General features: G+C 34.6%; 6 protein-coding genes across 7 annotated transcripts; 2 read left to right on the forward strand and 4 right to left on the reverse strand.

Moving 5' to 3' along the window:
- Positions 1 to 3,383: 3,383 nt before the first annotated feature.
- LOC116144742 (E3 ubiquitin-protein ligase RING1-like) lies at positions 3,384 to 4,431 on the reverse strand (the record flags this gene model as incomplete). The annotated part of the gene is made up of 1 exon (XM_031430176.1): positions 3,384 to 4,431. A coding segment is annotated over exon 1 (1,008 nt), but the record flags the coding sequence as incomplete, so codon positions are not given.
- Positions 4,432 to 5,458: 1,027 nt separating this feature from the next.
- Positions 5,459 to 10,147, reverse strand: LOC116144732 (zinc finger BED domain-containing protein DAYSLEEPER-like). 2 transcript variants are annotated; one of them, XM_031430170.1, is made up of 3 exons: positions 9,917 to 10,147; positions 8,871 to 9,005; positions 5,459 to 8,101 (listed from the first exon to the last, which is right to left on the reverse strand). In XM_031430170.1, exon 3 carries the CDS (start codon positions 8,069 to 8,071, stop codon positions 5,738 to 5,740), a length of 2,334 nt encoding a protein of 777 aa, XP_031286030.1. In that variant the 5' UTR covers positions 8,072 to 8,101; positions 8,871 to 9,005; positions 9,917 to 10,147; the 3' UTR covers positions 5,459 to 5,737. The 2 variants fall into 2 exon arrangements, with proteins under 2 accessions (XP_031286030.1, XP_031286028.1); XM_031430168.1 differs by lacking the exon at positions 8,871 to 9,005.
- Positions 10,148 to 15,811: 5,664 nt separating this feature from the next.
- Positions 15,812 to 16,847, reverse strand: LOC116144723 (DNA-directed RNA polymerase subunit 10-like protein). Its single transcript, XM_031430162.1, has 4 exons — positions 16,791 to 16,847; positions 16,661 to 16,719; positions 15,979 to 16,073; positions 15,812 to 15,852 (listed from the first exon to the last, which is right to left on the reverse strand). The coding sequence occupies exons 1-4, from the start codon at positions 16,824 to 16,826 to the stop codon at positions 15,827 to 15,829; spliced, it is 216 nt and encodes a 71-aa protein (XP_031286022.1). The 5' UTR covers positions 16,827 to 16,847; the 3' UTR covers positions 15,812 to 15,826.
- Positions 16,848 to 26,121: 9,274 nt separating this feature from the next.
- LOC116144738 (PX domain-containing protein EREX) lies at positions 26,122 to 33,515 on the forward strand. Its single transcript, XM_031430173.1, has 10 exons — positions 26,122 to 26,409; positions 27,809 to 27,919; positions 28,009 to 28,107; positions 28,271 to 28,357; positions 29,010 to 29,118; positions 29,267 to 30,048; positions 30,709 to 30,873; positions 30,959 to 31,201; positions 32,347 to 32,565; positions 33,073 to 33,515. The coding sequence occupies exons 1-10, from the start codon at positions 26,146 to 26,148 to the stop codon at positions 33,331 to 33,333; spliced, it is 2,340 nt and encodes a 779-aa protein (XP_031286033.1). The 5' UTR covers positions 26,122 to 26,145; the 3' UTR covers positions 33,334 to 33,515.
- A 1,324-nt stretch (positions 33,516 to 34,839) lies between these two features.
- LOC116144739 (signal recognition particle 54 kDa protein 2) lies at positions 34,840 to 39,919 on the reverse strand. The gene is made up of 9 exons (XM_031430174.1): positions 39,567 to 39,919; positions 38,825 to 38,924; positions 38,476 to 38,629; positions 37,888 to 38,038; positions 37,641 to 37,789; positions 36,397 to 36,497; positions 36,116 to 36,273; positions 35,570 to 35,684; positions 34,840 to 35,482 (listed from the first exon to the last, which is right to left on the reverse strand). The coding sequence occupies exons 1-9, from the start codon at positions 39,795 to 39,797 to the stop codon at positions 35,154 to 35,156; spliced, it is 1,488 nt and encodes a 495-aa protein (XP_031286034.1). The 5' UTR covers positions 39,798 to 39,919; the 3' UTR covers positions 34,840 to 35,153.
- A 10,019-nt stretch (positions 39,920 to 49,938) lies between these two features.
- Positions 49,939 to 55,841, forward strand: LOC116144733 (zinc finger protein zpr1-like). The gene is made up of 16 exons (XM_031430171.1): positions 49,939 to 50,126; positions 50,220 to 50,264; positions 50,361 to 50,401; positions 50,893 to 50,974; positions 51,605 to 51,649; positions 51,915 to 51,971; positions 52,472 to 52,531; positions 52,618 to 52,745; positions 53,102 to 53,366; positions 53,459 to 53,525; positions 53,644 to 53,714; positions 53,793 to 53,882; positions 54,431 to 54,539; positions 54,624 to 54,715; positions 55,259 to 55,364; positions 55,719 to 55,841. Exons 1-16 carry the CDS (start codon positions 50,010 to 50,012, stop codon positions 55,820 to 55,822), a joined length of 1,479 nt encoding a protein of 492 aa, XP_031286031.1. The 5' UTR covers positions 49,939 to 50,009; the 3' UTR covers positions 55,823 to 55,841.
- The last annotated feature ends 15,819 nt before the right edge of the window (positions 55,842 to 71,660 follow it).

Here is a 71,660-nt window from a genome sequence, read left to right on the forward strand (position 1 = left end):
TAGTATTAAACTATACCAATTGGTGCACAAGGCGCTCCGGTGATCTCAAGTCTAAGGATCACATGCACCACCATTCATTAAAGGATTTGTTCCATAGACACTAGGGTTACCATCTATATGGAATCCTCTGGTCAATTAGTCTAGTGAACTTGCCTACTGCAAGCACCCATGTGTTGCATCAGGTTATCGGTGAACAACTTTGACAAGTGAGATCAGTCACTGCCTTTCAACATGGTTGTTCAACACTATGATAGTCTTATTGTATTATCTGTGTCCTTGGTCAGAATAATACTGGGACTATGGACATTTCTACAATAATTGATTGGCTCTAGGGCACCTACTCCAACACCTTGCGTAGTTCCTCACTGGACTAGTGGGATGCTCATCCTTGCGCATGCGTGGATCAAGGGTGTCCTCGATTAAGGTGGATTGTTGTGTAGAGTTGGTAGTCATCGCGATATCGAGTTGATCGTCGCCGTTGGGGGACAAGACGTCGATAGTGGCACCAAACATTTCTTCTTCTCAAGCTTTATGCTCACTCTGCGCTAGGATGAGCCCCAGTTTCTCTACTTAGTTTGGGCTTTTTTGGTTGGTCTATTTTGGGGATTTTTATCGCACAACAAATATAAAGACATTAGCATTTTTTTTTCAAATAAAATAAATCACTTCAATTTGAGTAAGAAAAAATAAAAAGGCTTCCTTCCATTGTTGAATTTGGAAACTGCATGAATCATTAAAAAAAAAAAGATTGTTATCATCTAAGAACCAACCAAAATTATAAAAAACTAAGCATGTAGAAAGATTAACAGCCAGTAGGTAGTGTAAGTGTTTAGTGTTAGGATAATCATATTCATACATGGCTAAGAAGCAATTTTTCAACAACATAAACACAAACATAATTAAATACATACATTATATTTTCATCATTGTTGTTGTTATGGCTTTGATAAATTGCTACAGAATCAGCCAAGAGCACTACCATGTGTTACTTATTTATTTCAAAGGGGGCATTTGGATCCTATAATGTTTTATTATAGGGGGATATTATATTAACGGAAAGAAAGAACACCTTGAAAATTATTGGGAATGTTTAGAAAAAGTGTTTGGTTGGTTTGAATAAATTGTGAATAATATGTTTGGTTGGGAGGATAAATGGGTGTGTATTTTATACAGATTACTAAACTGCCCTCCTTTTTAACTATTAATATAATAGTATTTTTTATTATTATTTTTTGAATCATTTCTTTTTAACCTCCTACATTTGAAATTTTGCTAAAACACCCCAGCCATATAAAACTTTAATTCATAGCAAAATCACTCCCACCCACCCCAAGCCATTGTCGGCAGCCAACCACCATTGTCGGCTGCCACTAGTAATTGGCAGAATGGCACACGACTGGTCATATATGGCCAATCATGCACCGGCAAAGCCATTTCCGGTGCCAAAAAAGGCCAGATCTATGGCCATTTCACGGCCATGAAAATACTAGATCTGGTCATTTGCGGCCATGGATAAAAGGCCTTACTGGCACATGACCGACCAAATCCCACCGGTTGTGCACTATTACGGTGACTGACGCTAATGACCAACGGTGGTAAGTCACTACCAGCGGTGGTCTTGGGTGGCTTGGGGTATTTTGTTAACTTTTAAACTTTTTGGTGGCTGGGGTGTTTTAGCTAATTTCTCAAATATAAGGGGCTAGGTAATTATTATTTGGTAGACATTCGAGGCCAATTGTGTCTGAAATGGTTTTTAATTAAGGGCAAAATGGGTAGAAAAATCATATTACCCTGGTAATGTTTTAATCCCAATGGTGGGGGAGGGTATTGAATTACCCCCTACATTACCAACAGTAAACAATATTTACAATAAAAGATTCCAGTAATATTTTATTACTTGCAAACCAAACACTGGAATCTTGCAATAAATGAAGATTACCCCCCTTATCTTGTAGACCCCCGATCCAAATGCCCCCAAAGAGTAAACGACTTTTTCCCACCCAAGGTTTGCCTTAATGACATTTCCCAACCAAAAAGTTTCAAAATTCCATTTTCCCACCCATAGGCTAGACTCGTTAGTAAATTTCATTCTAAAGAAGGGTGTGAGGGTCAAAACTTACTTCTAAAGAAGGGCAGAATAATCAATTTACATGAAACCAAAAAATCAAAATTTAAAATTCGAAATCTTGTTTGAATGGTTGCAGCCTATCTTTGACTTAGGGTCTGCTTGGGAGTTTCATGGTAGCGGTTTTGAGGGTAAACAACTGTAGCGATTTTGAGGGGTTTTTAGTAGCGTAAACGATAAAATTTACAACTGAAGGTAGAATCTTGTGAAGAGAGCCACTAACAACCTTGATGGACTTGTGGAGTGTCTTCTTGCGTATCAATTGGAACTTTAGCGAAGCGAGAGGAGGCTTGAAGGTACGTAGTCCATAGCTTCAGGGTGGTCCTATTGACCTCAGTTTATATGGTGAACCTCAAGGGCTTGAATCCTAGTAGGACTCGGAGTCCTACTTGGTAGGAGAACTCTCTTTTCAGGAAGAGATTGGTATTTTTACCTTTATCTCTTAAGGCTTCCCTCTTTGGGTGAGATACGGCATCTTGTCAAAAGAGGAATTTGGTTAGGATTCTAATCCTTGTCATGAACTGTTGTGAGAGAATGGGTCAGACCCAGTTTAGCTTAACTCGGGAGATGGCCCAACTCATAAAGCAGACAGTTCCCAAGGTATTCTAAGCATGGATCCAATTAGGATTGGGCCAAGACTCTGGGCCGTCATATATCATTGTTGCGATTGGACCTCGTCAGGATTTTTGGCCTATATAGTTTGTCCCCTACTCTCTTAAGTTAAAAAGTTCTTAGCTTAAGAAAGTAGAATCAGTTACCTACGTTTGGGGCAGATAGGCCATGCTTCCTGGGTGGATAGTTAGGTCATCAAAGGAGTCAAGGGGACGCACAAAAGTTGGCTCGATTCAAATTGTCTAGCCAAACAAAGAGAAAGACATAAAGATTTTGTGGTTGTAAAGCTTGTGCCTGCCCGGCTCGGCACGCTTCAGCTCGAGAAATGATATCCAAACGGGGCAAGGTATTCGTCGTGGGGTCACTTCCACATGTTTATCCGACACTAACTTGGCTCACAACATTTTGGGCTTTATTTGGCCAGCTGGGTGTGTGTTGACGACCTTGATGGGGCTAACTGAGATAATTGTCAATCTTTCAAAGGGGTATAGCCATGATGATATGGATCCTTGACATGAAATTGAGGCATTTTGCTGAGATCGTCTGAGCCATCTCCAGGTTAGTGCAGTTAGGGAGCTCGTGCTTCTCACCTCGTGCGAGTCACTGTAACAACTACTGTAAACTAGTACAATGCATGCATAATAACAATAGAAAATAAGAGCATAAGAAAATAGAGAGCAAGAAGATTGAAGAGCTGACCTCCACCAGACGCTGTCGCTCTGCTCTCCGTAAAATCAAAGTATCGTCGACTCCATTCCGATAACGCACGAACTGGTCTCAAACACGTTAGCTGACTCCATAGCCAATCTATATTATTAGCTAGCTCTTCTTCGAACCTGTACCCATTATTCTCATTCCGATTGTCATTCTCTTCATCTTGATCTTCATCTCGATCTTTCACCTCGTAGCGACACACAGGACACGTATTGTGAAGCCTCAGCCACGGGATTATGCACTCAGAATGATATAAATGCTTGCATGGCAGCTCTCTAACCTCCCCTTCAACCTCGAACTCTTCTTTGCAAACTGGACAAGATTGCATCAAATGATACTCCGAGATTCTCACTCTCGGCAGCGCGTCGATCACTGCACGTGCTGCCGGAGGCGGCCCTGGTCGATCGTTTTGAGTCATTTCTTCAATGATCTGATGCATTGAGTCCATCTCAACGTCGGCATAATTGATATTATCATTATTATTATTATTATTATTATCTCGAGGCTCGAGTTCCGGCATTGTAACAGGTCTCGGCGGGCGAGTTGGGTTGTCGAAATGGAGAGATATCCACGACTGGAGGTTGTCTTCGGTGCTGTTGTTTCGGTGATCGGATTCGAGTACCCATCTCGTTCTTCTTTCAATGTTTCTGTTTCGTTCCTGTCGTGTTGACGGGTCGAGGGTGAGAGCCAAAGAGTCTAGTAAGCGCGACGGGGGCGCGGGCGCGACATGGCTGGGAAAATTAGGAGAGAAGAAGCGCGGCCTGGAAAGGTCGAGCTCGTGAAGAAGCTCATGAGAGCAATGTGGGCAAAAGAGGTCAAAGGGGTTTATAGTTGAGGAGAGACGAGTGACTCGTCGGCAATTTTGGCACCTGAAGTAATGGAAAGTTCTCATTCTTTGGACGCCATTAACAATAACACGAGGTCGATGAGCTAGAGACATGTATGATAATATTGGGATATTTTTTTTTTTTTTTTTTTTCTCCGTGTGATTGTGAATTGAAGAAGAAGGAGAATTGGGAGGTGTTTATATAAGGAAGTATTGTGAAGAGAGAGAAAAGGATAGCTTTAAGAGCTACAGGAAGTGATTCTTTCTTTCTTTCTTTGGAAGTGTTTTTTTGTGTTTTTGTTTTGAAGTTTTGCTTTTATGTTTATATTTTAGTTTCTTGAAGAAGCAAAGTAAAGGATGATTGAGAAATGTTGCGAGTTTGGATTTTGTTTTGGTTCCTTTAGTTATAAACTTAACTTTTGCAAGGAAGTTGGGTCAAGTCCGATTTTGTTAGGTTTTGAGTTGGGTTGCCTCATATTTGGGCCACTTTAAATTCCCTGGTACGAGCCCAACAATAATTTTCAAAATGGTGGTTCTATTTGTCCCATTATTTTTTAAACTGCCTTAATTAGAAGTTTTAAAATATATATATATATATATGCTGATATGATCGGACAATGATGCAGTCGTCAAACTGCCAAAATCTGGTAGTTAACGACGTCCAAGATATGATCATCATAGATCTAATAATTTCTAACTAAATATATGATAGATCAAGCCAAAAAACAGCCATCGTTCTGACATTGGTGCCAATGATGGTTTCTCGAGGCTCGCAGTGGCTTAGGTGGATAAGAACATTTTTGTTAATTTATAAATTTTTATTGTAAAAGGTAATTATATATTTTGAATTAAATAGAATAAGATTTGATTTTGAATTTGACGATGTAAATATTAAAAAAACAAGTGTTTTTACTGTTCACATTAAATAAGATAGTTAAATAGTGTTTTAAAAATTATACGTTAACAATTGAGAAAGAAAGAGGATTCAAACTCAACACCATTTGAATATCCACGTCAGAGATTTTTCGAACCACTCCCTTTGAGTAATCACATCAAAGTCACTATTTTATTTACTCTTTCAATAATTTATTCATATATAGAATCCATATGTATAGCATTATTTTATGCTTGAATATTCCAAGTTTATACCTGCCAATCTTTCTATAAGAGATAAAAGAACGTAATAATAGCCGAAAACTAAATTCAGGGCCAAGGATAGCTGAAGTTAGCAAGATATGACATTAACTTGAACTTTAATTCACTGCATTCATGAACACTAGCAAATCAGCAATTCCTAAAGCAGCATAATTGTATCCTACACTAAAAATATTTCATAATAACAAAGATCACAGTAGGAAAAAAGGAAAACAAAAACTAAATGACAACTGCTATCAACCAACACCTAAAAACCTTGGGAGCAAAACCATCTATCCTGTAAGAGGAAAACAAAACCTAAACCCCTAAAATTCCATTTTCACAATTGAATTAGTGAAATCAGATGATAATGATGCATACTGGAACCAATCCTTGGCACAAATCAGAGCCTCCAATGTCACTGGACGCAGTGAAGTCCGGTAGGCATCCATCTTCTTGCTAGTAGTGTCGAACACAGAATCAGGAGCAACTGTAGACAATGGTATTGACAAAATATCAGAAGCCATCTTGGAAAGAGTTGGATACTTCAGTTGGTTTAGTTTCCACCAATCCAAAATATCAAACTCTTGTGCACGAGGCAACAGTGATTCTTCAAGATACTGATCTAATTCTGATTTCGATGGCTGAGTACTTGCAAGCTCACAGATGTAGACTTCAAAATCTGAGAGCCCATCTCCAATAGTAATAAGAGGCATTTCTTGAGAGCTATGCGGTAATTCTTCAGAAAGTCCTTGATGGGTCCCTTCTTGATAGGTCCCTTCTTGAGTATTTCCTTCTTGATAGATCACTTCTTGGGTATTTCCTTCTTGATAGATCACTTCTTGAGTATTTCCTTCTTGATAGGTCCCTTCTTGAGGATTTCCTTCTTGATAGTGTGCTTCTTGAGGATTTCCTTCTTGATAGTGTCCTTGATAGTTCCCTTCTTGAGGATGTCCTTCCTGATAGGTTCCTTCTTCAGGGATATCTTCTAGTTGAGCGTCTTCTTGGGGGATTTGTTCTTGAATAGTTTCAGTTTTTGGGAGGACCTCATTTGTTTCTTCCATAAAAGCATCTGGAGGAGGAAGTGCATGCACAAGATATTCATCAAAGAGTTCATGAATGCCATCATCAACAACCTTGATCCACGTCTCAGCATCCTCACCATATATCCTAGAGAAACTGAACTCAATGAGCTTCATTTTGAACCTTGGATCGATAACAACAGCAATCGCCAAAACAAGAAAGCATTCTCTCCAATATTCATTGAACTTTTCTTTCAAAGGTCTGGTCAGATAGCTGACAAAGGGATCTTCACTCATGGCTGCTTGTGTCAACTCTAATTGAATTTTTGACACTTCATGGTAGAAGGCACTGGCAGTTGGGTATATCGGAGAAGTTACTATGTTGGCTGCATCAAAGAAAGACCTCAAGTATATGCAGAGAATTTCTACCTGCTTCCACTCATCCATCGATGGGGGGACTATGTGGTAATCGGGATCATAGGTTTCTAAACAAGAAAATACTTGCTTTAGCTCATTAGCAGCCACCAGCATATGGAAAGTTGTGTTCCATTTAGTTTGGTCGTCAATGAAGAGTTCTTTTGTGCTGGGCACTCGAAGTTGTTCCTTCAGCTCAAGAAACTTCTCTTCATGAGCATCTGAAGTTTTGACATACTTTACACTATCACGGATTTTCTTGACAGCTGCCCCGGTTGCTCCTATTGCAGCCTGTGCCAAACGACTTATAACGCGAGCATAGCAATTCCCTATTAACAACTGACCATTCAACATAAGTGGATTCTTGACAGGAAGGCAGCCTCTGAGATGTTGATTTATGGTTTCATTTGAAAAGGAGCGATCAAGTGTGAGGGTCAGCAACTTGCTCTCCAGATGCCAGTCAGATAGGCAAGTCACAAGAGCTTGATTAAAGGCAACATCTGAATCTGGTGAAGGAACCATAACAACATTAAGAATCCGACGATGCAAATTCCAATCACCATCAATGAAGTACCCTGTTAGGACTGCATAGCCAACAGTTTGATTTGAAGTCCACAAATCCAATGTAAGGTTCACACGTCCAGGAATTTCACTGATAAAATTCAAAAGGCTTTGCTTCTCTCTCAGGTACATTGCCACACAATCCCCTTGGATGGTGTTGAAGCTGACCACATTAAACTGGGGTTGAAGAGTATGAACGAAATCAACAAAACCAGAATGTTCAACAATGTGCGGGGGATAATCATGCATTATGATCATCTTAGCTATTTCATGGCTGCAGCGATCCTGATTGAAAGGGATGCTAGCAATTCCAGCAGGTGATCTGTAGCGTCTTTTGGGAGGATCAGTGGCATTCCCTGTTTTGGAATTTGGAGTATATGGAGATTGTTGATTTTTCTGGCGGCTTACTGGGCATATTCCCATGGTAATATGTCGTTTGAGGTGGCTGGTTCCAGCTAGCTTTGAACCGGTAATGTAAGCAAATGATTTCTTGCATTGCTTGCAGCAGGCCCTAGTACATCCAGCTCCAACAGTTTCTACAGTGAAGTATTCCCACACAATAGACTTCTTTCTCCTACGCTTATTAGGCTGAGTTTCTGAACCAGGTGGTTCATTGTTATCAATAGGTGTAGTAGGCATCACAGCTGCAATAGGGGAATCCATCTCAATAGGAGACTCCAGCAAAGAAGAAGACTGCAGCATTAAAAGCTTCAATTATTACAAATAACAACTGAAGTAGACTATTGAAAACTTCTTGTAGACAAAGTAATAGAAACATAACAAAGCAATACAGTATCAAACAAATTTCACAGATACAAATGAAAGACAGATATTATAAATTTTCAAGCAATAAGCAGCCAAGCTGGTTCAAAGTTCACCAACATCCTTGGCTATTCATATACAAGGTAGACTTTCTAAATGTTCGAAGAGGAAGGCTGTACTTCCTATTAGACAATTGTCTCATATCTAGAAGATAGTCATAATCTTTATCACTGTAATTCATATCCCAAAGTAAAACATAGAAACCTCCCAATTGAAATTGTATTCCATATGCTTAAATGCACAATAACAGTTCAGTAGTTGTTTTGGAATGAAAAAAAAAAGGCTATGCAACATGTTACAACTACTATTTTAATTTCATACGTTAGATCTACTCAATTTTTTTTTTTTTTTTTTTTTTTTTTAATAGGAAATGTAGAAATGTATGTTAATGACAAAAAACTTAGAAAGTTGATCAGAAATCCACTCCTACATTACACCCACTCAATTACAAATCCCATGACAAAATTCACAATAAGTGTCATCCAAACAACTTTAAGAAGAGATATAATTTAAAGGGATATTACTCTAGAGAATAAGTTATGCCTTTTTAAATTACATATTCTTTTTACAATGATAATCACCCCTTAAAAGACAGCAGAGAAAATTCATCACAAGAATTGAATCACAGGATTAAGTGCACCTTGCAACAGTTCCATCAGCGCTAGAAAACAACTAAACTGAATGCTTGCCCAAAACCTGGAAACTTTAAAAGGGATGATAATAGAAGCAAAATCTACATAAATTGGCAGTTAGATCCACTAGGAAGACACGGACCCTGTATCACACATAATGAACTAATAATTTGTATAGCTAAAAAATACTTCCTGCATATTATAAACTCCTTCAACCATAAACTAAGCACGGTAATAATTAGAAAATAGAAAAAACCACTACAAGAATGGATTCAATTTACACAGCACAATTTGCAAAAAGCAATCTAAGTTCTTTCCAGATGAAGTTGGGTGCTAATTGCCCTACACTAGACAACACTCTCAAGCTACAAAGGATAAAATTCACCTACTTGGTGAACTTAACAAGCCACCAGGAAAACCTGGGCCATTAAGGACAGAAAGACGCCCATCATATATTCAGTCTACTACTTGTGAAACATAACTAATAAACAATCATCTACAAAAAGGGCAACAGAGCTCCTCTAAACACACACCTCAGGCCTGCTTCACACTACTTGTACCCTGTGCTTTAAGAACGAGAATCATAGCTGAAAACAGTTGTACCTCGGCTATTGATAATAAATTTAGATTTTACACAAAATTAGTCAAGTATTACACCGAGCTAACCTTCCAACAGGACAGCTCACGATTATAAAACACTAGAAAACATGGACCTAGTATAACTACACAAAATTATCATAAATTAGCATAAAGTGAAGAACTCTATAACAAAAAATTCAAACAAGAAGGAGTATGAACCAAACCAAGAAACAAAACGCCGAAAACAAAACCCCAAACACAACAACTAACAACGAAGGATACATAATTAAGCTAAAAAGCTCAAAATTAATCCAAAAATAGAATATTTCGAACCAAACCCAGAAGTATTAAGATCAAACGAGAAAAAAATCAAAACCAGATCTAAAAAAAAAAATCCCAAAGAGCACGAAAATAGCAATAAAAAACAAGAAAACTACTAAAAATCGAATACACATACAGAGACAGAGAAGCTCACCTTTACTGACGGATCTAAAGAAGTAAAGGGCGAGAGAAAGGCCGAGAAACGCTAAGAAAACTCGAATCTAGGGTTTCCGAATTGAAAATTTCTGGGGAATTTGGAAGAAAAATCAAAAATAAAAATAAAAATTTGAATTTTGGTTACAGGGGAAAATTGGAGGTAGAAGAAGGAGTTAATGGGCTTGAGCTTGAAGGTTTAGAGCTCTGGGAAAACAAAAACAAAAAAAAAAAAACCCTAATGGACCAGACCAGAATTGACCGAGGGCTAGGGCTACCACTTTATAAGCTTCCTTTTGTTTCAGGCCTTTTATTGGAGATAAATCTGACTCTATTTATATTGAATGAGGATAGGAGCGTAAATTCACTGCTAGTTGGACATGAACTTTGGGTCCATTCCCTGTATTTATTTTATTTATAAATTTATTTTATTTTCTTTTTCTGTTTAGAGACATGAGTTTTCCTAGTTGATTTTGATGAGTGGTTGTGAGTGGAGCCACCTGTAATTATTGAATCTGGACCTTCCATTTTTTATTTAAGTTAATAGAATAATAGGGTGAACTTCGTTGACATTGTCACATTTTATGTGAAATTACATATTTAACCCTAATTGATGATCTCACCATCTAACCACACCAAACCCTCACAAATTTATTGGACGAAATTGTCCCCATATTTAAAAACCCAATCTCCATTCTCTTCACAATTGATAGCCCAAGAAAACCAATTCCCTCCTCTAAAATCATTCAAAATTGAAACCCTAAACCCATGGCATTGTGCGATTTGTATGTAAGTTTTTTTTGATAATTTTTTGAACTATGTTGATTGGGCTGATGTTATTGTGATAATTTGAAGTTATTTTGATGTTTGTTAATTGGGGAATTGATTTTATTGCTTGTTGATTGTTGTGACTAGGACATGTGTAAATGAATTTGGTTTGGTTAGGGTTTATACGTTGTGTTTTTGGTTGGGTTTAGGGATTTTATTGATTTAAAATTGTTGAGGGGTTGATTTTTATGTGAAATGTGTTGTTGTTAATTGCGTTTTCTAGTGAAATAAGGCAAAGGGGATAGTTAAAAATCGACTAAAATGCCGTTTTGGGTGATATTAGACTATTGGTCGGTTTTTCAGAAAAATCAAGAAATTTTCGATACCTATAAATAGGATGAGTATTGGACATTAAGCATTTTGTCCAATTGTTTGATACTTTCTATTGGGCTCATATTGGTCACTGTAATGTTCAATACTTGTTGATAAAGGGTATAAGATAGATGTCGTCTTCAACCTCTTGATTGTTTTTTGATCGATAAGTCCAATACAGCCTATCAATTCACCTCCACAAATGCCTATAACCTTCCATTTTCATCATGCCCGGAGAAATATAAATTCAATTAACAGATCAAAACAACTATCTAACAAAAAAATACTTTAAATTTACATGTTTCCTAAACATACGTTTGACAAGTTACAAAAAAAATTAAATGTTTACAAGTTTCTAGCAACATATTGTACATTTTCTCTCTTTGTGGAGCTTTCAAAATGTGAACAAAATCATTCAATAACACCTCCTTCAATTGGGAAAACGAAGATTTGGTATAGTTTAAAGATTTAGATAGTGAGTTTTGATTTAAGGTTTATGAAATTGTTACTGGGGGCAATTTCGAACTTTAACAAATTAGAAAATTGAGTTTGGCTACATTGTAAGATACTTTAGGGTAGCGTTTGGCTNTACGTTGTGTTTTTGGTTGGGTTTAGGGATTTTATTGATTTAAAATTGTTGAGGGGTTGATTTTTATGTGAAATGTGTTGTTGTTAATTGCGTTTTCTAGTGAAATAAGGCAAAGGGGATAGTTAAAAATCGACTAAAATGCCGTTTTGGGTGATATTAGACTATTGGTTGGTTTTTCAGAAAAATCAAGAAATTTTCGATACCTATAAATAGGATGAGTATTGGACATTAAGCATTTTGTCCAATTGTTTGATACTTTCTATTGGGCTCATATTGGTCACTGTAATGTTCAATACTTGTTGATAAAGGGTATAAGATAGATGTCGTCTTCAACCTCTTGATTGTTTTTTGATCGATAAGTCCAATACAGCCTATCAATTCACCTCCACAAATGCCTATAACCTTCCATTTTCATCATGCCCGGAGAAATATAAATTCAATTAACAGATCAAAACAACTATCTAACAAAAAAATACTTTAAATTTACATGTTTCCTAAACATACGTTTGACAAGTTACAAAAAAAATTAAATGTTTACAAGTTTCTAGCAACATATTGTACATTTTCTCTCTTTGTGGAGCTTTCAAAATGTGAACAAAATCATTCAATAACACCTCCTTCAATTGGGAAAACGAAGATTTGGTATAGTTTAAAGATTTAGATAGTGAGTTTTGATTTAAGGTTTATGAAATTGTTACTGGGGGCAATTTCGAACTTTAACAAATTAGAAAATTGAGTTTGGCTACATTGTAAGATACTTTAGGGTAGCGTTTGACTTACTATTTATGATACTATTTGGGCTCCAATTTTCTGAATGTGTATTTGTTTTAAGAAAAATGTTATCCTTATAAAGACTCATACAAAGAGAGTTACAAAGTGACATCATCCGAAAGAAAAAAAATAAAGAAAAAACAGAAAAAGAGAAATCATGAAAATCAAAAGTAGAGATTATTTTTATATACCCCCTTTGTATGTGTGTCTTTGTAAAACTAGTATTGCTCTTTGTTTTATTAATCAGGGAAATGTATCCCAAAAATTGGATTCCTGACATTTTTGACCATTCTGTTTGTGGGGCTTGCCATCTGCAGTTTTTTTTTATCTTTTCCTTCATTCTTTTTTATTTCTTTCTTCTTGTTCTTCTTTATTTTTTCGGCCCTTCTTCTTCCAACCACCGCAACAACTCTCTCTTCCACCTGCCATCCGCAAGTTTTTTCCTCTTTTCCTTCTTTCTTTTTTATTTATTTCTTCTTCTTCTTCTTTATTTCTTCAGTTCCAACCACCACTGCAACTCTCTCTTCCACCTGCCATCTACAAGTGCTTTTCTCTTTTCCTTCTTTCTCCTTCTTTTTTCACCAGTTCGTCTTCTTCCTACCACTACTACAACTGTCTCTTCCACCTACATTCAAACACATAAACCCAGCACAACTACAACTCTCTCTTCCACCTGCATTCAACCTCTCGCGAAGCTCATTTCGGCCGATTTGCACTATTTCGGCGTACAGCTCAGTCATTATATTTTAATGGTCAAAACGGGGCAGAAATAGAGAGGGATCGAGTCAACCACAATAACGTATTATAGACGACATGACGACTCTACGGGATAACATAATGATTGAAATGTGGATATCACATATGATCATATCGTAGTCGTTAATTGAGTATAGGTGTACAAACGATTTTAAGGGATGATAATTGGTAGTTTTGTCATATATGTATTAATGTGGTGTTTTTAAACTATTGGATTAGTACTTGAAATTAATATGGAAAATTTGATTTTAATTTAGTGGTTACGAAATTACCAATCAAATATTTAATATTATTAAAATATAAATTGATAAGTTTTTAGGTTATAATAATAAATTATTTAAAAAAATTGCACCCAAATATTGTATCAATAGGTCATTTATAAAAAAAAAAAAAAAAAAAAATATACCAAACAAATATTCAACAATTTATTCAACTCAAATAGCAAAGTCAAAATAATCTACCAAACACATTTTATTCAAATCATATTCTCGTAATAATAATTCAACTCAACTTAACAATACTATTTCAAAAATCTTATCCAAAATTAGGGTTAAATAATATAATTTACCTAATTTTAGATTTGTTAAAATATACGTGGATTTGTTTTTTTCTTTTTTTCTTTTTTCTCCTTGATGATAGATTTTTGAAAATTTTAAAAGGAGTTTTTGATGAAGTTTATTTGGATTTTAACCAAATGATAATGATTTTAAAATTTATTATGTCATCTCTCTGAAAAATATAATATGCTAATTAAAACAATTACATAAATTTATGGTGAAAATTAGTATTTTTGGTGCTATTTCAACTCGTTTAATTTAGTTGTTTTGCTATAAGTTTGTCTACAAATTTTGCTATTAAAACATAAGTTTTATTATAAATAAAAGGGTTAATTTATTGACTCTTCTGCGGTTTGATTAAACAATAAAAATTCTTTTGAGGTTTTTGAAATAATAATAATAATTATTATTATTATTATTTTTTCTATGAAGTGAATTGGTAATGAACCGTTAAGACTTACACTATTATGAGTATACAAATATTTACATAATTATGCCTTAACCGTTTATTTCTAATACTCAAAGCTTAACTATGGTTGAGTTTTTGTTGACGTTGGAAGGATTATTGTAATTAACTTTATATTAAAATATTCTCAAATATTTATAATGTAGAGATCAAAATCAATGTAATATTAACCTTCCCAAATAAATCCCAAATTTTCTACCCCAAACGATGTGTCGTTTCATAAGTTGTTGATATATCATTTAACACCTCAACCACTAATTTATCCATCAGTCACACAAGGGAACACAACATTTAGGATGAGTAGTATTATTCTATATGGTTATAAGAGAAAAATGAATTATCCGGGATATTTATTTGCAAATGGTATTTAGATTTATTATCGTGATACAGAATGATTTGTATAACTTGATGTCACTTAAATTTCCTTAACTACCTCTAGGTGACGTATGGTTTAATAAGAACTCTTGGATATATTATTTAAGAGGTCTCGAGTTCAAGTCCTTTCTCGATTGCTAGTAAAGATAACTATTGAAACTCTTACTCGACTGATAGTTCTAAGGTCCGGGGGGATTAATTAAAGTGCACATAAACTGGACCAGACAGCTCAATCATAAAAATAAATAAACTTCCTTTATCCTGAAGAGTCAAAATCATATTTCCCAATTCTCACCCAAACAGAATAATTCTCTAGCCACCCTTCAATTAAAAACCACTATAAATTAGAGATAATACATATATTTAGCTTCATTTATCCACATTATAACTGGCAGAAGTGATTTAAGATTTATGAGCTCTAATTGAAAGAAAATGAACTCAAAAAATTGAACTCCCATCAACACTTTTTTCCATTAGACATCCATCAAAGTAAAGATTTGGAAGAAAATAGATCCAAACAGTATATTAATTTACTTTCATGAAAGAAAACATTATCTCAATCTTTTGCCAGAATAATAATCCATGGCCTGAAACCACCACCTATACTATAAGCACAACCAAATCCCATGTACCAAATTCCTAATAATGCTAGAGAGAGAAAACAAAGAAACTGGGGTGACTATTGGGGCGCTAATAGGGGTGGTTACTGAGACTCTTATCTGATCGACAGTTTCAGGGTCTTGGAAGATTAGTTGAGGTGCATATAAGTTGACCTGAACACTCCGGTGATTAAAAAAAAAAAAAACAGAAACTGTCCACATGGATATATTGCAGGAAAATCGAGTTTTTCGACAGAATCAAGCTTCGCAAAATTGACGAATTGCTTCACAGTACAACTACAACGATGCAAAAAATAAAACGTCGGCAATTACTCGTATTAAAAGCTGACAAACAAGAGCAAAATGTACATTATATCTGAAAAAACAAACTTAAAACTTCCCCAGCCGGTCTCGGACTTCTCTGGAGCTGCAGCAATCTGGAAAATCAGTGAAAAGAAATCACGAGTAATCAAACCACACAAACTGTGAAATCATTGAACTACATAAATATATAGATACAAAGAGAAAAGGTAATAAAGAGAGATTGCTATTATAGTTCAGAAGCTTTTCGATGAACTACAGTAAAGAAGTTGTCCTAAAAGTGCGACAGGAACAGGATATATGAAAACAAACATCAGCTCACTCAATATCGCCTGGCTCAGCCGGTATCACACCTCTCCATAGCTGCATCAATCGCCAAAATCAGTACAAGGAAATGACAAGAGAAATCAAAGACCCCACAGCTGTGAAATCACTGAAATACATACATATATATTCAGATACAAAGAGAAAGGGAAAGAGAGATTATACCATTGTAGGTTAGAAGCTTTTCAATGATGTCCACATGAGTCATTAGCATTCGCCTACAGCAATAACGAACCAAACCCAATGCATCAAGCGCGTCCCTGCATACAACAAGAAGTTAGTGGTCTACTCAAAATATGTAAATAAAGATAGGTTGACAAATACTTTTCACGACTTTCTCTCACAAATGCTATAAACTACATATATTCACTTGTGAGGTTTCACACATCAACAATGAGGTTAACAGCTATAAACTTGGAATTGGAGTCCACAACGGCTCGATATACCGACAAAACTTACTTTATACCTCCACATCGCCCCATCTGTGCTGAGAACCACAACCCACCTCCCAGAGGATGGTACACAAATGGGTAAAACTCACCTTTAAAAACCGACTTGTTAGAGGAGAGTACCTAGCCATATAGTTATTATCTCACATGCCAAGCCCATTCTTAGCGACATGGACTCAATTAAGATCATTAGAATAACAATTAGCAATTCACTGAAATTATGAAACAATGCACAAAATTTATTCACGAACAAACACTTTAATACGTTGAATTTGAATCGTAATAATCTATCACCGAAAACAATTATATTTATTGAAAAAAAAAAAAGGGAAAGTAAATAATAAAAAGGGGAAAAACAAATACAAAATAATAAATAAACAATGGAATTAAATCATCACCCTTCAGTGTAGTCTGCCTGTAGAAGATCAAGATATGTGTCCCATTTGTTTCCAATAACCTAAAAAACAAATTAATCAAAACCAAAAACAAATACAAACACACACAGAGACAGAGATATAAAAAATTTACCTTGCCACAGGTGAAGCAACGAACTGGAATAATCATCTTTCTTTCTTCTCTGTTCTGTGTTTTGCTTGTCAGAATGCAGGATTCTGTTGGGTTATTTAAACTGAATTCGGTCGCTATAGACTACTTGTACCCTGTGCCATTAGAACTAGAATAATAACTGAAAGAGATTGTACCTTGGCTATTTATTATAGAATTCATTTATACCACAAGAAAAAAAAAAAAAAAAATTTGTTAATTAACTTTGCAATAATGAATTGATCGAATGGTTGATTTTTTATTTTTTTACCTTTCGATTTTTTTGCGTAATTGTTGACGGCTTCAAGTTATTAAAATCCAACCAAGAATTTGTCAACAGTTAATGATATGTTTCAACATATTTAGGATTATTGCCACGTTACATTTAAGAATAATAGTACCTATTTGCATAAAAAATCTAGTATTTAAAGTGATATAATATAACATAATCATTAGGGGAGTGAAAATATATATTAAACTCATTAAATGAAAATATATAACATATTAATTAAAGGACAATGCCATTTGACTTTGTATCAGTGTTCTTAAACCTGGACCGGACTATCAAGTTCGACCTAGAATTGCCTCCCTTCCCAGTCCGAAAACACTCAAAACATGGTTTTAGCTTATGACTCGGATTGCATCAGCATTGGACCGACGTAATAGTAACGAACCGTCGGTTTGATCGGTTCGGTAGCTAACTAGGTCACCAAATCTCTAATTCTGGCACCAACCATCCCACATCAAAACCTCCATCATTCTGAACTTTGGTTGGCCACTAATCGTCATCTTGGCCACCTGGTTACTTTGCGGTTTCTTGCCTAGATCACAAGGATGTGTTTGCTGGATTTTAAACCTATAGGGACTGATTTAATTTTGCGAGGGTGTGTTTGCTAGACATGCTGACGTGACTGATCCGCGAACCAAGCAAAACCCGGGAACCAGCCCCTTGACTTGGTCTGGGTTTCATAACATTGTTTTGTATACAAACTTTATATGAGTAATATTACTCTTACATGGATAACAGTTACAAATACTACTGGAATAACAACTTGCACCGATGCAGACCCAGCATCAGAATGCACTATTCCTGCATGCGGGGCAAGCCTTCCCTGACGCGAAATTCCATGCCAGCAACTCTTCGGGCCACCATCATCAGGGACATTGTTCCCCGACGCCTAATCTAGCCGGCCTTGAGCTCAATATATGAAAGCGATTCTATTGTCTTATTTTAGAGCAGAAAAATAATAATTGGACCCAATGCCTGCAGGAAGAGGATCTTTAGAATTATCACAAGCAAACACAACACAACAGCAAGGAATCGGAGCTCCAAGGCGTTTGGTGGTGTAGGGGCCGGGGGGCCTGTTGCTGAAACACACATAATTAATCTTCTCCAGGCTTTTTTGCTACAGGCCAGTCATAAGTAACAACTGGAAGCAGAAAGTAATATTTGACAGCTAAAAATTACAGTGGAAACTCATGAAATTATATATGAAATTTCCAGTTATGGTCTGATTAGAGGGTCCCCTAGATTTTCAGAATAAGCATTAAGCAGAGAAAATCATGATTATTCTTACAATTGATGAGATTACAGCTGAGGTTCTGAATTATTAAAAAATAAAAGGCAGAAGAAACCAAAAGAAAGAACTGATGAATGACAATGAGAGGGTGAAAAGTAGAGGAATCTTCTCTGCAAACACTGAAACAAACAGTTGGCCAATCTGTGTCCATGCTCAGAATGTACAGGTAATATCTCATCAACTTCAAATTGCATGCATCTTACATCAACAATCAGAATTTCTACTTATGAAAGCCCTGCAATTCAGAATATACAACATATATTCAGAACATACAACATATATTCAGAACATACATAGGAGAAAAGAAAATTAAATTAAATTAAACCTGTTTAGTTCTTCCTCCAAATACAGAGGTGCAGTAAAAATAAAATACAATAAAACTGATATTAATTGATTAATTAATTGCTTCATCTATCTGATAATACCTGCCAGTTTTCTGCGAATCTCAATTGATATATACAACGAAACAGGAGAACGTAATCGCACAACAAGATTAATAGATTATGTTTCAAACACCATCGATTGTCGCGGGAAGCGTTATTGAGAACTCAGATTTGGGCCAACCGTAAACGCAAGCACACAGGAGGCCATTTTCTACCCACCGTTGTAAAATCATAGGATTTTTTTTTTGGGGGGGGGGGGGGGGGGGGGGGGGGGGGGGGGGGAGGAAGGAGCGCGGTTGTGCCCTCGGCCTAATGGCTTGGGGCGCAACTTGGGTTCAAAGACTCAAATCTCAATTGATATATACAGCGAAAGAAAAAAAGAAATATGTCAATAATATTTTCCAATGTAGAATTCAATATCTATCTGTTGTATAATTTGTAAATTTCAGCTGTGAATGCTATATGTTAAAATGCTGTGGTTAACACACTGCTTTGATGTTTTGTACTACTTTCAGAAACTATTTAAAAATATACAAAAAAATTGGAAAATAAATCAAAGAAAATTATCAAGAAAACAGTACAACAAGCCAATTTCCATTGAATCACCAGACCAGCTGAATTGACATTGTTTAAGAGAATTGCGTGCTGCAAATAAACAAAGAAAAGCCCTTGACGTTCGCCATATCTTCCCACAGCTTTCTTGAACTTCTCGAGCGAAGATAAACTGAGTAAGAAGTTCAAGAAAGCTGTGGAAAAGCATGACAGGACTTGGATATAAACATATATATATATATATATATTATCTCTAGCTAGCTCTCCATAATTTACTCATCTTTATGCAGAACACACAAATGAAGAAGAAGAAGAACTAGAGAGATAGAAGGCAAATCCTTCTATATATAGAGCTGTAGTTTGAAGGACCACACACAAATAACATCTTAACAGCATTATATATATGACGATAAGAAGATGAAGGCTGGAGAATGGTGGGGGTGAGAAGATGTAAAGTTAAATATTATATGGTGTGAAAATAATTAATAATAAAATTTTCTTGATATTTAATAGAAATATTAGAAAATTGGGAAACAGTACTAAGAAAAGAGCCCATGCCATCACATGGTTACATGTGATAAAAGATCTTTTAGAAGGGATGGATGAGATAGGTAGCTAGCATGCATGGTCCCCAATCCTTGTATGTCTGCTCTCTACCTTACATGTTATACAACATGAACATGCATTATTCGTACACATGTTTTCCCTTATTCATGTATATAGACTCTAGATGAATCTAAAAATTTTACTTAAAAGAAAGAAAAATATATTTTATGACACATGCCATGGCGTTAGCATAGTAATTGTCATGCTTTGAGAGGTATGAGTAGGGGTGAAATCGAGTTGAGTCAAGTCGAGTATCTGGGTACTCGAACTCGACTTGATTACTATAGTACCGAGTTTAAGTTCGAGTTCAAGCTTAATGAATTGAGTTTAAACTTGAACTAAGTACCTAAAAGTCGAATTCGAGCTTTGTTAATTGAGTTTTAGTCGAGCTTTTCAAGCTTAAGCAAGCTTTTTGAGTTTTTTGTACAATGATCGAACTCAACTTATGAGATTATTCAAGCTACTTGAACTCGAACTCGAACTCGTTAGTCAAGTCAAATTTGAGCCAAAACCGAGCCGTGCTCAAGCCATTCGCTAGCGACTTGGCTTGGTTTTCATCCCTAGGTATGAGTATTTCTTTGACGTAGACAAATAGTGCGAGAGAGATACCAAAAATTGTTTACACATCAACATGCATATGGTGTTTGCGAATCATTTAGTCTCATATATATATATTTTATGACCAGGGGTGTCCAAATCAGCTTACGCACACCTTAACTAAGGACTCGAACTCAAGATCTCTTAAGTAACACACGAAAGAGTCTCAATCGAACTACTTGATCATCCAATGATAGTTAAAGATTATTAGTGTATATATATATAGATTTCATCTCTTCATATTATGTGCGATTGGCTCAGGAGAGAGAGTGTCCTCTCATCATCTTTACCCATTACTTAACAGTTCCACGAGAAATTCCCTCAGCCCCTAGTGTACATACTCCTCTTGGTAGTTTCCACCATCTATCTAAAATTGAGTCGTCCTATCATAAAGGGAAGAAAAAGCAAATGAAAAATTTAAAACAAACTAAGAAAAATGATATAGAATTTGGATGATTTAGCTAGAAATTAATATTATGAAAAAGACAAGCGTTCTCGAAAGATTGTTTCATCAATAAGGAGTATAATGAAAACTAGATTGAACGACTTCAGGTAACATTTACCCAAAGAGGTTGGCTTGGTGGTCAAGGTTGTTTGCTCTCTTTATTGACTTCCTAGGTTCGATCCAGACCTTAGGGTTATCTATTACATTTGCGACTTATCTAGAAATATTGACCTTATAAGGTATTCAATAAGTCCCAATAACTAGTCAAGGTGCGTGTAAGTTGGTCCGAACACCCAAATCATAAAATAAAAATAAAAATTATGTAACACTAATGTAGATCGGTACTTCATAATCACCTTCATACTATAAACAAACTATTGGGTGCGTTTGATTTATTATTTTGGATAAGATTTTATGGATAGTTGGATAGAGGAGTATTACGAGATAAAATTTAAAAATTTATGAAAAAGCCTCCAAGGTTTGCTAATTTAATAAACACCCCAATATATTAAAATATTGTAAAATGATAAAAACACCCCTATCACCTGCAGTGTCAGATTTCGGCCACCACCGCCGGAATCTGGCCTGAAAATTGGATAACCACACATACCGGTCGGATCTGGCGGGGAAGGATCTGGCCGGAAAAGGCCAGATCTGGCCATTACCGACCATTTTCGGTGGTCGTGTGACTGCTGTGACAGATTCCGACTACCACCGACGGTGGTTGCTGGAATCTGGAAAGTATTGGTGGTAGGGGTGTTTTTGTTAGTTTTTAAACTTTTTTTGGGGGTATTTAATGAAATTAATAAACTTATGGGGTCTACAAATAATTAAAAAGTAAAATAATATTTTGTGAATAACGTGCCAAATAACATTTGAAGAATAGGATTGGGAATATGGATAAAAACAATATGCCAAACGCACCCATTATTAGTCAAAGATGATGATAAATCAATGGTCTGAAATTGGAGTTTGAATCTGTTAAGGATATGCTGAAATGCAAATAGAATCAAACTTAGATAATCTTTGAGAATGGACCACAAGTTTAATTGTTAGATACGGTAAGTTTTTTTAAGATTTTGTATTGTTTTGTAGCTGTAGCCTCTCTAATAGTCTTTACTGTTTTTTATTGTCTTGTTGCTACTGAAACAAAAACCAAATTTCATTCTCGTGAAATTTCCAGCAGTCTCTTTAAAAAATAAAAAAATAAAAAATAAATAAAAACTGGCCCGAGTTAGACCCGGTTGGCCATATTCCTGTGCCAGGCCCGGCCGAGCCCGATTATATTATATGAACTTTTAAAACAAAACATACAACCAATATTACGACACGAGAACCTCCTAGAAAAACTTTATTAGGACATGTTCCATGAAATAAAATTTCAGAAAGCTCTCAATATATTATCAAGCTACCATTCATATGGAAAAATTATTAATAACCTTTTGAAAAATTATTTCAACACTCGTACATCATGTAAAATTAAAAGAAAAAAAAAAAATTCTTTATCAAGACAACCAAACGACAGTGTAAAGCCTACGTAGGCTTGGGCGGATGTTAAAAACTAGGGTTTCTTCATGGCCTAGAGTATGTACATCCTTAATGTTCATAAACAAAAATTAAAAAGCAATGTTCATAAACAAAAATTAAAAAGCAATTAACCAGTTATATGGAACCCTAAGGGGTTGGCCCGACGATAAAAAATGTTTTCTCATTTTATTAACTTTTTGGATTCGAACCACTTTGGGAGCTGGGACCATCACACATTTGTGGCTTACCATGGAACACATAGGTAGATCCAACCCCTTTGAGGATAGGCCTGGGCCTACCCTCAAGTTTTTTTTTTTTTTTTTTTAAATTATTAATATATAGACTCACAAAAATTGTTATTAATATATATACCTAGGTCTACCCTTAGATTTTTAAAAAATGAGAATTATTATACATATATTTAGGCCTACAAAAAACTTGTTATTAATATATATATTCCAAGCTCACATTATATTAAAAGTTTAAAACACTCTCCACTCTTCTTCTGGCTCCACTTGCTTTTTATAATTTTATCCACAAAATTCTTTACTCTCTCATTCTCTTTCTCATGCTATTCAATCTTAAAACTTTTGAAGTCCAAAATTGTTAAAGCTTTCATTAATTAAGATATCACAATTAGCTCTGTTTTCTGTTTTATCAGTTTTATATGTGTAATACTCATTTCAATTTAATTTATTTTATGGTTGAATTATGTCTTTTTTTTTTTTTTGACCTTTTTTATTCTAATTTAAGGGAAAAAAAACATGTATCTTTTAAGTTTATTTTGTGTTTTATATTTAAGAATGAATTTACTTTCCCAAATTAAAACCTTAACTATATTTTAAAAGATGTTATTCTTCACTTTTTACCCACTACTTTCCTACATTTCAAACGTCACTGTTCTGCTACTAAAAATAAATAAAGAAATTTGAGTTACTATTTATGTTTATATAAAAAAAATTCTTTTTTTTTATTAATTCATATTAAAAGCCAACACAATGTTGACTTAATTTAAATTTTGGTTGACTTTAGCTTAAGTTACGTTTGGTCAAAATTATGAAAATTTATATTATAATCTTTGAAAGCCAAAAATAAAAAATTAAATGAAGATTTTGCTCAATGTTTACTGAACACATTAACTCAAAATTTTACTTCTCGTGAATTTATTTAAGTAGGAAAGTATTGCATTATTACATTCATTTTTCTTAAGTTCTTTATATTGTATTATTTTCTTTGTTTAAGGTTTGATGATTTTTTAAAGTTTTTATTAATTGTTTAGTAAATAATGACGGAGCAACGGAGGCTTCCCTCAACAAAAATTATGGATCTGTCGCTGTTGAAACATTGGACTTATAAGATATTTAACGAGTCTTAGAAATTAATTGATGTGCATAAGTTGGCTTGGGTAGCGCAGAAAAAAAAAAAAAAAAATTGTTTTAAAAGTATAAGCATGAAGTTACCGGCGGTCCCTTACTTAATGTTTAGTTTTTCTTCTTTTAATTAAATTAATTATGTGTTTATCTAAATTCTCAAGTTATTATTTAAAGGCCAAACCCTTATAAAAATAATTATGGATCCCAAAGTTTGCAACAGTTACGTGTCAGAACAGTTTGTTTCAGAGAAAAAATTTAAGACCCCAAATTTTTTTCTAATATAGGAGTAACCCCATATTATTAAAAATATAAAATTTTCTATAAATTTTTTGACTCATATCAAACTAACCCATTATTATGTAACGCCTTTTAAATTACTAGAGGAAAAGGACGTTTGTGATGCAAACCAATGAACCATCTGGCTTTTAGAATTCTTTAAGGAGATGGGATTATGGCTTTGTAAATTATAACTCGAAAGGGAGTATTTTAAAATATGTGGTTTTAGCTCAAGGCCCGAATTCTTCTTTCTTATTATTTTAAGGTAATCTTTTAAGTGGTTTTTCATGATACTCTAAAGTTTAATTAAATAATGGGTGTGTTTGTTTTATTATTTTGAGTAGTAGTTTTGAAATATTATTAGCAAGTAAAGTTGGGTCATTATTACGAGGTATCATTTAAAAATTAACAAATAACCCCATAGGTTTGTTAATTTCTTAACACCCTAATATATAAAAGATTTGTAAAATGACAAAAACACCCCCACCACACACAGTTGTCAGATTCCGGCCACCACCGTTGGAATCTAGATTATTGTGCACAATCGACTGGATCTGGTCGGTTGTGCTCCGAGATAACCTTTTTCAGCCAGATCCATAGCTAGTCTTCAATGGCCATCGTTGACCATCAACGATGGCCATTGAAGACTAGCTATGACCAAAGATTTGGCCAGTAAATGATAGATAGACGCACAACCAGCCAAATCCATTTGGTAGTACGCTATTATACCAGATTCCGACTACCTTCCAGAGGTGGTGGCCAGAGCTAACAAATGTGGGTGGGTGGGGGTGTTTTTGTTAATTTCTAAACTTTTTTTCGGAGGGTGTTTAGTTAAATTAATAAACTTAGGTGGTTTAAAAAGTTGAATGAAATATAATAACATTTTCAAAATAGGGAAGTAAATTTGTATTTTGGAAATAGTATTAATAGGATAGGGGAAAATAATTAAACAAACGGAAAAGTTTTTTTTTATGTGATTTGAGAAATAACATAAATACTCCTAAGCCATTATGATTCATAATAAGGTTATTTACACTTTCATTCTTAACGTTTGGAGTATATTCACTTATTTCAAATATTATTTGAACAAGTAAAAATTATGTCTTGGTCCGCATGGGGATAACATTACTCTTCTGCATGTCGTAAACAAACAGTTTAGCCTAGTTAGGTGAATTTTTTTAATTAAAAGTCTATAATATTCCTTGTTATCTTATTCCCATGTTATTAGAAATGAATAAGATTTAAAAAAAAGTAAAAAATATACGGCACACCTAAACAAAATCAGTTTTTTTTCATAAGAGTAATGGTTGATATCCAAATATAATATGGACAATTTTTAGCACATTATAAAACTTGTTTAATTTCACAATCATGAAATGATCAAAACATAATCTAAGTATCACTCATCACAATTATAAATACAAAAAATCATCAAAGCTAAAAACTGAGTGGACGACATAAAATATTTAAAAGATTCAACTTTTTATTTTTATTTTTTAGATTTTATTTATTCCTGATAATACTTGAATAAGACAACAATAATATTATAGACTTTTTATCGAAAAGTATAACCTAATATTGGAAGTAAGTGCAATATCCTCTGAACTTTAAGTACCAAAGTTAAATAACTAATTTATAATATGATAAGTTAATGAATATTTATGTAATTGCCTCTCTAGTCTCTACCATTTATTATAAAAACAAAAATCTTGACGATAAGATAATTGATGTTACTACTATAACTATGAGGGGTTATTGAATTTGATTATATCTAAGGGCGATTATTGTAATTAACACTTCTAAACTAATCGATAAATTTATTCTGTAAATTAACGAAAATCTTAACGCCATAATGATATTATCAAAACCTATGGGGTTAAAATAATATTTAGTTTAGTTTAAACACATCTGATACTTACGCAACCAACCCAAATAGATCAACGCAACTCGAATCTTTCCCTTCGAACAAAAAACCAAAAAGCAAAAAGCAAAAACAAAACAATGAATGCATACGCGCAAGATCTCTCGCTCTTCGATTACGGGGAGTTCGGCGATCTCATGATTCATCATCATCATGACCGTACGTCATCAAGGTATCATGATGATGATGATGATGATGATTGTTACAATACTGATGTTGATAAAAGTAATAGCAATAAAAGTAAAGCCGTGAAGGCCAATCGCCGGAGTCCGCCAAGGCATCGTCACGACGGCACGTCGCCTTTGCCTCTTGGGATGGACTGGAGTACTCCTCCTCGCAAATGGGTACTCTTTCTTTTTCCAATTTGAGCCTGTTTTTATATGAAGTTGTGTTTTTTTTTTTGTAATTTTTTTATCATTCAGGGTTTTATTGGTTAGTTTGAATTGTGATTTTTTGTTTGTTTGATTGGGTGGTTTTTGCTCTGAAATTTACTCATAATAATTCTAATGATTGTTTAAGCTGAAGTAATGAGCTTATTTATTGTTTTGAAGTAATGAGCTTACTTATTGTTTTGAAGTGGCCAATTATTTTACACAAATTATTGGTTAATATATGTGCCATTAACAATTTAAATGGTTAGGAGTAAATCAGACGCGAAGTGCATACTGTTCTCGATGACCTTAAATTTTGTATTTTAGAAGTAATAGCAGTCTAAAGTTCATCACTGTAAACGTTTAAATATTGTATCTGTATGATAGATTCGTAACTAGTGTAAAATAAAAGGTGATATTGATTCGGCAGATATGTAGAAGCTTGGATATTAAAGTTAAGAATTATTTTCTAGGAGAGAGGGGTGTGTGAAGTCTATGTTTTGTTAATTTTTGTCTATGCTTGAATTTTGGTTGAAGGAGTGTTACTTCAATCTATATTTTAGGATATGATCTTTGTTATTTGTTTAAGGGAATTTAAGATGTTTATAGAGATGTCGGTGTTCATTATATAGATATAGATGCAAAAAGAAGGAAAGTGTGAGGAATAAGAAGTTTTCCCCATTTGTTTTTTTGGTTTTCGCAAATCCACTTGCTCATCTGTAAATAATATGCAATCATCTAAAGATTTAGTTAAATACATTACTGGAGAGATTTTATTTTCTATAAGAAATTGTTGTGCTGGTGGATTGGAACATTTCAAATTGTGGAGTTGGTTTGTTTTGCTATGTTGTATGGATATTGAAGATTGATGCCTTTTAGCTGCCCTCTATTATGATTCCCATATTTACTTGCTCATGTTTCTTCTTATGTTAGTACATGCCAAGGAGCACAACACAAAAATAGTGGATCATGGCTAGAAGAGATGCCATAGTCAATGCTTTTATATTTTATTTTCATTAGGTGTTAGTCTCCTTCATTTCCGATTTGGTTCTCTCAGATGGTACATTGAGTTTGTTTGGTTAGCATCACCAGAGATATGATCTGCAAACACTTAAAATTGCCATGTTTTTGCTTTGGAATATTGAATGTCAATACACATATGAGGAATTTTACGACTGTGTATTCTTTTCCCATTCTATTGGAGGTTTGTTTAGATCAGTCTTGTTACTCTTGGCTTGGACTTTGCAGTGACTCAATTCATTCTTTTTCAATGTTTAAGGATTTTAGCTTTACTAGTGCATAGGTGGTCATTTCTTTGATCATTTTACTTAATTTGTTTTCTTTTATAATGTTCTCTAGTCTCTGAATGTAGGATGGGCAGGACTCTGTTTGGCCGCATGATCCTCATACAGGATGGAGTTATTGCGTCACAGTTCCTTCTTGGGTTCTCCTACCAAACTCAAGAGGTTCAGATCCTGTGGCGGTATGTATATTCTCTGTTCCTTTTTTTTTTTTTTTTCTTTTTTTTGGGCTTCCCTTTTGGCCTTTAATCTGTTTCTATTTTAATTACAGTTTTATAGAGTTCAAATTGGTATACAATCACCTGAAGGGTTCACCAGCACCCGAGGGGTATTGAGAAGATACAGTGATTTCTTAAAGTTACTCTCTGAAGTAAGTAGCATTGTTGAATGTGTATTATTTATTTTCCTAGCTCCTGTGGTGGGCTACCTTCTTTTTTGGAATTGAATAATAATGTAGATTCTTTGTTCGGTGACTTTTTAATCTTAATAAAAACTGTGGTGTCATTTCATTCGCACATTTGTGTGTTCTGTAGCTTAAAAAGATATTTCCCAAGAAAGAACTTCCCCAAGCTCCGCCGAAGAGGATATTGAGATTGAAAAGCAGGACACTGCTGGAGGAGGTATGTTAATGTTTTCATTGCAGCATCTTGCTTATGAATCTGCATGATAGCTAGTGACTAATTTATTTCAGGATTCTCCAAGATTCAGAAATGTAACAGTAGCTGTACTCATTAGGTATCATAGTAAAAATTACCATGCTAAATTTGTAGTTGATTCTAAGTTTCTGTCGATAGGAAAAATTGTGCTGTGCCAACGTCTTCTTTTGTCTTCTTTCTCTGTGTAACATTATCATTAGCAAAGAGACTTCTAGTTTTAAAATTCTCTATGCTACAGGGAAACCACTATGAACATTTTTATTTGGGTTCTTAATAAAAATCTAAGGTTGCATTTGCAAGTATGAATGAACTCGGAGGTCATCTGGCATTTCCAGTTCTATTTCAATTAGAAGCTCCAATTCATTGGTTGCCAAACATGGTGTAATTTTTTTTGGGGCGGTATATTTTTTTCCTAATTTTGTTCTATTCTGATTTGTCTGAGCATTCAGTTCAGCCTTTTCTTTTCGATATTATCTTTCGATGCAAGGAAAACTGATGCTTGTATAAGGCCTTTTTCTGGTATTTGATACATTATCTTCTCATGAGATTCTAGAAATGAGTTTTAGTTTTTTCAAATGACAGTAGTAACATTCTCAAAATGGTTAGTTTATTGCAGCGAAGGTGTGCTTTGGAAGATTGGATGGAAAAACTTTTATCTGATATTGACATATCTAGAAGTGCTCCTGTAGCAACATTTCTTGAGCTAGAAGCTGCTGCAAGGTCTTGTATGTGCTCCTGTTATCTTTAATAACAATGCATTAATTTAAACCTTGAAGATAAAATGGCTACAATATTTAGAAAGTGGAATATAATTTCTCAATTGATATTATCCATCAACCTTATATGTTTTTCTTGAATTTCTGCCCTTTTCAGCATTTAATGAACAGCAAAACTCAGATGCACATTCTTCTATTAGTGGCGAGGTTTCATCATTTTTGTTACCTACCAACTCAGATGCTTCTGTGCTTGCTGGTAATTTGTCAGTTGCTTCAGATCATGGTAATGATTCTCCTGATGAGAGATCAGAGTTAGGAACACCTAGGAATGGGAGAAACAGTTCTGGTGACCTTGGTCTTGAGTATTCAACTTCTGAACAGAATATAAATGCTCCAGTAGAGAAAACTGTTAAGTATGGCATGTTTAATCGGAACTCTATGATGGAGAACTTAGGAAAATTTTCTAGGCAAAAAGTGCTTGCTGCAAGAGAAAGCAGTATTGCAGGTCAAGATAAATTAACTGAAAATACAGCTAAACTCAAATCTCTTCATTGGGATGGAGCAGAGCTTTTGCGGGAGCCAGAGTATCTCAAACTGGATGGCCATGTTCGAAGACTGTCCTCTGAGAGTGTTGGGAGTGACCTTAGTTCTGTAAGAGCTAGTGAAATATCAAATTTTGGGGTGTCTAATTTGTTTGGTGATGGCTTCCTTGACCATGCTGAAGGTAGTGAAGCCTCTGGAGCCATGGATGCTTTTGTTGGCTCAGATTCTTTATTTGTGAGGAACTCGCTTGTTGCTTTACCGTCAGATCAGCGTCTCAAATTAAACAGGGTTCTTAATACCATGCAGCAAAGACTAGCTACTGCAAAAACAGACATGGAAGATCTATTAGCTAGATTAAATCAGGAAGTCACTGTAAGACAATTTTTGACGACAAAGGTATTCTCATGAATAGTTAATTAGAATATAGATGTTATCCTGGTCTCTGATTGCTTGTGTTGTAGGTAAATATCTGTTGATTTATTACATAACCATATCAGTTATGGTTGTGTTGCTCAAAGGTTTATGGCAGTTTCTCAATGTTGAAGTGGGCATCAAATTAGCTTTATTTCTTTGTCTGTATTAATACCATATTTTATCTCTTATTGAGTTTTATGATAGCAAGGCAGTGACAGAAGCATCACAGATGGATTTTACAGTGCTTTTTGTTGCTTAGTGTTTTTTCTGATTCATTTTTGTTGAGTCGAACAATCTATAAATTGAACAGATCCTAGGGTGCATCAATTTCTTGCTGCTGGTATCCCGCAGATTCAATGTAATGTAGTTATTCATTATGCATCGTTCTAAGAATGCTGAATCATACATCATCCAGCTATGAATTAGCATGACATTTCTAGATTTGAGAAGTGGTTTTATTGATGGACGAACTTCTGGCTGATTCAGTATTTGGTATTATTGAAACGTTCTCATTATCATAATATGTTATGATGATGTTTGGTCTTTATCTACACAAGAAACTAAAGGAATACTTTACACTGTTATCAAATAAAAACTTGAATGCACTGGGTAGAACTGATTTTTGAGGATTTCCCTTTATAGGTAAAAGATTTGGAAGTGGAACTTGAAACCACAAGGGACAATTGCAAAGAAAACATGCAGCAAGCAGCTTTAATTGAAAAAGAAAAATTTACTCAAATGCAGTGGGATTTGGATGAACTTCAGAAAAAGTGCATGGCGACAGAGCAGAAATTGGAATATGAACTGGTCTGTTTTCTATGTTATTTTGTATTGTTCCAGTAGTATTCAGCTACTCATAAGCTTTGATAAATGATGTGTGTAAATGCTCCAGGCTGAAAGAGCACGCATCGAGTCATCAAAGATATCAATTATTCAGGAGAATGAAATGTTGCTGCAGCAGTTGGATGCAACTAGAGAACAGCTTGAGAACCTGCATAAACATCAGGAAGAGTTCGAGGTGAAATCAAAAGCAGATGTAAAGGTTCTTGTTAAAGAAGTCAAATCACTTCGAAGCTCTCAGTCAGAATTGAAGCAGGAGCTTAGCCGCATGTTGAAAGAAAAGTTAGAAGTAGAGGTAACTATTTCCTTCATGAAACTGGGGTCTGGTTATACTTTGTCTCCTGTGGGAGAAATATAATTTATTGTCAATTGGAGCTATTTCCTATAAATTTGTTAAATCAGTTGGGGATGGAAAACTGGGAGACTTTCTAATGTGGGGTGCCCTTTCCAGTTTAATCTGATTTTTTTACAGGATCCTTATGTCAATCTTCATTATCTTTCCACCTTTTTTTTTTTCTTTTTTTTCCTTTAAATCTTTTTAGAGTTTTAAGTTCTTGAATTGTTTCTCTTTACATGCTGCAGTTTATTAAAATCAGATATTCTTCTTGTTTCTAATATGGTGATGTAATATTTGTTTCTTCTCTTTCCAAGCCACTTTTGGAGTCATGGTCATATGGCCATCTTTACTTGTAAATCTTGCTTGGACTTAACGACCTAGAAGGATCAGTTAGAAAAAAACTCCAACCAATAGCTCAGTATCCCAGAAAGTTTGTACATATTGAACAACCCAACAGGGAGAGGTTACAGTACCTAAAGGATGGATGCCACAACAAGACACTAACACCACTATGTAAAGGTTAAGTGAGTGAAGCACTCGAGTAATTAGCAATATAGACTAGGGAGAATGGTTCATCTACTGATGGCTTGTCAGTGGTCTCACTTGTTCCTGCCAGTTCCAAATGATTTTGGGTAAAAAGACAAAATTATAATTTTTATTTAACTGGATAGTTTTATCTACTTCATCAAATGAGGTGCAAAATTCATGAATTTACACTGTCATGTCAAAAGTCACATGTGAGCTATTAGATTGCTGTTGCAGCTGGGGGGAAAAGAGAGGAAAACACCTAACTAGGTGATCATGTAGAACTTATAACATCTCTGGTTGGGGTGGAATTGGAGGGTGTTTGAGAGAAAGGAGAGTTCTTAGTATATGCCAAGATGAAGTCGTTACAGATGTTGATTCTCTGGCATCTTGGTCTTCCTTTTTCCATGTTCTTGCCTTTTAGTTTTTGGAACATCTGATTTTTTGGGATTGATGTCTGCTTTCTTGTCCTTTTAGATTTTCTTCTATATAAGGTTGCACCCGCTATTTTAGAAGTTGTTTTATATGATTTCATTTATGAAAATGAATTCAGTGTATTGTTGTGTGTGTTTTTTCAGAGGGTTCTTCAAAAGGAAAAGCAAAGAATGGAACTTGCAAATCTTGCGAATTCAAAATTGCTGCATGAATGTGAGATTCTTTGCAATCGGCTTCAAGAATGTAGTGTTAATTTCCTGAGTGAAGAGGAAGATAGATTGACTGTGGACACTTCATCGCCATCTGATGCTATAGATCTCTTGACAACATCTGACAATAGAATCGGACTCCTCCTTGCAGAGGTATCATTCAATGCTTTGAATTAGTTAATTCTTTTGCTTATTTAATATATCACTGGAGCTCTTGTTTGTGAATGTTGGCTGCTGAAGCTGTTGATTTGTAGTTAAAACAGTCTTTCTTCTTCTACTCTCTTGGTTCTACTGTCAAAGGTTTCACTTCGTATTTGGTTTCTTTGGTGTGTATATGTTGTTATATGGCATTTATATACATTTCTATATCAGTGCTATCATCCTAGATTAGGTTTGATTGTAAGATAATAAACTATTAGCAAGGGTAGTTGCTTCAATAATGGACCCCTGGTCGAATTCTTATATTGGCTCTTTTTGAAAATGCTTTCCTTGAGCCATTAGTTGCTCAATGCAATACTTTTATCAGTGACTAGACATGCATGAACATTCATTTATATTTTCATTATAAGGTAAGTTTCTCATTGCAACTTATAATCACTGTGCATCTTGGTGCCCTGCTTGTTTACATTTTTTTTTTTTTTTTTTAATAAACTTGAACAGGCACAGCTCCTTGCACAAGACATAGAAAAGTCGATGGCAAAACTGGAGGAAACTCGCACTACAAATGGCAGCGATCAGAGAAGTGATGATGTGTTGAGGAAGATGGTAACAGATATTTTCATTGACAATGCCAGATTGAGGATGCAGGTGAACACAGTAATTCGTTGTGCTCTAAATATGTATGTAAAGTCGGATGAAGATGAAGAGGAAGAGGAAACGCCTCTGAGAAAAACTGTCCTAAGCAGATTCTTACAAAGATAACAGGTTGATGATTTTAACAGTTTAGCAGAACTTCAGTTCCCGGTAAATTTAGCGGCATTGTACATAGTTTTGAAAGTTGTATATGTAAAGTACATATAAGGAGGATGCTGTTGTATCATTTCAATTTTAAAATCCATGTGTATTATAAAGGAAATAATCCATGCGTATTATTTCGCCTGTTATATGAGCAAAAGTCTTAACAGTGTGGGAACATAAACAAAGGCTCATACTAGGGTATGAGTACCATTGCCAATACAATATTCTTCTAATAATTAGCAAAATTCTTACTGTTTTATGTTATTAAAATATCGTTATGTGGACCTAAAATCTTGCATTAAACATTCCAAATCTGAACTATATTCGTGATGAGCTAGCTATTTCTTGTCTTTATGGATTTTTTTTTTTTTTTTGAATGATAAGGCGTCAGGTCAATTTACACGTATCTCAATTAATTTTCTAAGAGTTTGAAGCTATCGTGTCGGATAAGAATTTCAGTGGTTATTCTATTCATTAATTTATTTCTACAAGCGACGGTGGTTTTTTAATTTAAGGGTTTTATTTAAAAAACTCTTGCAATATTGTTTTATTTAAAGTTCACTTAGCTTTTCAGGAACACAAAAAACCTCCTAATAATTATTATAAAATTTCTATTTCAAGATGTTTTTAGGGTCAGAATATTGTGACTGAAACTAAAGAGATTTTTTTTTTTTTTTTTTTTTTTTTTTTTTTTTTTTAAGATCTTTGAGGAGATTATGAATAAACCCTTTGTTGTGCTTTTAAAAAAGATGTGTTCGTAAAAACGATTTTGAAAGCATTTCTTGCATAAAGTACTTGTAGATGTTTTTATATTTTAATCAAAAATTTATATGCGAATACCTCTATGTTATTTAAAACGTAACTTGTTTGGCCCAGTAGGGGACTTCTACTAAAAGGCCAGGGTATAATAAGTGAAAAAAAAAAAAATAAAAAAATCGAAGGCATACTTCTATTTTCCTTTGCTATCTTATCAAAAAAATATTATCGCTGTAACTCAATCTCACAACATTCTCTTACAATTCTAATGTGACAGTAGAGTTTATATTATCCCATTAATTAACTTCTTTGATTAACATGAACAATCATTCTTAAACATGAACGACCGTTTCATTCACAAAGAATGAACAAATATTCTTTTATAAGGAACATACATTTTTTTATGAAGAAATGACAGTTCGTCTCTAAAAACAACTATTTGTGTTTAATTAAAGTCATTTAATTTAATAGGTGAGAGTTGACATGACAATTGTCATCTCAACCACCACATTGAGCTCGCAAGAGAATATTATAACATTAGATTGTAGATTTAATATTACTCCTCATCATCTAAGGTTTGCTTTAAAAGAAAATATAAAATAGAAGAAAGCGGGCCAAAATACAAAAACATAGAAAACAGACAGACTTATCTTGTAAAATAAAATGACCTCTTGAATATGCTATGTTTTTTCTACTAATTTAACAAGGTCTCTCCAGAATAAAACATTAAATTAAGATATAAAATACATGTTTATTGATCTGAAAAAATTACAAATTCTCATCCTCATGAATCTGTTTTTACCCACTTTTCTTTTCCAACTAAATTACATACAAAAAGGGGGAAAACATATCTAAAACAAAAACACTGACCCCCCAAGGAAATGTAAATTACTGGAAAATCAGTTAAGTAGCAAAAATCAATGACTCGGGCGCATGGATGCTTGTATGCCTTCTCACCAGGCAAATCCTTACCAGTTGCTGTTGGAACTGTACTCAAGCTCTCACCACTGGAGTTGTAGTCATTTACTCTAGTTGTCGCCACCACCAAACATGCCCATCATATCTTTCGCGGAACCCATTTGCTTCATCAAGCTCTGTAAACCGCCCACTCCACCAATCTGTTTCAACATCTGTTGGGGCAGGACTTTGCTCATGTGTTGAGCATTCATATTTCGGGACAAAGCACTCATCTCGCCCTTCTTAGGAATCTTAAGACCCTTCATTTTGCTCCATATCTTGGCAAGTCGCTTGTACTCTTCCATCATCTCCATTACTTCTCTTACTTGGCGACCAGATCCTCGGGCTATCCGCATAATTCGGGAATCATTCATGAGCTTAGGATTTGAACTATCCAATTCTGTACCACATAACCAATTAACAATTAATAATAAAAAGAAAGAACTATGATATATTGAAAGAGAGCAATTAAAGCAGTGTGGCTTGCCTTCATTTGTCATTGAATCCATCATGGTCATGTAACGCTTGATCTTTGCCTGGCTTTCCTTTTCACGACCTTTCGGCATTAATTCAGCACTAAATCCTGGAAGCATAGAGAAAACCTACAGAGAAGAACCAACCAAAAGAAAATTTCGAACCAAATTAAAAAATTTCAACAATAGAATCCAGTTAGCAGGTAGACATTCTTTTTCCAAAAGAATTGCTATTCAAATAGATCTTAAACAACCAGTGACACACCATACATCAGCATGACTATGCCTACAGGGCTCATCTTAAAATCATAAGTCCCAAATCTTCGCTGATATTAACTAGTTGCTTGGAAATGGACTTGCACATTGAACGCACAAAAAATTTGGACAAGTTGTAATTTGACAAAAGGGAGATTTTACAACTAGTATTAGGTGAAGCGGAATATAACATTGGTGTTTTATTATCTTTTAGACTAAATCAGAACGTTCATCACTTCAGACAAAAGAACATGAGAAGTCTAGAAATACAGATAAAAGGTCAACCAAAGTAGTAAGATAATAACCTGACCAATGGGACCCATTTTAAGTATGTTCTGAAACTGCTCATACATAATCCTCAATGTAAAGTTCCCTTCTGAAAGCTTCTGCAGAAGCTCAGGCTGTTGATCCATTGGAACAACTTCATGAATTTTGTCCATAAATCCAGACCAGTCACCCATGCCTAGTTGGAAACACAATAAAAATGAAAATACAGGTCAGGATTGCAAGCATCATTTCTGTACATGTCAGCAGTTGAAGAACACCTAACACAGAAATGTCTAGACTGGAAACATTAGAAGCATACCTAAAAGACGGCTGACAAATGGTTTGACATCAAATACTTCAAACTCATCCATATGTTCTCCAGTACCGATAAATATTACAGGACTCTTTGTCGCAGCAACACTGCACATACAATCAAGTAGCATTAGAGTCACAGAATACAAAGATGAAGCATAGTTCAAGTCTTAAAAATTTTCTCATTAAACATCCGAGACATCTCCTTAATTGTTATCATGGTTGTTTTCTTCATTTTCTATTAATAAAAGGAAAAAAAGAGGGAAAATGTTTTCTGTCACAAAACAATAAGCAAATAAGAGAATTTGCCAAAATTTGGCCATTAATAAAAACACAACGCAGGCACAGAAGGAAAATACGCAAGAATGGCACCAAAAGTTTACAGCTTAAGGGGTTTTAAACTTTAGAGCGGTTTAAGACTCCCTAATTTGTAGCAAACAAAGTGTTTCAGTATCCACATGTAAAAAAGAGCCGCTAAAAAATGCAATAAAAAATATCTAACAATAAACATTTACAGTTTAAATATTCAAGAAGAGTCCAGGACTGGTTGGTACATAGGTTAACCAGAACATATTTTTGATAAGAACTTAAGCAAATCATAACTTGTACTCTTAACTATTTGATTTTCACCTTTTCTTTTCTGGTAAAGCATAGACGACATAGAGCAAAAGACAAAAACCCATGCCATCAGGATGAAGGCTCTTGTTTAGTTGACAATTTATTATGGTGAAATGTAGGAAACCGACTTTAATTCCACTGGAGAAGAAAAGGGAGGAACATCTCTCAGTGACTAATTACACAGTCCCAATTGAAAAAGTTTCTATTACCATGTCTCCCTAGCATTAATAACTTTCTAACTTTAAGTGCGCTGGAAAAAGGTTGAAGCAAGATATGTTCACAACATAATGTAAAAGGAGGGAAAATGAACATATTAACCGAAATTCAGTTTTCAAGATACCAAAGAATAAGCATAATGACTTTGTGAAAGTAATCTTCTGCATGTTATGAAAGTTGCAACTAGCATATCCTATGATCCGTAATCCACTAACTAAATGTGCACACAACTCCAACAACAATAGAGGTGAGCCTCTTGTACACAAAACCACGAAAACCGGTCCCTACCTAATCCTAAGACACGCCTAAATCTTGCAAGATTCAGTAAAAATACAATTTATATCTTAACATAAAAATTTCCACCAATATAATTTCATAGAAGTGAAATGAAGTCTAAACAATTGATTTGAAACTTACGCACTAAGAGCACCACCACCCTTTGCATGACCATCCATTTTAGTAACAATTACAGCTCCAACTGAAACACTTTGCTTGAATGCTTGGGCCTGATCAAATGCAGCTTGACCAATACTGCTGTCCATAACAAATATAACAAGATCTGGTTTCTGAAACATTCACATCGCAAAAGAGAAATGGAGACATATTAGCACCTATTATGAAACAGACACAAGATAAAGAGCAAGTAAAATCAGCAATGCAATACCGTTGCTTCAGAAACTTGACGCATTTCTTCAAAAAGAGCAGCTTCCTGTTTATGGCGCCCACTAGTATCAACAATAATGAGATCACAATTCTCCTTCTTGAATGTCTCCACACCTTCTACAGCAATTCTCACAGGATCTGACTCTGTATAGCTGTAAGTTAAAACCAAGAAATTATGTGAAATGGCATACAGCACAATAATACCACCATAATGATCATATGTCAAATCTAAATCTATGACAGTTTGCAGTAGCATTATCACTAAATTGTTTTTAGCATCACTCCCTGCCATGTCAGCCAAGAAATAGCCACCAAAGTTTCCAAACGCTAAGGTATACGAAACTTTATCATCGTTTAGATTTTCTAGCCATTCACTTCAATGCCGTTTGCAGGATAGTGGAAACAACAGCATTTGGCAACTGGAATTAACTAAGGATTCAAAATGCACGAAACTAGAGGTCTTCCTCAGAAAAATGAGAGCCAAGCATCTCTCTATCCTTCTATCTTGGTAACAATGATCCTCAATCGAATCTACAACCTTGTGCAATCAATCAAGTTTCTGAGTGCTCATAGATAGCCAAAAGAGTACCTTCCATAGAATGGAATCTTTGCTTTGGTTGCATTCTGCTTCAGCTGATCAAAAGCACCAGCTCTGAATGTATCAGCACAGACTAGAGCTGGTTTCCAACCCTTCTTCTGATGATAATATGCATACTTTGTACATGTTGTGGTTTTCCCAGACCCTGCATTTTGTCATACAAAAAACCCTTAGCATAAACAGAAGCATGATAACAGCGGAAACAGAGATACACACAAATAATTAAACATTATAGTACAAACACTTCAAAAAAGTTGACGTGCTGACAACTTTTTTGACCATAAACAGGTAATTAAACACATAGTTTAATTAGATAAAATTTATCAGAAAACTAGCATACCTTGTAAACCTACAAACATTATAACACTTGGTTTCCCTTTCTTTGGAGTGAAAGAAGGCTTCCCAGGATCCAACATTTTACAGAGCTCATTAAATATGGCCTGGAAACAAAGCAACAATCCTGGTGAAGAATAACGGAGAGCAAGAAATAAAATATAATTCAGATTAATTACTCATAAACTAGCATAACAGAACCGGCACCACAGGAAATAAAGCATAATTAATTGGTTTCGTAAAGAACAGAGAATTCCTCATGAAAGAAACCGGCAATCTATAGATGTCAGTCTACAACTAGAAAGTAGGGAGAACTCACAAGTCACAACAATCTGTGTCCCATCAAAGGCACAATAAATCAGTTGAACCACTACTTATATTATAAAATTTTCATTATTTGAATGAACTCTCATTATATTGACAGGCAACTTAAAATAACTGGTAAACCCCATGCTAGAAATAGCTAATAATCTCAAAATTCTTTAACTCTAAGCCCAAATTCAGAAAAAAGAAAATTATTAAGCTTAGCTATTAAAACAACCAAAATTGACAAAGATAATGTGAATGTTTATAAATTTGTGTGCCTGTTTTTTAAGATTATTCTAGAATTCAATATCTGCAATAATTAAACCAATATAAGTTTTTTTTTTTTTTCTCATAAAAACTCAAAATCCTTCAATGAAAACAAAATAAGAAAATTCATAGACGACGAACTGAAGCAAAACAGATGTCAGGAAACGGCATCGTACCTGCTGGATAATTTTGCGCTTGTTGTGACCGGCGGCGAGGTCGTCGAGATTGACGATCTTCTTGATATTGGTCTGCATGTCACGTACGAGCTTGAATTGCACATCGGATTGCAGGAGAGCTCGCGTGATCTCGTTTAAACAATCATTAAGGACCTTCTCGTCGATGATGGTCGCATTGCTCATCTGCTGTATGGCTCGGGATATGCTCCCGCCTAACTGTGCCAACACCATTTTTGCTGATCCGAGTGAAGATTTTCAGTTACAGATGTTAGGGTTAGGGTTCTTTTCCGATCAAATTAGGGCAAAGAGAGAGGGGTTTAGAGATGGAAATGCGAATTTTGGGAGAATCTGTGCATACGCAATGTGGTTTCTTTTGCAAGAGGAGCTGTAATTTTAATTTGGGCTGGTTTGGGCTCAGTGGGCTGGGTTAAACAGTACTAACTATAATCCATCTCTTTTCTAATTACACTCACCTTTCAGCCGTGTTATTTGAGCCCACCAAAATTCTTTTTAAGCCCCAAAATAATAAATTTTATCAATCAAAATATACATGTATTCATATTCCAAAAATATATCTTATTAAAATATTTAGGATTTTAATTGATAATCATCGTTTAACTATCTCTGGATGGCCGAATGGTTCGATAAAGACTCTTGGATGTATTATTCAAGAGGTTATGAGTTCAAGTCCCTCTTCGTTTGCTAATAGAGGAAGCTATTGAAACTTTTATTCAGCTGGTAGTTCTAAGGTTTTTGGGGATTAGTTAAGGTACGCATAAACTGACATATACAACTTTGGTTATCAAAAAAAAAAAAAAAAAAAAATTGAGAATCATCATAACATCAAGGCCGTCTTAAAAAAAGTAGAGGCTTAAGGCGAAAATTTCTAATTTAGGCCTTCTCATGCTTAATAAAAAAATTCATTCAAATTTTATATGCAAATTTATATAATATGCTAGCATTTTATTATTAAGAGAAAAGTATCAATTAAAATTCGATTACAACAATAGGCATATATATATATTAGTTTTTATATTTCAAATACTTTAGATTTTGAAACTAATATGTATACATATGAAAATGATTAAAGATGCGTGTATTGAAATTTTTAACTTTCACACCAAATAAGGACTATATTAATCTACTGTCTATAATATTGAAAGGATATTATAAAGAAAATAACTAAAAAGAAGAGATTGAAATTGTTTTCTACTATTATTTTTCATAAAAGACTGAAATATTAATGTCACATATGTTGATACATCATTTGGAAAGTAAAATTTGAGATAAAAAGAAGAGAAAATTAGTTTTTATTCGAGAAAGGAAACTACAATTTGGGCGGGAATGGGTTAGTTAGAGAATAAATGGGTCGGGTCTTGATGGATAGACCCGAAAGTAGGAGGAAATGGGCTTATGGATCACCCATGAAGTAAATGTTTTTAAGAAGTTTATTTATGAAGGCATATATTATATATGAAGTTTGTTATTTGTATAACAAATGAAATATAATTAACTACACAAAATTGATGGTAGACCATAACAATTTAGCACCAACATCAGATATGTAATTTAATCTTTAGTATCACAATATTCTTACTTCAACATGAGATGCTTCGCCATCAATGGGTTAAGGAATTAATTTTCATAAATTTTATTTTATTTTTTGGGCATTTTCAAAAAAAAAAAAAAATAAGGTTGTAATTGAGAGATGATTATATATAGACTTCATGCATTTTGTTATAAGGATTATTTACGAATGCCCTAATACTTCAAGTGTCATATGCTTATAGTCTCACTCTAAACTCTAAGGAGAACTTTACTCATAAATTGGAGTAAGGATCCACTAGGACATGTAATATGGTTGTGGGGCCTGAAGAAGATAGAAGTTGAGTACAGAGCATAAGAAAGGTAAAAATGTAATCACTAGTCTTGTGGTCAGACAATAACACTTTAGTCATCTAGGTGAGTTATCCAAATATTTTGTGTTCGAGTCCTACAAAACGCTCTTTTTAACCCCAATCAATTGTTATTTTACAGGAATCAAAGCCCATATTTTTTTTCAGCATTCAAGCTTCCTTTTCACACATGGTCAAGATCACGGTTCAGAGTCACCCATCCTGACCCAATTATTGTTGATAGAGGCTAAAAAAATCAACTTCAACATATTTATATTAAAATAACCTAACACTATATTAAAACTCTATTGTCCACTCTTAGACAATCGTAATTAAATCCATTGATTTTATGAGCAAATGTTCGAAACTAATGTATTTCAATAATGCTACGGACACCGATTAATCTCACCAAATTGTTGTACCAACTTATATGGCACCCGAGTCAGACGCGGCCACGTTGGACATTATAACACGTCTTCCGTTAATAAACAGTCGTCTAACAATTATAGATGCTCATCCATATTTGATGGACGATTGCACGTTACAAATGGATGGTCGTCCACCAATTTGGACGAAATTTTGAACGAAAATAACAATGGACTCCCGTCCATATTATATGAACAAGAGTCCATTTCCTATGGATGGGCACCCACCTCGAATGGACGCCCGTCCATTATGACTTGCAGTATTTTTAAAATAAGGAGAAATGATTTTTTCAAAGAATAAGAATGAACACTTGTCCATATTATATGAACAGGCGGCCATTTTCAATGAACGACCGTACGTATCAGATAGACGATCGTCCATTGAATAGTAAGGCAAATAATTTTTTTTTTTTTAATTTACAAATTTTTTTCATTCATGCAAATAAAAAAGATATAGCTTGTCTAATGTGCTTTTGCAAATAAGTGCCAATTTTTTTAGATGAAATAATAATAATAAAAAAAAAAAGACTGTATTTGTAGCTTCATTTTAAAGCTAATACCATCAGCTTCATCGTCTCATCTTTTCTTCTGTGTGTTATTGTCAGAGCTTGTTAGTCTTCCTCACGGTATTGGTGGTTTCTTCCTCAATAGCCATAACAATTAGCTACCGTGACAAGAAAGTCACTAATATTTTCATAGGAAAGCCACCAATTTTTTACCGAGAGAATCGTTTAGGGTGGAAAGGGAGATCAAACCTTTTTGAGGTTAGAAATATTTGTTGAGGTACTTAAGAATTTTTTACTTCATTTATGCATTTATTTAGAATATGTTCATATTTTATTTTGGATTGAATATATGTTACAATACAAAATAACTAATAGACAATATTTGTTGGCAACTGTTGTGAACCAGATTCGTGAATGCGAAAACTGGTATTGGTTTTGCATGAAATTATGGAATATGAAAGAGTCCAATTTGCCTTATTTCAATGATGTTGAGGTAAATTGTGTTCGAAACGTTAAATTTTTCGTTAACATGAATTTAAATTTGCTATATCGTATTGTTTCTTATGATGTGTTGTATTAGTATATTCTAATTTTGTCCATTATAAAACCATTAAATCAAGAAAATGAATGTAATGAATTAGAAGATATGGGATGTGTAGAGGAAGAAGTGGAGCCTCATATTGTAATGATGTTTGATTCAGTTGATAGTCTGGTGAAGTATTACAAAAGGTATGGTAATAAAATGGGGTTTGAAGCAATGATACGTACGTCAAAGAAAGGAGATGATGGGGAGATGAGATATGTGACAGTGGCATGTTCTTGTTCTGGAAAGGAGAGATGTAAATCTAAAAATACCTTAAAAAATCAACCTGTTGCTAAAACTGATTCTAAGAGTCAGATTAATATAGCTTTAAATGATGAATGCAAGTGGAAAATTAAATCAATTATGCTTGAACATAACCATGATCTTACAAGTCCGAATGAAAAGAAGATATTTCAAAGTAAACCCAACGACAACCTTATGTGAAAAGGAGGTTTGAAGTTAATGATCTAGTTAGGATTAGACCATGTAAAAATTTTCGGTCATGTTCAGTTGAGGCAGGAGGTGTAGATAATTTGACATTTCTATAAAAAGATTGTTCGAACTACATTGAAAAATTTAGAAGGTTACAACTTAGAGTTTGAGATGCTTTGACAGTACTCGGGTATTTTATGAAAATGCAAAAGGAGAATTCAAATTTCTGGTACATGATTGATGTAGGTGAAGAGAATCGATTATATAATGTGCTATGGGTTGATGCTAGATGCAAGGCCACATATAAAGAATTCAATGATGTTGTGACCTTCGACACAATGTATCTGACAAACAAGTATGATATGTCATTTGCTGCTTTTGTGGGGGTTGATCATCATGGACATTCGACATTGTAATTAGGTTGTGGGTTAATTTCCCATGAAGACACTGAGACATTTGTATGGGTATTTCGTTCTTGGCTTAAATGCAGATTTTGCTCCTAAAAGAATTATCATTGGTCAAGATAAGACCATGCAAAATGTAATTGAGATTGTTGTCCCCGGTACAAAACATAGGTGGTGTTTGTGGCATATAATGAAGAAACTGCCTGAAATGTTAAAAGGGTATAAGGAATATGAAACTATAAAGTTTAAGTTACAAAATATTGTGTAAATATTGTGTATGATTCATTTACATGTGAAGAGTTCGAAGAACGGTGGAACAAATTCATTGATGTGCACAACCTTCACGAGAATGAATGGTTATGTGGATTGTACAAAGAAATAGTACTTTGGATGCCTGCATTTGTTAAAGATACTTTCTAGGCAGGCATGTCTATTACCCAACGTAGTGAAAGTATGCATGCATTTTTTTATGGATATGTAAATTCCAAAACAACGTTGAAACAATTTGTGGAACAATACGATAATGCATTGCAAGATAAAGTGGAAAAAGAAAGGGAGACTGATTTTAGATCTTTCAAATCTTGGATACCATGCATAACTAATTACCCTATTAAGAAACAATTTTAAAATGCATACACAACTGAAAAACATAAAGAGTTTCAAGAAGAGATTGTGGGGAAGATTTATTGTAAATTATCTTTTTTGAAAAATGTGATTCGTATGAGGAGTATCAAGTTTTAAAAGATGTTTGGTTTGGAGATAGTAATCAGCGTGTTCCTTTTGTGGTATACTTTAAAGAAAGTTAATGTGATATTCATTGTAATTGTCATTTGTTTGAGTTCAGAGGGATTTTATGTAGACATGTCATTATTGTGTTGATTCATAAAAGGGTTTTACACGTCCTAGATAAGTACATTTTACGGCTCTGGAGGAAAAATATAAAAAGAAGCCATACAAAAATTAAGGTAAGTTATAATAGGTGGAGGCATGAAGCACCAACGTTGAAGGACAATGTTTTGATAAGTTGTCTAATATAATGCTAACAGTAGCCGATATGACATCAAACAAGACTATAATATGTTGATGGAATTTATGATTGACACGAGAAAAAAGTTGGAGCAGAAGGAAAGTGAGGAAGGGCTTGGTAGAAAATTAAACATCTCTTCCATAACCAGTTTGAGTAGTAAAGATGGCAATAGTCCTCCCAAAGAGGGGAATAGTCTAATTATTGGTCTACAGGCAGTTCGTAGCATAGGTCATCCTCCATGCAGAAGAAAGCAATCGAAGGTTAAAGAAATTATACGTAAGGGTAAAAATAAAAAATTACTAAAACAAAGAATTGGTATGAGTCATACACATATTCTTACATGATATTTGTTTTTGAAACATTATTTACTTATTTAAAGTTTATAATAATATTGACTTGATTATTAATGTGTTATGCTACTTTTTAGGGAAAAAATCATCAGCAGAGCAAGAAAATGAACAATTTTTTTCATCTATTTCCATGGTCGATGCCCTCACATATGATTATGTCAACATTGTCGAAAGTATACCGGAAACTCAAGTGTTGTCAAATGATGTTATTGCTACCTAGGTATGTGTTATGTATGTTGTATAATTGTAACTAGCTTAAGTTTTCTATAACATGTGCTAAATTGTAGTTGTTAAACATTGACAATTGTCCATTGGTCCGGTTCAGAATATCGTAGGAAAAAATAATTTATGTACTGGGCAAGAGTTTGTAAATGATGAACATGTTTCGGTGGGAGAGATTTGATGTTGTTGACAGGTTGAAGCATATATAATTGTATTTGGTAGAAATTATCCAAGCTTTGGTTAATTTCTAATGAATGCAGTTGAGCTGTATGGTGATCCAGTTGTTTTGTTTTTATTATATTGGTTGTTGGTTGGGTATGAGTAGGATGTCTGCTGTAGGGTTGTGAATTCATAATAATAACATTAGATTAAGTTATTCTAAATGTTTTAAGTATATATTACCATCACATTGCGGACTGTTTGTTAACCAGTTGTATAACGCATTTTGGATATGCATTTCATTTGAGATTTGAATTTTGATATATCTAGTATTACATATACATATGCATTTAAAAGAGTAGTTAAGATATGTATTAAACAATAATTAATGAAGTATCTCCTTCATTATGGAATTGCTGACAACCTATGAAAACTTGTCATAACGAAAAAAATCAGTTGGAGAAGTTTAGATAATTGAGAACATCTTGTGAAATTATCAATTAACATATTTATAAACAAAAAACAAATATAATCTTCATACATAAAGTTTAGTATTGGAACCACACATAATACAATTAACATTCAAATTGACTCAAGTTGTATCACATGCTAAACAAATTAACTATACTACTACAATAACAACTAGTTATACATCATAGTGCAGGAGCTGGAGGTTGATTGGAGGAGGAGGAGGCTGTTGAGAAGTTCTTCATCATGGTGAAAATTTCTGTCATGCGTTCCCCAAAGATGTCAATTGTTTCTTCTATTCTTGATGCGAACAAGTCGAAATCACTTTGCAACTGATCCTATTGTTCTTGCATTTTCCTCTCTATACGTGAAAAACTCACCTCTTGAAACCTTTCGATCCACTCAAATCTGTTTACTATTTCGTCTAAAGTATGAGAAGACATTTCTTGTACATTCTGAGAAGATCCAGGTTCAGTACTCGTTGTTCTTCTTTTGCGCACATAGACTTATCCTTGATTTACCCCTTCTAGAATATGGACACCTTCCTGAACCGTTGCATCTTCCTCTATTTCATCCCTAATCACAAACCATTCTCCTACCATATTCTTTCTATTCAAACCAATTTTACATAATGTGACATCCCCCAATAAATTATTTGTAGAAAACTTATCTTATTTGCTTCATCATTAGGGGTGATCTAAAAACCCAACTTCTCACATATTAGAGTAATAAGCATCTCATAATATATTTCTCCTTTTTCTGCTTAAATCTCTCTCAACTTCTTAATCAATAACTTTGCTGAATTTACTTGCCTCCCTACTATTGCTGCTTCCATGAACAATAAATCCTTAACCGTCACATTTCCATTTGTCTTTTTCCTTGCCATTAAATGTGAAAGTCAGAAATCTGTAAAATACTCTCATAATATGATTCTTTAACTTTGTAGATTTACACCTATGTGGATGGTAAATCCCTATTCCAGAAACATTCGTCCAAGCTTGTTTGGAATCTAATGTTCTAGATACATTATCCAAACCTTCAAAATCAAATCCTATCCAAGTTGCTAACTCTTGTGGTCTCACTTCAAAATTCTGATTCTTTAATTTAAAAAACTTTGTATAGGCCAAAAAATCATCAGTATGCGTCTCCACAACTTCCAAACTACTAAAAACTCATAGATCAAATGCTCATATCCATCATTTCTAATACTCACCAACTATTCCCATTTCAAATTACGTATCCAACCATTAATTTCATCAAATAAACCCAAAGTTGTCATAAATCCTAAATCCAAAATTCTTCCAAGGCAAATATCTCTTTTTGCCACCTCCTTGTATTGCTTTTTATGTTGCAAGTCTCGAAATTGGACTCTAGATGACGATGTGCCTCCACGAAGAATGGTTGTATTTTTTGCTCTTGCCATTTTCTACTTTCTTCTAAAACTTGTATATATAAAAAATTCATCATCATAATCAGTGTGTACAACACATTGAAAACAAATTAGTGCATACAACACAAATTAGTTAATATAAAACAGAAAAAAAACAAAATGTACATGAGCCTGAACTACATTAAGTGCCACTAACTCATAAACATACATACAATAGGAGGAAACAGAAAGATAATTGGTGAGGGAATTGTAAGTCAAGTGATATGGGTAGATATTGAACTTGAACTAGTTGAAAAAAAAGTCTATTTCAAATATTCATTTACTTTCAATCTATAGAAATATAAGTGTTTGAAATCAAATACTGTTAACTATGAAAATAGTATCAAATTCAATTTCTATTCATGCAGGCAAAATTTTCAAAAACTAATGGCTTTGAAAAACAAGAGCTTCATTAAGATTTGAACATATATCATGTCAATCTTGGAATTTGTTATGAACAGAGCATTTGATAGGTCACTTACAACGCATTTAAGTGTTTTGGTGGTTTGATATGCCAAATTTGTGGTTGATGGGATCAAATCCTAAGCAAGTGAAGATCTAATCAAGTACTAAATATCCAATTTAACCCCTTGAGGTTTTCTTTTATTTTCACTTGTGTTGAATTGGGTACCCAAATATGTACATATATAAACAAACTACTTCACTTTCATAATAGATTTTAGCAAATCCCACCTAATCAATTATGCATTTGGATCTTACTCATATTCTAGATAGTGAGAATCCACCAAACAAGTGTTTGAAAGTAACATGCAAATTAACATTTGAAACTGACATGAATTCATCTACCCACCTAACAGCTCAATCAAGCGAAATCATCAATCAAAATCAATAAAATCACAAAAATTCACATGATGAAAAAAAAAAAAAAAAAAAACACAATAACTTGCGAGAAGAATGGCAGATGACTTCAATGAAGAAGAAGAACGGTGGATGAGGAACGAAGACGAAGAAGTGAAGAACAATAGATGTGGTTATTTTCCGACGAAGAACTTGGAGTTGTATGTAGCTTTTTTCTTTCAATAATCCCAAGAAAATGGACAGTCGTTCATTTATTTATGAGTCATTTTGTTTTTTTAAAACTTTTTTTGGGATTGCAAATTCTTAAACCCTAAGAATTGAAATTTAAAAAGAAAAAATTTATTTGCCTTGCTATTCAATGGACAGTCGTCCATCTAATACAGATGACCATCCATTAAATATGGCAACTTGTCCATATAATATGGATAGACGTCCATTCTTATTCTTTTAAAAAATCATTCCTCCTCATTTAAAAATACTGCAAGTCATTATAGACCGACACCCATTTGAGGTGGACGCCCATCCATAGGAAATTGACTCTTATCTATATAATATGGACGAGAGTCCATTCTTACTTTCATTCAAAATTTCGTCCAGATTGGTAGATGACTGTCCATCTGTAATGCATGGCCGTCCATAATTATTGGAGGACCGTTCATTCACGGAAGACGTGTTATAGTGTTTAACGTGGCCGTGTCTGACTCGGATGTCACGTAAGTCGATATTACAATTCAGTGAGATTAATCGGTGTCCGTAGTATTATTGAATGTATTTTGTATAGAAAGTCCTTGGATTATTGTATTAATTATATATTCTTATGATAAATATTTACGTGTTCATAAGTTGAGGTCGAGGTTTAAACTACTACACGATGTTTTATATATCAATGTATTAGAAAATTCAATTGATCTTATTTTTCTTTTAACCAATTAAAAGAAGTCCAAATAATTAATTGCAAGAAGTCTACAATATCACAATGACGCCCATGACTTATGATCAAATTTAAATTTTATGCGTGACGTGGCAGTTTATGACCTCCATCTTTTTTTTTTTTTTTTTTTTGTGATCGGGGTGTCCAAGAATGTGATAGGTGACTATTTTTGATGACTGAGGTGTCCACAAATGTGATAGGTAACCACTTGGTGAGACTCGAACACAAGACTTTTAGGTACTTAAGGTCTTGCTATCCAACTAGGAGTGAAAATTGAGCGAGATCAAATAACTTGAATACTAATTGGAGTCGAGTTCATTCAATGTACGACTTGACTCAATAAGCTCAAAAAGCTCGATTATACTAGTTCAAATTCTAATTTCAGGTACCAAGTTTGAATTCGAACTCGATTCTTCAAATTTGATCAAGTTCGAATTCAAACTCGAATTCAGTATTATAACAATTGAGTCAAGTTCGAGTAGCCGACTCAACTTGATTTCGCCCTATATCCGACCACAGCCAAGTGGTTATACCCGCTATCTTCGAATAAGTTGAGGTTGCCCACAGGCCCCACACACAAATTAACTAACATATATGGTTATTATGCAACATGGGCCGGGTTTGGTTAAGGCCCATTTTATTAGTCCAACTTATAACCAATTTCTAGATCCCTACCCGCCTCTTCTAGCGAATCTAGCCCCTTCTGGAGTCGCTACTCAACTTTTAACTCACACATACTTTCACCAGAACAACAACTAAGAAGAGAGAAGAGAGTCGTTTGAATTCAAAAGAAATGGAAAACAAAGAAGAAATAGTCGACGTTCGGTCAGTAGTAGAAGCTGTTTCTGCCGAAGACGGCGATGCTCCTCTTTACCAAGTCGAAAGTCTCTGTATGCGTTGCGGTGAAAACGTGAGTTTTCTTATTTCAACCTACTCGAAGCCTTCTTTACTCTAATTTTTCGACTTTTTTATGCCAATTTGTATGTTTTTTACTCTTTAACAGGGAGTCACGAAGTTTTTATTGACCTTGATACCGCACTTCAGGAAGGTATGCAATGTGATAATGTCTGTTTATTCGTAAATTTGTTTGTTTCTTTTTCTGGTTTAGCAAGTCAAAGTTTTTTTTCTTTTTTGTTTCTTGTAGGTCTTGTTGTCAGCTTTTGAGTGTCCACATTGTGGTGAGAGGTAATTCTGAGACCAAGTTTCTTTGGCTTTCTTTTGGAATGCATTTTACTTCAAATATTTTGTTTTGTTAATCGTACTTTAATGAAGTATGGATTTTATGTTAGAACTTCAGTTTAGATATAAGTTTTATGTTTATCGTTATTGTTTACATAGCATTACCTTAGTTAAGTTGGATAGTTATTTTATTTTCAGAAAAAAAAATGTATTATTCAATTTAGATGGGACAATTGGAATTTGGAAAATTATACTTTTGTAATCATTCATTGCTGTAAGATGATGGGTTTTTTTTATGACTATCTATATTTGCTAATATTTTTGGATTGACAAGATTCAGAGTAACCTGATTAATGCCAATTGGTTTATCTTAAGGTTTCATAATGAAATTCTACGGTGTCTTTTCCCCCTTCAGGATGTTGGGATTCAAAATAATGCTTGAGTTAAAATGATCTTCTTCTGGTCCCTTCTTTTATTTTTATTTTTTTTCTGTGTAGGAACAACGAGGTTCAGTTTGCTGGTGAGATCCAACCTCGGGGTTGTTGTTACCATTTGGAGGTACCATCAGGTGATCAAAAGGTATGTCCACTCGAATATCAAACATGGTGTAACATACAAAAATTCTGTGTTGGAACATATAGATTTATAGGATTAATAACTGAGCTTTTTTTCTTTTTTTCTTTTTTCTTACTCTCATTACAGAAACTATGTTAACATTTTCTTGATACTTGTAACACTGTATGCTTTGGCCTCTTAAGTGTTGCTCTCTCTTAGTTAACTATATTGGCACTTTGAAAGCTATTTAGTTAAGGAGTACCAGGTTTTCGTATGAGATATGTTTGAAATATCTTAGTTCACTATCCTTTTTATTGTTGGGCATTCTTTCCCACTTTTGTGGTGTCTTTTATTTACATTAGGTAATCGATCTTCATTGGTGAATCATTGTTCCTTTCTGCTGTGTTACCCTTGAAAATGACTCTCTTATCGTTCTGCAGGTTTATTTATGATATTATTGTAATCTAATATGGAATTTCACCTACAACAGATTTTGTTTGTACTTGTTGTACTAATCCTAAAATCTTTAGTTTTTATATAATTGTCATTCTTATTGGTCTAAAGCTTTTCTTTTACTTTCTCTCCTCTTTAATTTTAAGTTTTTTTGGTAATCTCTTAGTGAGTATGGAAAATTGATGACTGCCTTTAATGCAGATGTTCCACCGACAAGTTGTGAAATCCGAGTCTGCAACCATTAAGGTATTTGAATTGATATACCTGTTACAATTTGTATACAAATACACAGTTTATAGCCACAGTTATGTGTGCTTATAATTTTTAACCTTTTTATTGTTTTGTGGATGTATTAATTTTCTTGGAAGTGGGGATTGATAGCTTGTTAGTTTACAACTTTGAGTCTTTTTTTTTTTTTTTTCTCTCGCAAGAATTGTTTGTTAGAAGCAGTAAGAAAGTCTAATTCGGTTAATGCTGAGACAGTGATTTCTTTTATGTTATCTTGATGCAGATTCCTGAACTGGATTTTGAGATTCCACCAGAGGCTCAGCGGGGAAGTCTATCAACTGTATGTCCTTTAAATCTAACACATTGCTGGATTTGTTTATTTATTTTCCTTCTTGTTGGGTTCTAAGTGTCTTTGTGTTGGGCACAAAGAAAGTCGCTTCTGAGTTTCTTTCCTCTGGAAAGAGAATTACTTTATATTTCTACCATTATCCTACTTAATAATGCAAATATGGAGAAATACATACAACGTAAATAAATGAGGTGTCTATCAGTGCAGTGAACATATAGCATATTATTTTGTCTTCTTGACAACCGTAATATTGGAAATTGAAAATCCCTTCTTTGCTGATATGAGGTGGGATGAGGGAAAAAACTTCTTTGCTGATATGAGGAGGGAAGTGATCCCTTTCCTTTCTTTTTTCCTTCATCCCTTTCATACATGTTCCCTGCTTTACTTCTTGCTTTATGCCAAATCTAGAGTTAATAATGGTACTTGATTAGGTATTCCTAGGTTTCTCTTTGTGTTACATTTCTCTATTTGATCTAGTGGAGTTTTTCTAGCTTGAAGGGATATTGGTACGAGCTGCAGATGAATTGCAGGCCCTTCAAGATGAACGCAAGGTGCATCTTCAATTTGGCATTCGTTGTTTTTGATATTACATTATGCCTTTTTCCTGCTTATTAATGCTATCTTCTTGGCTATCCAGAAAGTGGATCCTCAGACTGCCGAAGCTATTGACCAGTTTCTGTTGAAATTGAGAGCTTGTTCTAGGGGTGATTTATCCTTCTCGCTCATCCTTGATGATCCTGCTGGGAACAGCTTCATTGAGAATCCGTAAGGAATGAGTTTAATTGAGAGTTTCTATTTCTCTTGCATGATTTGTGCTTTCCATAGGATGGATAGGTTGTAGTTGTATAAGTTGCCTTTCTTATCTTCCTATTTTTCTTGCATGGACACCTCTCTTATATAAAGAGATAAAGATCTTTGAAAAATCTTTTGTTGTGATTCTTTTGGTGGAAGGTCTCTATTAATATGCTCTAGAGCTTTGATCTGGGATGGATCTTGATGAGTTCTTATGTTTGACAATTTTTTGAACCTTAATTTGGTTTGACTCTGCCCTAATTAAGCATGCAATCATATATAAATTTATATGTTTAAAAAAGTATGACTCTGTATTTTGATATGGATAGGTATGCTCCATCTCCAGACCCATCATTACATATTAAGTTCTACGAACGAACTCCAGAGCAACAAGCATCTTTGGGGTATCTTGTCGACCCAACGCAGTTGGAAGAGTCTCGTACTGTAGTAACTGAGGAATCCAACAGCACTTCTGATCAAATGCAAAGAGTACCCCACGGATCAGTTGGAGCAGTAGCTGGCCACCGGGCCATTGCTCAGAGCAATTGTTCCGAAATGGCCGATGCTTTATTTAGATACTCAGCACCAGAAGAGGTAGGGCAATTTCATATATTGATATTCTGTATTTTCTTGTTTTCCCAATTATTTTTGAATGTTCTGTTACCTGCTGTCTGCATTTGTTATAGGTTATGACTTTCCCATCTACCTGCGGGGCATGTACTGCTAGATGCGAGACTCGAATGTTTGTAACTAGTATCCTTTTTACTTTCTTCATTGTTATTACTATGGGACAATCATCTAAGTTATGTCTACCAGCATTTGTAGTTGGGCTATTTTATGCATAAACTTTGTTGAGCTTAACAATAAACAGGGATTCCATACTTCCAAGAAGTAATTGTCATGGCATCAACGTGTGATTCTTGTGGTTACCGCAATTCCGAGGTTTGTTGTAACTTTCTTGTATATACTTTATCCTTTTCACATGTGATGGTGAATTCTGATTGATGCATTCTTGTGCAGTTAAAGCCTGGTGGTAGAATTCCTGAAAAAGGAAAGAAAATTTCTCTGTGTGTTAAGTACATTAATGACTTAAGCCGTGATGTGATAAAGGTATAGTTATGTGGATTCTTTTACATTTTTTAGCTATCGATGTAGCATTGTTTGGCCTTAACAACTTATTCTATGGAGAATTATGTATTTCATCTTTGGTTGTAATTGTTGTGCCTTCTCTGCCCGTCTTTGTGTTTGTTTATTTTATTTTGTGTTATTAGTTATTTCAAGTATATTTTATGTATAGCTGGTGATGATCAAACTTTTTGGGTATATACACTAGCTTCTGATTCTGATATGGATGCAGCTTCCCTTTTGAAATATCCATGCCTTAAAAGGCAATAGGAAATATTTCATTGCACAGCAAGAAGAGCTACTTTGGTTATCCTATTATGTTATTTTGATCTGGTTTTCATTATCTTCTGATGAAGCAGCTTAAATACATTGCGTTTGGCAATTAATTGATTGTAGTTCTTTTAATTTTTATTTTTGGTGTTTCTGCCATTAGATTAGTTAATATATATAATTTACATGAGATGAGAAAACATTATTGTTGGCTCCTATTTTTTAAACTGTTTAATAACAAAAAAGCTTTTGAGATGTATCAGTCAGATACTGCTAGTGTTAAAGTTCCTGAGCTTGATTTGGAGCTGGCCAGCGGTACTCTTGGTGGAGTTGTTACAACCGTTGAAGGTTTGATTACAAAAATTAGTGAAAGTGAGTATGACTTCACAACTCTCTTTTGCTTGTTATTCATTTCTCAAGATGGATATCTAAACATAAATTGATATGCATGTGCAGGCCTTGAGAGAGTACATGGATTCACTTTTGGAGACAGCCTTGATGAAAATAGAAAAACCAAGTGGCAAGATTTCAAGGCAAGGTTGAACAAGGTATGACCCAAACTTCCTTAGAGATTCATGCTGTCGGTGAGCATACCAGTTCAGTTGTTTTTGAGTTTTTGTAATAATTATTTGTCACCAAGCTGTAAACAATCATCTGAATTGCCTAGGAAGAAAGGATAATGGAATTCCATTCTGTAGATCTGGCAATTATTTGATCATAATTACAGCTTGGGCACTCTAATGTTAAAAAGGCAGGGCAGGTAGAGTTGGTAAGGGTGGCACTACTAATATCAACCGTATATCAGGTTGAATGAATCAATTAAAGCTTGAGCCTCGATGTAGGTCAAAAATTAAAAAAAAAATGTCTTGAGCTGACTCAATAATTTAGTTTGAAAATGATATTTTCCTTTATAAATTGGGAAAGAGCATATGAATATAATCCATGTCCTTTATTTATTGGATATAGATAATATATAACATACGCTGTATAGAGTGATTTACAATATTGAGTTTGGAGGAGAATTTAAAGTTTTTGGTAACCTTATTTCATTTAAGCTCCTTCCAATAATGTTACCAATATAAATCTTGTAGCTTTTGAGTTTGGAAGATTCGTGGACATTAATCCTTGATGATGCATTAGCCAATTCTTTTATTTCACCGGCAACTGATGATATGAAAGATGACCACCAGTTAACATGTAAGTTTCTCTTCTTCCTAGTTTTAGCAAGTTAACTTGTAACCAAATTAGCTGTTTTATTTTTTTTTCTATTTATAACTAACTTTTGATTTTTTCCTTCGACGGATTACAACTATTCTTACAGAAGCTGTCAATCATTCAAAATTTATAAGTTTTAAGCTGTCAAGAGTCGTGTTTGATTTTTATGAATCGAAAATAAGAATTTTTTATGTTTAAATGAGGGGTTCATGGTACATCAGTTCAAACAATTCATTTTGTTTTCTTTTTATTTCTTAGTAATCATGCAATTGTACATTGTATCGGCATATAATTTGCATAAGTTAATGTTTGTTCATTGTGTAATTTTATTGCCAGTTGAGGAATATGAGAGGTCATGGGAGCAGAATGAGGAGTTGGGTTTGAATGATATCGACACCTCCTCGGCTGATGCTGCTTACAACTCAACGGATAATGCGTAAGGAACAGTATGCAGATTATTCTTTGAGGATGTGTGTACAAATATAGTAGACGTTTTATGCAAAATATATTTAAGCTAGTAGTTTTGGTTCAACATGTTGAAACAATACCAAATATGCAAATAGTGTGATTTTTGTGTAATGTTTCGGCAAACTGTATATTAAAGGGAAAGCTAATTTCAACGCTACCCTGAGAAAACCAGACGGTCCTCATTTGTTGCTCAGTGCTTCAACAGTGAGCTTTCTATTTCATTTGCCCAGTTCTGTTCTGTATACATTAAAATGGTATCAATTTTTTTTTTTTTTTTTTTGTTAAATTGTTTCGTCGTGAATGATGCTTTATTGAAAATGAGATGGTACATGAAATGGTGTCGTTTGAAGAAATCAAAACATTGTATGAATCTGAAACGATTTTTGTTTGGTGGGCTCTCAAAAAGTCTATGTTACATGTCATACCACACCATATTCCTTATTGTTATCAATTTTTGAGAACTATAATGTTTCTTCCAATGTTTTAAAACCCAACATGGGGTGAAACCTGGCAAAGTGGCGAGGTCGGGTCTCGGGTTGACCAGTTTAATTAGTTTGACTAGCGGGTTAAACCGATGTCTAATGGTTTAAAATCTAACAAAAATATTCTTAAAAATTACTGTAAGTTCTAATAAGTTTGAAATTTTGCAAAAACATCCCGAACACCACTGTTGGTGTCGGCAAATAGGGCTTGTGTCTAACGACGACAACACTCTCTATCACCACAAAAACACTCCTCTCAGCCTCTTGACCAAAATTCATCTCACCCCTCCCCTGCTTGCCTCCTTAATTGTTGGCGATAGAGAGCTTTTTTTGACAACATTGTTTTGCGATTTTCGGTCGATTCACTAATCAGAAATCGTCGCCGTTGCCACCATTTCACTCATCGATCATTTCTCTTCAAAAGCCCTAACATTCTAACATTCAGTTGTTTACTAATTGATGTCCTAATTTTTAGGATTTTCAAGGAATACAAAAATTTGTAACCCGACTTGCTGAAGGCTTTGGGTCTCGGTTGAATCAGATGGGCCAAGCCGAGTTTTAAAACAATGGTTTCTTCTCCTTAATTGTGTTTATTTTATATACATGCTAACTGATACAATAATAGAGAAATTGTGTGACCTCTAGAAGTATTCTTTGAAAATATTTTTCTACCAATTAAACTATTGGATAGGAGTTTGCCCAATGAATATGCAGACTTAGCCCAACATAACAAAAAGGCTCTTGGAAGTACAAATGAAGGGAGGACGACTTACACCTACCCAGAATTTGCTTTAAAGACAATTGGTACCAAAAGGTTTTGAAATGATAAATACCCACTTTCCATCCAAATCAGTTAGTAAATCTGTTAACTAAAATGGTATAATCGACATTCTATCATTTTTGTGGGGGTAATTTTGACTTTTTGTGTTTTAAGGTTTGTGCATAAAAAAAAAAGTTAAAAAAATTGCATTAAAAAATCTGCCCAAATCTCTTATCCTTCGTCTTCTTCTCCCCTTTCTCTCTCTTATCTTTCTCTGATTATCTCCTTTCTCTTTCTTCCCTTCCTTCTCCCTCTTTTTCCTCCAGTCACTAGGCAAGAACCCAGCACCAGAATATGGCCAGATCGAAAGCCTCTCTCCTCTCTCTCTTCCCGTCTTCATCTTCTTCATCTCTCTCATAAAAGGGCAAAAAAATGGGGTCTTTTGCAAAGCTGTCGCACTTCCCCACCCATTTTTCGGAAGCCCCGTCACCGAAAACCTTTCCTCTCCCCGCCAATCGTCTTTCCTGTGTGCCCTCTCCAAAACTCCCGTTTTCCCGTCATCGTTTGCTCACATTTCACCGCCCATTGAGTTCCTAGGGTTTTTGTTGTTTGTTGAATTGGGATTGATTGGTGTTTTTCGGAGTTTTTGATGAGAAATTTATGGTTGGAGATTAATTGGGAGTGTTTTTGTTTGAATTTTGGGGATTTTTGATCGGTTTTGGCATTGATGATTGATTTTCCAAGTTTTGGAACACCACTTGTTTGAGGTTTTGCCCCAAACCTTCTGAGCCTTGCGTGTTTTGGTTATTTTGAGTGTTTGAAAGTGATTCTTTGAGATTTTTTGCATTGAATCTTTTGGTGATTTGAGTGAGGATTTTTTGGGGCTTTGGTCGTTTTGCTGCTGGTTGTCCTATGGCTCTGGCGAGAGATGAAGAAGATGAAGACAAGATTTTAATTAAAATTAATTATAAAAATAAAATAATTAAAATCGATAAGAAATATTTTTATAAAATTAATATTAAAGAGAGAAATTGGGCAGAATGTTATATTTTTTTTTGTTGGATATAAAATTACCATATTATCATTTTTCAAACTAACTTTACTAACAGATTTGGACGGAAGGTAGGTAATTGACGTTTTCAAACTTTTTGGATACCACATTGTCTTTATAGCAAACTATGGGTGGGTGTATGTCGTTCGGCCTACAAATGAATAAAAACTTTTTGGTGTATTAGAAAATCCAAAAGTCTTGAGTTCCAGTCCTTCATCGGTTGTTTATAGGAGCGGTCACTGAAGCTCTTATCTGGTTAGTAGTTTCAAGGTCCTTGAAGATTAGTTGAGATATGCGTAAGTTGGTCTCGACACCTCGGTCGATCATTTAAAAAAAAAAAAAAAAAAAAAAAAAAAAAAAAAACAAGACAAGTCACAATCTCTTTTATTGAGGCATAATGGGCAGTCAAGAGCAAACATTGCTTTATCATTTGCTTGACTTAAGAATTTGGGAAATTATTTGCTTTTCCTTTTTCCTGTGCATGAAATTAACCACGACTAGGCAAAGCATCTTCCTTTACTATGAAAAATATGAATACAAAAAATTAAAGCAAGAGTTTTCTCCTTCATACACAACAATCTGCTCATTCTCTCTAATCTTCTCTGAAAAACGAGTAAGTCTGGTCAGAGTTGATCTCTTTCACCTATGAAGCCGTTTCACTTGTCTCATTGCACTGAGAAATGGGCTATATAAGCAAAATCTGGAAACTGAAGTTAGTGACTTGAACAACAAATTGCAGAATTTGATTGAAGGGAGGGACGATGTGATGATGTATGTAGTGTCCTAGCTGATCATCAAGCAAATGAAATGGCTGAGCAAGTGCCAGGATGGCTTTCAAAGGTGGAAGCTGCGGAAACTGTAGTTGGTGAAATGATGATGTATGTCTTGGAGGTTACTGTTCCAGGACTTGCAGGTCAAGTTATAAGTTTGGGAAAAGAGTTGCTAAAAAGGGCAATTGTGGCTGCTTAAAGGAGCTTTTGAAGTTGTAGCTGAGATGGTGCGGAGCTTCTGGGGTGAAAGGCCTATTGATCAGCCAACGATTTTAGGCCAACACTGACTTTTCATTTGTACTAATTTTCTTGTTCTTCAACGCTTTGAAAATTGGAGGCGTTCAATGTTTTATCTTTAGCCAATCTCGAGCATCTTCGTCATCCAATCAGAGTTTTGAAAATTTGAAGAGTTGAAGATTGAGAATGTAGAGAACTTAACAGAAATACGAAAACCTTATGGTTTCCAAAACCTTTTCACAGTTGCAATAGGTGAAGCTCCAAATTGAGGGACTTGACATGACTTGTGTTTGTTAAACCTCAGGCGTATATTATGAATGTGATGAGATGGCACGAAATATCAGTGTGGGAGATTGGCTGGAGATCCAGAGATGAAAGGAGATCTAAACCCTTTTGAAAAACTCTGATCTCTTATATTAAAAGATCTAAAAAATTTGAAGAGCATCTATTGGGAGCCTTTCATTCCACACTATCGAAGTTCATGTAGAGAATTGTTCCAAAGCTAAAAAGCTTCCACTCAATTCCATAGTGCAAAAGAACGTAAAATTGTTATTATTGCGAGGACTGCAATGGAAGATGAAGCCACTCGAAATGCTTCAGATCTGGTAATTTGGGTTACGCTATCAGAGCTAACCTATAGGGGGTACACCAGAAGATTGGAGTGAGTGGCTTTCGATTTTGGTCATAATTTTGTTCCAGTCAGTGTGACATTTTCAAATAAGCCATGTTGCTAGGATTGCTATTTAAAGGTTTCTTTTCTAATAGAGTAAACGTACATATTCCACCCACGGTTTGATGAACATCCCAAGTTGGTACCACATGTTCCTTTATTCCAGATTCCACCCTTAAAGTAACGGGAAATGGTTAGATATAACGCTCAGGGGTAAATTGGTCATTTCACAGGGAGGCGCCATGTAGCAGATCGTCGCCCTAACAAATCCGGCGCACGTTAGCAACATCGCCGCCATCATTTTTCGCTCTTTTCGGGCGATTTTCCACCCAAATCACCCTTGTACCACCATTCAAACCCTCATCCTCCCTCTACAAAGACATACCTTGACAACCCTCATCGCCTGCCGATACTCCAGCCACGACAGTCGCACATGCGACTGGTTTTCATCAGTGTCCACCGCGATGGCAAAAACGGTTGCTGGGCCATAGGGGTTTTGTAGATTAGGGTGGACGTTGGTTGCAGTGGTGATGCGAATTAGATTTTCGTCGCGGGAAACAACAATCCGGCGAAGAACGACGAAACCTACGTGCTAGCACCCGGCGATCGGAGGACCCAATGAGTTGGGAACCAGAGGGGTTTTGAAGGGCGGATGATGGGGAGGTGATGAGTGGACCAGGGGTTTTCGCCGGCATCGGAAATAGCCCAGCTCGGTGAAACGAGACGATGCACAGTCACTGAGGGTTGTAATTGATGTAATTTAAAATAAGATGGTTATTTATATTTTAGTAATTTAGGGGTTAAAATATAATTTATTAATTTAGGTTAAAGGGCATTATGGTAATTGTACTCACTATCCTAAAATGTAACAGTGTTATTTTAAGGGTGGAATCTGGAATAAATGGAACTGTGGTCCCAACTGGGATTTCGTCAAACCTGGGGGGGATAATTGTTGTTTTTTTTACTATCTAATTAAATGGAGTTAGTTAGACATTGACAACTGCTGTTAATTAAATCACAGTGTACACGTCTTCTTTTACCATAAGTAGGTTAGTTAATTAACTACTCAGTCTAAGAGTTGAGTCTGTTGCCAATACCATGAGAAGTTTCTTTACATATGTTATGCCAATTCCGGATGGTTAGATACGTGTCGCGTGTCCTTGAAGTACATCAAAGTCGGACGATTAGGATTTCCCACGGTGTGTCATTGGGTTACCTTCCTCATAAGGTGATTACTGTCATAAGTATAAGTTAAGCTGCCATTAGAATGGCCTAGTCTGTCACAAGCATGGAAGATACTGACTTAGATCCTAATTAGGGGGATATGCAGTAAGCACCCCGTAAACACCACGTCACCATTGTAAAACGAGATGGGGATAAAAGGAGTAATATAGCCTCGTTGCAAGGGAGCAGTATAATAGTTCAGAGATAAACACATGTATCTTTGTAGAGGAGGGCTAGAGAGAATAAGTCGCGAGAGCCAAATAATTACATGAAACTCGCGATCATTCCTTTGTAACCTCATCAACCCTGTACACCCGACAATAATAACATGACAGGGGATGTAGGTTTGGTTAAACTGTATTCTATGTTATTAGTCTTTTGAGCACCCTGGCGTTATTGTAACCAGCGGTACGTAACAAGCGACTCTTGCTGGTCATCTCCAGGGCGCTGTGGACATGCTATGTGGTACGAATATCGCATCAAACACATCTTTCAAAAACTTCGGTTCCGGCAACTAATCTGCAAACAAGTGGCGGTTCTGAAGAGAGAAACAAAAATCTTATACTTGCCTGGAAAATTCGTTGGGGGTAGAATATGCAAGAAGGACAGTGTACTTATTTGGGTACATTAAATTATAGAAGCTTGAGGTCTGTTGTTTGGTTCATAGAAGTTTCTTTGTAGGTAATGCATACATAAAGATGTTTACCTTTTGCTTCTTGTCTTTTGAGATTGTGAGAACTTGTGGGGAACAGCCATGATGTAATACGATATATCACTTTGGGATAGCTCTTGAACATGGGATATAAGGCGCCAGTTTACGTTGCCAGGCATCGGGCGTTGGAGGAGCATTGAGATAGGAAAGTGGACGAGTGCGAAAAACTTGATCGTGGAGACCTGATAAACCAAGGTGCTTTTCAGCCTGCCCACCTCTGTCCCCAGCAGTCTACGTTAGAAATTTTCAAATTGTGTGACTAACATAATATGATTGGTTTGATAAACAGGATAAATGCATAGAGGATTCTGAAGTGTTATGTGATCATTCTAGAATTTCCCAATGCGTTCATTTTGATATAACCTGGGTTGAGACAAGTGTGGACTGGGCTGTTAATGAGCTTTAAGTTATTAAACATTAGTGGGATGCCCGATGATTTGATATAAATGGCTAGATCCCTTTCCAAAATGCAATGTACGCTGAATCTCATGAAGAAGTCTCATTCTGGAGCGTTTCTTGGACAGAGGAAGACAGTAAGTAGACTTGCAGGGAATCAAGGAAATTATAAGCCATGGCAGAATCAGGTTTTCTAATCCGCAATCTTTTAAATTCAGTATTCTATAATCAATAGCAAATCTTGGGATTAAATGTTAGAATGGAGTGGAATTCATGTTAGAATTACTACACTCACCCTCAACCTTTGAGGTTTGTTCTGTCTTGATATATATCTTACAATGCCTGAAGCAGTGATTACATGCACTACTTAAAATTAAAACTGTAATAATTTAGACAGTTAACGGTTGGTTTGATACTTCAACAACTCAACCAATTCATCATGAATGATAACTATCATCAGAGCTACTAATTGACTGTGACATGACCTTGTTTTTGTTCCAACCTCAAGTTTCTTTGCATAAAATTATTATGATGGGATGAAAGAATAGTTAAGTGTTGCAAATTTGGGTGTAGTCAAGAGACTTGGGAAATCTAAATCTTTTGCAAAGCTGCAAGTTGTCGTTTTCAGAACTGCGGAATCAGAGCAGCATCATTGGAGGAAGGCCTTGCCATTTGACATCCTCAAGGTGATGAATCAATCATGTTGCAAACAAACTAAGAAAGTTCCGACTGGATTGAGTGTGCATGCAAACGAAAAATTTTGATGCCTATGTTGATTGAGTCAAATTTGTTGGTGCGCAAACATTGTTGTGTTCTATTACTGACAAGTGTTTCTTTCCAATGTTTAGGGCGCGATTTTTGGAAAGGGTACAATCACTCCTATCAATCAAGCGGGGTACATAGTGGTTGGACAATGACTTTTGAGTATATTACTCAAGAGATCATGAGTTTAAATCACTTCGATTGTTAATAGGGATGACAATTAGAGAGTGTACCTGGTCGTCAACTTCAGAGCCCGGGAACACCCCCGATCACCTTCAGGGCTTGGGGACACCCTCGTCACTGAAAATAAGAATAAAATAAAATCATCGTATCACTTCACTTATAGAATTAAAGGTTTATGAATAAGATGAGAAGAAGAATGTAAAGTTTGATAGATGGGAATAAGAAAATGAGGGTTTGTTTGGTACATTATTTGAAATATGATATTCTGAATATGATAAGATAAGATTAAATCAAATATGATAGGATTCTGAAAATGTGTTTGGTATAATATTTGAATATTATATCAGAGTTGGATAAAAATATAGAATAGTTCTTTGGTACATTTTTAGAAAACATTTTTTGAAAACATTTAGATTAATTTTTAACCCCTACATTTGTTAATTTAGCTAAACACCCCCGTAAATAAAAGTGTATAAATTAACAAAAACAGCCCCAACCAAGCCACTGTCGGCCACCACCGCCAGATGGCAAGCCACAGTGGCTGGAATCGCATACGACTGGCTGGATCTTGCTGATCGTGTGCCGATTTGGCATTTTCTGGTTAGATCCACCATGGATCTGGTCGGAAACAACCAAATCTATGACCAGAATTTGACTGTTATCAACAGCTAGAACCAACCATCAAACGACCAGATCTCTGTCGAAAACAGCCAGATTGACGCATGATCGACTAGATCTGGCCGATCGTGTGTCATTCCGACACCAACGGCAACAGTTGGTGACCGACAGTAGTTACAGGCGGCCGATAGTGGCTTGGGTGGATGTGGGTGTTTTTGTTAATTTATAAACTTTTATTGTGAAAGGTAATTGTTAAATATTTTGAGTTGAATAGAATATGATAATAGAAGACATGTCCCACCCACTTTTCCAACTCTAGATAAAAAAATTCTATTTGAGTTAGATTAATTTTCTGAATGAAATGGTCCAATAACTAAACAAACACAAATTATATTTTTCAATCCAAATAAAATAATAGAAAAGCCACTCAAAAGAGTGAAACAATAGGCCCGTTATTTTCCTTTCATTTAAATTACATATTCATATGCGTGATTACATTACACACACCTAGAAGACGAGTGGGATAAAACACTAACAGATGGAACCAATAAAAATAAAATAAACAAAAATTAGTGACAAAATATTTGTGGTTCTTTCCAGGAATCTAATAAGGATAGTAATAAGTTAATTAATTGCTTTAAAATATGTAAATAACTATTGATTTAAAATAACATAATACAAATATTTTAATTTTTAATTTGTTTTTTAATATTCTTAATATTAATAAATGATTCTTTTTCTTTCTTTTTTTTCGTAATTTTTCTAATGAATTATATAAATATTGATTTAAAAGAACATAATCCTGGACTGCACTGTAGATTTCACTGTGAGGATCTAGAGAAACTTGATTGCATTTGACCACGAAGCAGCCATACTCTTCTAGAGCATTGCATACTTCTTTGCACATCGATTCCCAAGTTCTTGTACCAGGCCTCAAGTCTTCCCTCAAAGATAAGTCTATAACAGGTAATTTTGGGAGAGTTTGGGAAGCCATGATTATTGAGATAGAAGCATGTACAAAGAAAAGAAATTGATGCCGAAAGTGTAACTTCTGAATGGTTTTTATAGGATGATTCTAATTCAAATCAACAACTTTCTTCTGTTTCTTTTGATTTTTAGTGTTTGTTTTATTCATACTTGTAACTTACGAAATGGTCGCGATCAAGCTATAATGTCAATTCTTGTTATGAGATATGTTAATATTTGATTTTGACACCAATAATTTTGCATATGTAAAGTGCTATAAAATTACACGCGAGATGATTATGAGAGTTGATTATGGTGCAATGATGATCTATTTTGAAGAAACATAAACAAAATATTGATAAGAGAGATTTTTAGAGTGGTTCGGATGCTTTAAGCAAATCCTACATTCACTGTTATTTTATTATTCTCTGACTATTTTTCTTATATTACCTATGAGGCGCGTATAAATATAGAGTAATATTTTGTTTATAGAGAAAAATAATAGTTAAAGCTTAAATGCATGTCCAAGTCTCGTATATTCAGCCCCTTCTTCTATGAAGAAAGTTGTCCATTTATACCTTTGAGCTCAAACACGTGAAGAGATCTCATTCATCCTGATCCTTTATATTGATAAAGTTGGGACAAATGTTATATAATATCTTTTCGAGGTGGTATGAGTTTTGATAGCTAATACCATTTTGTCTTTGGTTGCTTGCCAAACTTTGATTGTGAGATTTGTAGTTCATTCTGATCGGTGGGACTGATAGCTCATTCTAATCAGTGGTGCTAATCTCAGTGTAATTTTATCCATAACAAGATATAAGTGAGAAATTGCTAGAAAATGTGAAGAATGTAGTCAATCACTTTTGCATACAAGAACTTAAGACTGTAAAATTTACGGATGGGATGCGAATTAGCTTTATTCTTCCTCTAGGGAGGGGATTATTCTTAGAAAAGGGTAATAAAGTACAAATTTGATTCCATATCCATTACACCCTTTATGATATAAATGATGATATCAATAAGAAACTTGGCAAGTAAAAGGGGAGGATAATAATCATATTCCAACAGCACTTATTTTACGAAACGGATATAGTAAATAGGGAAGATGTATCAGAAGATCATTGAGGACGAAAAGTAATTTATTAGACACCATAGTAAGCTTCAATAGACTACTCAATTTTCTTCATCCCATATTCTATATGCAATTTTCGAGACTCACGGTGATTAAATGGCCTGTATTGCAAAGGGTGTTCTTCATCAACTAGCTCATTAGGAACACTTAACACTGGCCCTTTGTGAAACGTTGTAAATAATAATGAAAGTCTCGTCTTGTTTCCACCCATAATGACTCGATGGTAACATAAACGTATTCTGCCATTGCTTCATACCTGAAGGAATCCACCATAAAAATCACAATGTTTAGCCACCAAGTATAAATAATCAATATCAACAAACAAACCTTTTTTTTTTAATTTCATGTTGAGCAGTGATGAAAAATAAGCCCACCTTGACTGCATCAGAAGCAAGGTATATATGAATGACGAATGCCAGGGAGGATAATAAAGAATCCACTGGCCATCTTTTGTTTGAATCTCCAATCCATTTACACCATTATGATGAAGCATGGTTGAAAACGAGCGTAGCCAAAAAGACCCAAATAGTTCTCATTCGTCTCAGATTCTTTATATTTTTCGGATCCAGTAACATAATCTGTTGATTGGATGTGAGATTCATAGTATTTCTCTGCTCCATAGTTTTGGAATACCATTCTCACAACCGTTTGATCCAAATTCATCATTATCTTTGACATCTCATAAGCACTTTCACTGCAAAAACAAGAAAACACAAAGACGTTGATTTAATTAATTAGCATGTACTTTTTATTTTATACGTTCATTAGGCAAATATGTACCAGAATTGGTCATTTCTGGAGGGCCACATGAGTTTAGTGAAACTCTGAGCTCCATCTAAGGTGGTTAAATTTTCAGTGTCTATACGCTCATGTTTAGGGCAATACGAATACGCCCTTCCGATAGGCCAGTCGCCGCGATGAGTTGGTTTCTGCTGTTTGATTTCTAATGGCAAATTGAAAAAATCCTGGACTGCACTGTAGATTTCACTATGAAGATTTAAAGAAACTTGATTGCATTTGATCACAAAACAGCCATACTCTTCTAGAGCATTGCATACTTCTTTCCACATCAATTCCCAAGTTCTTGTACCAGGCCTCAAGTTCTAGAGACATTATACACCACCAGTGAGGAGACTTTGATTTTTTATTTTTTCATTCTTTTTGTTCGGTTAGCAAAATGCTAGATTCTAGTTCAAATGGGGACTTTATTTTCTTAATTAATTCAATCAAATCTTTGTCTTACCAACCACTATTAATTTAAAGAACGTAGAGTTTGTTCACTTACATTGCATGTAAGAATTAGACTGTAAAAATTTATTCATGGAATACAATTAAAGCTCTTTTCTTCCTCAAATTAGAGGACTGTTTGTGGAAAAATCTTCCGAAAAGTTTCATCCATTACGACTCACATGCAAGCAAAAGTCGAAATTAAGCTGCGCCTTTTGGGTTCTTAAAACGTATTTTTCAAAAGCACTAGACTTTTCTTGCAGTCATACACGAGAGATTCAATATAGAGTACTGAATTTTCTTCTTGGCATATTCTTTGAATAATCTGTGATACTCTCGGTGACTAAATGCCAAATGGCTTGTTTATACTCATGGTAACTCGATGGCTACAGTGATGAAAACATTTACATGCATCACTCGATGGCTTCTCGGGTTTCTTATCCTTATCCACCACTTCAGTATTGATGGATTACGCAGACGCATTTAGGGGTTCTGTTGGGTTAGGGTTTAGGAATAAGAATCTTTGTAAAACTAGGTTTAGTCTTTTAAATCTAGTATTTAAACACACTTTTCTCTTGTAATGAGTAATGATAAACTTTATTGTAAAACGAGAGAGGTGAGACAATATTGAAATAATATTGACTCTGTTGGACATTGTCTATATTGGGTGAACCAGGATAAATCGCACGTATTACTTTTTCTTTTTTTTGGTTGTGTTTGTTTACTATTTATTTTGTTCTCATGTTACTCTCTATTTTGTTCATGGAGCACAAAGAAACATAACGTGTTGATCCAACATGAGAATCATACTACCTGTCAACACCACCATTTTCACCACCGTCTGACCTAAATTTTATCCTTATCTTTTAAATCTCATGAATATTCTACTTGTGTTATGCAACGGAAACATAAACTCTAACGCTAGCTATTGAATATAATAATAACAAGTAGTAAAGCATAAATAAATAGCCAAAATTAAATGCAAAAATAAAGAATATCAGGAATTAACGAGGTTCGGTATTGAAACCTATGTCCTCGGGTGCTGCAAAAGAAAACTCCACTATCTCCAAACAATATTACAAACTTTTGGGTAATACAACAAATACCCAAAACAAAGGGGAGATATAATAAAACTTACAAACTAAAGGGTCCTTAAAGAAAGAACCCTAAACAAAAGAAGTATAATGGAATTACATCTTGGGATACAAATAACATTGATTTAGGTCCTTATATATAGGCCCCAAAAGTTTCCCACTTTTCATTCCTTTTCAATGTGGGACAAACTAACTCATTTTGGCCTATTACATATAAGTCCCTAAACCTTTCTCCATTATCACTTCTACCCCATGTGATTTTGCTAAAAGCTATTTTTCAACAACTTGTTCCTGCGCTAAGATAAATTCTCAATCTAGCTTTCTAGATCATAACTCCTACTGTGAAACTAATCCAATCCACTAAAGAGCAGCAGCAAAAAATTGAAGAGAGAAAGTGGAGAGATTGAGAGTCAGAACTATTAAGAAACAACTTTGTAGGAGCGGAATTCAGTTTAAGGAATTTAACTTATATTTTAGGAATTAGTTCGTATTATTATGTATTGACAATATATTGCAAGTGTAAGTGCAGGTAAGATTCAGAAAAGGATGAAGAAAGGAGAAAAGGATAAAAGCAGGAAAAATAAGAAGATAAAAACTACAAAGAAGAATAGAAGATGTTGGCTGAACGATTGCACTCATGAGTTCACTTAGTAACTGCATACACTGTTAATTTGTTGGTTTTCCCCATTCATATCACCATCCCTGTGACGAGGGGCTATAAATTATAAGGTTGACCGTAAATATATCAATAGCAGCCGGCGGCACCATAATATTAATGGGTATAAATGGTCCAGTGATCCAGGAATGTCTGACTTACATATTCAAAAGAAGAGTTGAAGAGTCCATGAAATTATTTTTCTGGAAAAACGAAAAAGAATATTAAACCAATATCAAGGCATGCTATCAGAAACCATTAAAGCGGAGATATTATCGTTGAAGTTTGAGTCTTTGTCAGCCGCAACCCAAATGCTTTTTCTACATTGACTTTTTTAATACATTACGGATGATTTTCTGAGAAGAGTATATACCGTATTTATATATGTCAAATTATTGAATGAGCTGTAACTTCTTCTTCTGTGAGTATATAAAAATCAAATTTTGACTTTATATATACAACAAAGCTTAGCTGAAAATATTTTTCTGATAAATAATTTTATTTTAAAAGTAATTTTAAGGCCTGAACTATTGCCGTGTTAAATGTTAAGTGGAATAAATATTAATGCTATTAAATATATAAAATTTTAGTTTTTATGTCTTTATCTTACTTGTTTTTTATGTCCCAAAATCATAGACTTAAAGACCATGGTTTTAAAACCCAACCCGGCCCAACCAGTTGAACCGATTGAACTAGGACCCGGGCCCAGCCTTTACCAGGACAGGTTATCAATTTTACTATTTATCAAAAACTCTAGAAATTAGGACAATCATCGGCATACAATTGAAGGCTAGGATGTTAGAGCTTTTGAAGAGGAAAGGCCGATGAACGGAAAGGTGATGACGGATGTGATTTCCGATAAGTGAAGCGATTGTTTCTTTTGCCTTGGAGCAACTGGGTTCAATTCTTTCTCAGCAGACGTCTGGCTTCATCATAAAACAGGTGAGCCTAGTTGGGAATGTTGAAGAAGAAGTAAACAAGCTTACCCACAATCTTTGAGCCATTCAAGATGTGTTATTTGACGCAGAGTAAAGACAAATGAAGGAAGCAGCTGTAAGAGTTTGGTTAGATCGTCTCAAAGACGTATGTTGTGAGGTGGAAGACATGTTGGATGAGTGGAATACTACAATCTTGAAATTGCAAATTGAGGGAGGTCATGAATCATGATCATAATGCTCTTGCTCCTAAGAAGAAGGTGTGTTGCTTCTTTCCCTCTCCTTGCTTTGTTTTCAAAGAAGTTGTTTTATTGGTTTGTAGCATGCATAATGTGAGCAGCTAGATAAGAGAGGCAGCTTCAAAATAACATTTTTTACTTTGTTCACAGTTGGAGTTTTGAATTAGTTTTTCACCTTCAATATTCAGGTACAACCATACCTAGATGTGTGAGCATCATATTTAGCAATCTATCATCATCGATCATAGAAGGTATGTATACATCATGATTATTATGATTTTTGACAAGTTTGTTTTTTTTTTTTTTTTTTTTTGTCAGTACGAAGCTTCTTTGTGCTATTTCAGCTCCAGACATCAAATTTCAAGAGAAAAAGCAAACTGTTATGCCTGGATGGTTGCGGTTTAAACATGTGCTCATCGTATAAAGTTTCAATCTGCTTGAGTTATTTGGGTGAAATGACTTAACTCTATCTCCATTTTGCTAGGAAGTAATTTTATCAATGATAGACATAGATTGACTAATGTTGATCTTCAATTTTGCTCTTTAATTAGTTGGATGCTTTGGGCGCTCAAGTTTGAATTGACTGATTAAAATTAATTAGCGAGACAAACATTTATTTCATGTTAGGGATTTGTTACACTGTTGTTCCTCTTAGGACTAGTTTTTTTTATAGGTTTTTTCTTGCCTTAATGTATTTCATGCATTTGCATTTTATATCATGTATTTAGATTCTTTCGAAGGGCAAAGTACCCCCTTGTCTAGGTGTTGTTCCTCTTTGTATTGTCGAGGTTCCCCTAAAAAAGGATGTGCATCAAATTTTAAAGGAATGTAAATTGTTGTCTACTTGGTTGATGTTTTGTTGCTTGAAGATGAAGTAGAACAAAATAATTTGATCATCCAGATCAGGAGAAAATGATTTGCTCTATTTGAAAATTTTCATAAGTTGACCGTTGGAGTCCTATTCTAAAGCAAAGGGGCATGATCCATTTTCTCATTAGTTTCCAAAATTTTACTGGTAAAGATAGATAAATATGAGATTGAAACATCTAAAAATTATTGTAATAAACTAAACTATAAATCAAGAATGCTCCTAGTTTTAAGGATTTGACTACAGTTTCAGAAATATTAATTTTCTTTGGCATTGTTACGACAATAAACTTATAACATATAATGACAAATTTGAAGTAACGTTAAATGATAGATAAACTATTTTTCTTTTTAAGGGATATAACAATTTGTTGTTTTTGTGGTATCAATGGAAGCATTTCATTAAAATAGCTAGTGTTTTTAATAAGTCTCTCTCTCTTTTTTTTTTTTTTTTTTTTCTCATCACGAGGTTTAATTAAACTACAAATTTTCTATTGGGATTTCAAAAATAACATAAATCCCTCTACTGTTAATAAATTGTTAATATGTCATTAGAACTAATTAAATGATGATCAATTAACAAATATTTATTTAATTAACCCTTTCATGTTTATTTTAATATTAAAAACCTAACGATAAAGAGATTTTTATTGCTGTTAATTATACATAAGATTTTTATTATTATTGACATCCCCTTAGTTTTCTTTAAGGTATTATTGCTATTGAGAGAGAGCATAGGAAACTTTTGATTTTCCATGGAAAAGTCTTTAGTCCGAATGAATACAAGTCATTGCATATTTGGGTCAATGGGGATTGGGCTAGGCTTT

The sequence above is a fragment of the Pistacia vera genome, unplaced genomic scaffold (genome assembly GCF_008641045.1).
Source record: "Pistacia vera cultivar Batoury unplaced genomic scaffold, PisVer_v2 Contig454, whole genome shotgun sequence".
In the NCBI taxonomy this organism is placed as follows: Eukaryota; Viridiplantae; Streptophyta; class Magnoliopsida; order Sapindales; family Anacardiaceae; genus Pistacia; species Pistacia vera.

Excerpts from the sequence above, each read along its gene's own strand:
- LOC116144732 (XM_031430168.1), bottom strand. The coding sequence starts at position 8,071 with ATGGATTCCCCTATTGCAGCTGTGATGCCTACTACACCTATTGATAAC.
- LOC116144723 (XM_031430162.1), bottom strand. The coding sequence starts at position 16,826 with ATGATTATTCCAGTTCGTTGCTTCACCTGTGGCAAG. Across the intron at positions 16,720-16,790 it reads GTTGCTTCACCTGTGGCAAG|GTTATTGGAAACAAATGGGA; the intron begins GTAAATTTTTTA and ends TTTGTTTTTTAG. Across the intron at positions 15,853-15,978 it reads AAAGCTTCTAACCTACAATG|CTATGGAGAGGTGTGATACC; the intron begins GTATAATCTCTC and ends CGATTGATGCAG.
- LOC116144738 (XM_031430173.1), top strand. The coding sequence starts at position 26,146 with ATGAATGCATACGCGCAAGATCTCTCGCTCTTCGATTACGGGGAGTTC. Across the intron at positions 28,108-28,270 it reads TCTTAAAGTTACTCTCTGAA|CTTAAAAAGATATTTCCCAA; the intron begins GTAAGTAGCATT and ends TGTGTTCTGTAG. Across the intron at positions 32,566-33,072 it reads TCGGACTCCTCCTTGCAGAG|GCACAGCTCCTTGCACAAGA; the intron begins GTATCATTCAAT and ends AAACTTGAACAG.
- LOC116144739 (XM_031430174.1), bottom strand. The coding sequence starts at position 39,797 with ATGGTGTTGGCACAGTTAGGCGGGAGCATATCCCGAGCCATACAGCAG. Across the intron at positions 38,630-38,824 it reads AATGTTTGTAGGTTTACAAG|GGTCTGGGAAAACCACAACA; the intron begins GTATGCTAGTTT and ends GACAAAATGCAG. Across the intron at positions 36,274-36,396 it reads ATTTGTCAGCCGTCTTTTAG|GCATGGGTGACTGGTCTGGA; the intron begins GTATGCTTCTAA and ends GTTTCCAACTAG.
- LOC116144733 (XM_031430171.1), top strand. The coding sequence starts at position 50,010 with ATGGAAAACAAAGAAGAAATAGTCGACGTTCGGTCAGTAGTAGAAGCT. Across the intron at positions 50,975-51,604 it reads TACCATCAGGTGATCAAAAG|ATGTTCCACCGACAAGTTGT; the intron begins GTATGTCCACTC and ends CCTTTAATGCAG. Across the intron at positions 51,650-51,914 it reads CCGAGTCTGCAACCATTAAG|ATTCCTGAACTGGATTTTGA; the intron begins GTATTTGAATTG and ends ATCTTGATGCAG.